The following is a 72,089-nucleotide window of genomic DNA, read 5'->3' on the forward strand; positions in this document are numbered from 1 at the left end:
GAAGAGAAGAGTTCATTAAAAATAAAAGTTGGATATAGCTTAAGAAGGATTTTAAAAATACTGCACTGAATAAAATGATATTAACTGCATTTCAAGACAGATTCCTTGTTGGTATAAGCAGGTGCAACTCAATTGACTTCAGTGTAGTTGCACCTATGAGGGCCAGAGGTGAATTTCAACCATTATCTTTATTTCTTCATTTAATCTTTATTTGATAATTTCAGTATTAAGAGAGTGGAATGTGGAATTGCTCACCCATTTAACACTTGGCTAACCCCTGTTTAATCAGTTGTCACTGGACAAATTCCATTAGGTGAATCTTTTTGGTTAATACTGTCCCAGTTAAATATCAGTCATTATTTACTATCATTAGGTATTTTTTTTCCCTGGGAGAGGACATAATAAACCAACCATTTGAAAAAGCACAGTCCAGTCATGTGTTTGTACTTAACACTATTGCACTGCTGCTGTTTTCAAGGACCTTGCAACAATGTTTTAAGAAAATCCACCCATCCACATGAAAAAAGGCTTGAGAGCTTGGCAAATATTGGAAAATGCTTTGTGAACACATTGGCTAAATAGGACTCACAACTCAATCCAACCATGTCCATGCCCCTTATTGTTCTTTTTATGCAAACATACCAGTGACAAGTTTACATTCATAATCTGGATTTTTACTCACTCAGATAAGAAACTGTATTTTTGCCCCTCAAAAATACAGTATTTGCCATTGAAAAGTCGACATTTTCTATATTATTATTACTACAGTGAATATGGCTGCTCACTGCTGTGCTACTCAATGGTGCACCAGGTGTACCACAACTCTAAGGAAAATGCTGAAAGCACTTCAATGCTAGTCTCTATAGGTGTTAGATATGGCAGAGATGAGCACATTGTAAAGGTCCTGGTGCTATTCAGTGGGGTTCATGGCAAGGCATATAAACCCTGGCAGAAATCTGGGAGGTGAGGGCACATGACCCTGCATTCTCCCCACCCCCAAGCATCGCCTCTGAGATGTGGCATGTCCCAATAAGCACAGATACTGAAGTGGCTAAAATTAATGGATATTTTACTACAGCTGGCAGAAAAGGGAAAGGTTGCAGATAACCCAGGGACAGTGACTTAAGCTTTTACTTTTTAAGGTAAAACAGTATTTCTGAGCTTGCCCCCTGGGAGCAGTCCAATATGGGGTTAGGGATCCTCAGACCTATTGCCTGGAATGCTCTTTCCTCTCCATTTCTCTATCTGAGACAAGTGGGTATCTCACACGTTTCCTGGCCAGTGGTGTGTTACACTGGGGGGCCTCTCTGAATTTGTCCCCCTGCTGCTGCAGCAGCGCCTCCCACAAAGCTCCTACTGAGCTGCTCCAACTGTGGTAGCAAATAAACTACAAGGTCCCCCAGTCCCTAGGTGTATATCACATCCCTGTAGAAGGACAGTAAACTCCCATATTGTTTCCAACATCCAATCAGAGCACACTGGCCACTTTCCAGGCTAATCCCCAGTGCCTTCTTCAGGCTCCCATCCCTTTAAAAGCCTGGGCTGGCTTTTGGCTCTGTTTCCCTGAGTATCTCTTTCATGCCATCTGCTCTCATCTTTTGGATGCTCAATCTCTGCAGCTCCCACAAATTGAACACAGACCTACTTCCAGCTGGAATGGCTACCACTCACAGCCAGTTCTGCATGCAGTTCCTCAGCTTCTGCTCCCTTAATCCACTTCCTGCTCTCCACACAGCTCTTCAGTTTGCTTCCCTGAACTGCTTCCTGCTTGCCATGTGGCTCTTCTCACTGTTTTGTCTTCAGTACTCACCTCCCTACTTCCCAGGCAGTTCCATTGCTGGTCCTGCTCCAGCGGTGCCTTCCCAAAGAACAAGGTTATTTCTTCTTCACATGCTGGTCCCTATGTGTATTACACACATTGGTGCACTCCATGTGCTTGAGACCAGACATTTCTAGCAAGTAGTTTCCCCATTTGGTCTGCATCTCCATGGTTGTTTCCTCATGCTTTGAACTGAGAGCATAAGGGGCGGTGCAGACAGACACCTCTCCAGTTCCTTCTTGCCACCACATGGCCCGAGTCAGAGTCCTCTGTGTCTAAACCTACCTTTGCACCATTTTCATGACTGTAAATATAATTATATATGGTTTCTAGTGTTTCATAGTCTAATTAGTTAGTGTAGTTTAGTTTCTCCCCACCTTGGGGACCCTCTCCGTGGGAGAAGGACTATGCTCTGAGTCCTGGGATTTAAGAATTGTGACTCCTGCCCCTCTCCTTTGTCAGTGATGACTACCAGTGCTGCCTTTACTGCCTTGGGGAGATTCACATCTCTGCCAAGTGCAGCATCTGCTGCTCCTTCCCTTCCCAAATCCAAGAAGGATGGGAGCTTCGACTGAGGATGTACCTCATGGAGAAGGCCATGAGACCCCCATCAGATCCAGGCCAAGTGAGCCAAAAAACTAACTTCTCATTGGCCTATTCCAATATCCAGAGGAGCCACTGCCTCCACATAGAAAGGCTAACCTGGACAGAGACTCTAGGAGGTCTTGGACCTATCCTCCATCCAGACATGACTACCCAAGGGGCCAATGGTACCCAATGCTCTCCAACTAGTTGACCCTTCATACTGGTCCTGTTGGGGTTCAGGGAATCTCTATGCTGGACACTCCAGATTCATGCCTAAATCCCACTGGCCCTCTTCTCCTAGCAAACATGAACTGGTTCTGTTGGAGTGTGCAGAGGAAGAAATCAAGCCAGACCACTGGTTCTGAGGGTATGTCATCTTCCTCCCCTGGCGAGGCAATCGCCCCCCCTCACCATCTCCCCTAATGACCACAGGCAATACCAAGAGCTTTTACAGAAGATAGTGATTGAACTCCAGATCTCACTTGAGGAGAGCCATGATATACAACATGAGCTTCTGGATATCTTGGAGCCCACTTGCCTAAGTAAATGAGGCCATCATGAAACCCGCCAAGGTGGCATGGCAAATTCCTGTATCAGACACCCCCACCCCAAAAAAGGGCTGAGAGGGAACAGTTTGTTCCAGCTAACAGGGCAGAGTTTCTGTAACCCACTCTGCCTCCAACTCTCTAGTAGTGCAAGCAGTCAGAGAAATCCAGGCTACAATACCCCAAGGCTACCCCTGCAGACAAGGGCACAAAATGCTTCGAACTTCTAGGGAGGAAGGTATTTTCATACTCCCATTTAGAATCTCTAATCACCAGGCTGTTAGTAAGGTTCAATTTAATAAATTACTGCAAATTCTTGGAGTTGAAAAACAAACTCCCTCAGGATAACAGGGCACAATTCCAAGTCCTTATTGCTGAGGGCAAACTGGTCGCTAAGACCTCATTTCAAGCTACAGTGGGGGCACAGTCTATACCACATCTAGAGCTATTGCTACTGCAATAGTTATGAGCATGAATTGTGGCTTCACTCTTTGGGGTTCTCCAAGGAGGTCCAGAATACCACTGAGGAATTGCCCTTTGACAAATCTAATCTCTCTATCGAAAAGACAGAGCATCACTACACTCAATAAAAAGCTCCTGGACAACCTTCCACTTACCGGGCATTTATACCCCATCCCCAAAGAGGAAACACTAGGTGTATAAGCCAAGACCTCTCCCTTAGTTGTTCTACCACTAGTGCTCTTGTGAAATACTGCACAAATATCAAATGATACAAAGACCAAGATATGCAACTTCTTCCACCTCAACTGCTACCACTCAACCACATCTACCAATCAGGATTCTTTTTGATGGGATACTTGAGAACCATTTACCTTTATTGATGGCAACCCAAACTGGCCCCTGAACCTTTGAGTTTTTTCATCCACAGCTGGAGGGCAATAACAATGGACGAGTACTGCATATTATTCACTCTAGCTACAGCACAGAGTTTCTCTCCTCCCCAAAACCCAGCCCCTCTTCAGGAACCACTCTAATGAGGAAATCCTCCATCAGGAAGTGGACTCTCTTCTCCAGTGAGGGGCTATAGAGCAAATACCACCTCAATATCAATGAAAAGGGTGCTTCTCCTCAAATTTTACAGTCCCCAAGAAAAAAAAAGAGGATGGAGACCCATTCTCAACCTACATACATTAAACATTGACAAATGTTTGTCAGTCAGCTTACAGAATTTCCTGTATGAATCAATGAATGACTTATGACTCTTCGTCTTGAGCTCAGCAACAACCAGTCTGCTGCTGCCATTCGTGTGTATGCCCCAACACTTGATTCTCTCGGGGATATCAAGGAACAATTCTATACAGATCTTGAAAAAGTCTTGACCAACATTCCCAAGGAAGACAAGATCATTCTCCTCAGAGATTTTAACACTAGAGTCAGGCGGGAGTCAGATCTCTGGAATGGCACTATCAGAAAAGAAGGAGTAGGAAAGGCTAACTCCAATGGTATCCTCCGCCTGAGAAAATGCATAGGACGTGACTTGGTTATCACGAACACCCTCTTTAGACAAAGTGAGAAATATAAGACCACCTGGAGACACACTCGCTACAGGCATTGGCACCTTCTTGACTATGATATTGTTAGAGCTCGAGATTGGAAGGATGTCCACATCAGAAGGGCCAGCCATGGAACCAGTGACTGTTGGACAGACCATTGCTTTGTTAGATCAATCATGAATTTCCAGATCGCCTCAAGGTATCGCAAACAGGCAAAATCAGTACGAAAGAAATTCAATGTCAAGTCCCTGGAAGATATAGTGACTTGGGAGAAACTTCAGCAGTATCTCCAAGAGAAGTTTGCTGCTATGGCTACAGCTGATGATAATGAAAATTTCTGGAAGGGATTAAAGACTGCCATTCTCTCGGCATGTGCTGAGTCCATTGGCTATGTCACCCACCATCACCAAGATCGGTTTGATGAGAACAATGCTGAGATTCAGGGCCTGCTCAACCAGAAAAGAAAAGCCACATCATACCAGCAGAAGAATATCACACCAGCAGAAGAAAGAGTCATACAAGCAACTCAAGGCTGAAGCCCAAAGGAAAATCCATGACATCAAAAATAAGTGGTGGCGAGAAAAGGCAAAGGAGACTGAGCTTTATGCTGATAAACATGACATGAGGAGTTTTTTTCAGGCAATAAGGGCCATTTACGGCCCATGGTCCCATGGACCCACACCACTCCGAGTCCAAGACAGATCAATGTATTTTAAGGACAACGAAGACATCAAAGCCAGATGGAAGGAGCATTTTGAGTTACTTCTGAACTGTGAGTCAACTGTCTCTGCTGCCACTATCGAATCTATACCTCAACGACATGAAAGAGAATCTCTTGCTGACCCCCCAACCCTCAAAGAAGTAACATGAGCCATTATGCAAGCTAAGAACAACAAAGCAGCAGGGCTAGAGGATATACCAGCTGAAGTCTACAAGTTTAGAGGTGAAGAACTGGTAAGGAAGCTCCACAAACTTTATCTTCATATCTTGTATAATGAGAATATTCCAGAAGACTTGAGAAATGCTAACATTGTTACAATATTTAAGAAAGGAGATAAGTCAGAGTGTGGAAACTATCGAGGCATTGTCTTGCTATCTACAGCAGGGAAAATTCTTGTCCATATCCTCTTAAACCAATTACTTCCTCTTGCTGAGGAAATATTGCCAGAATCTAAGTGCGGTTTTAGACCATCCCACATGAAAACCAACATAATCTTCGTTGCCCACCAAATCCAGGAAAAGTCTCGGGAGCAAAATCGGGACCTGTACATGGCTGTTATCAATTTGACAAAGGCCTTAGACTCTGTCAATCACAAAGCCCTGTGGAAGGTGATGGCCAGATTTGGCTGCCCTCCAAAATTTATTAAGGTACTGAGGCTTCTCTGTGATCTGATGACTGCCATGGTTCTCTGTAATAGCCTTTAGATGGAGCCTTTCGTCATCAAAACTGGGGCTAAGCAAGGATGCATTATTGCCCCAATCCTGTTTTCCAGCTATTTAGCAGTCATTTTGGTCCTTGTTAAAGATCACCTCCCCATTGGAGTTGATATTCAATATAGAAAAGATGGGCGGCTCTTTAATTTTCGACATCTCCGCTCGAAGTCTAAAGTCTTCAGGGCTTCCATTACTGATCTTCAGTATGCTGATGATTGTGTCATCCTCGCACACTGAGAATGACCTTCAGTCCATAGTGGATTTTCTTGCAAAAGCTTACCGAAGCCTAGGACTGTCACTCAATAGTGAGAAGACTAAGGTGCTCTATGAACCTGATTCAGGCCTTGCACATGACCCACAACAAATCACCATTTAGGGTCAGACTTTGGAGACAGTTGAGCACTTTTGCTATCTTGGTAGTCAACTTTCTCAAAATGCAAAAATCGATAGTGAGATCCAGCAGAGGATCCAGTGCACAAGTGCTTCCTTAGTGAAATTGCTCTGACGCGTTTTCACGGACTGTTACCTATGGCAGGACACCAAGATCCAGGTTGTGATGTTACACCCCATATTCTTCATAGAAATATGGTTATGATATGAATATGGCATAACTAAGATATGTTTTATACAAGATCACTCATGTGAGGTATCACCGAAAAGATAATGATCTACTGAATGTGTTTATTCAATTTGCATACATGTATCATTTTTGTATCTGAAGCTAGGAATATTGACCATGTATCTGTATTTCAAATGTGCTACTCTGGGGGACACCCACAATTAGCCCTTCAGGTATAACAATGAAAAAGTCAGACAGGGCTGATGGCCCATCAGCAAGGACAATGGACTGTGAAAGAGCTTAGTCTTCCTGTGGATGCTCCAAACAGCCTGCAAGTAATGGCTGCTACAACCCTGCAGAAACATGTGACTGAGTCACATGGTACTGGACCCCACCTTGGAATGCCAGTGTTTTTCCACTGGATGACAAAGGGTTCCTGCCATACACAAAAGCTATATAAGCATGGGAGGGACATCAGTGTGGTTCTGCTCTGCCTCCCCGCCCAAAGAGACACAGGGAAGCACCTGAAAACAAGAACTAAACTGGGGAGAGAAGAGTTGAGCACAGGCTGAAAGGGTGTCTAGCCTGTGAGTAATAATACCTGAAGTTTCAAGCTGCAGACCAGTGCAGCTGGCTTTCAAGAATCTTTGCAATCTTCCTGAAGCAACATTTAGGATGAGAAATTACTATTTGTAGCCAATTTCTTTAGTGTGTTAAGTTTAATTTGCGTGTTTTGTTTTATTTGCTCAGTAACTTGCTTTGTTCTGTTTGCTATCTCTTATAATCACATAATATCTGCCTTTTATAGTTAATAAATTTGTTTTGTTTATTATTAAACCCAGTTTGTGAAATTTCTAACTGGGGAGGGGCAAGAAGCTGTGCATATCTCTCTTCACATTGAAGGAGAAGGTGAATTTTTATGAGCTTATGCTGTGCAGATTTTTCTATACAGCACAATACAATATACCTTTGGGTCTGCACTGCAAGGGAGGTGGACACCTGAATGCTGGGGCAAGTCCCTTAAGCTGAGTCTTCCCAGACCTGATCTGTGTCTTTCTGCTGCTGGGTGTGGCCCTGCCTGTGTGTGTGCTAGAGGAGGCTTAAGAGCCTGACTCAGCAAGACAGGTTAAAGGGGGCCCGGGCTGGCAGAACAGACGAGCTTAGTTGCCCGCCTTAAGGTGCCACATCAGGTGGCACCTTAAGGCGGGCAACCAGTCACACATGTCTGTAAGACAATTATCATTCCTACACTCCTCTATGGATGCAAAACCTGAACCTCAAGAGTTTGGAGAGGTATCACCAACCATTCCACCAGAAGAATCTTCGTGTCAAGTGGCAAGATCACTGCACTAACACTGGCATCCGTGCTGAAGCCAATGTCACCAGCATTGAACCAATGATCATCATGCACCAACTTCGCTGGGCAGGACATTGTGTGTGGACAGGGCCGGCTCTGGGTTTCTTGCTGCCCCAAACAAAAAAAAAAGGGGGGCCGCAGTGCCGCCGCCTAAGCAAAAAAAATAATAATAATAATGCCGGAGTGCCACCCCAAGCACATGCTTGGAACTCTGGTGCCTAGAGCCGGCCCTGTGTGCGGATGCCAGACTCTTGCCTCCCAAAACAAGTCCTCTACTCTCAGCTCACCCATGGTCAGAGATCCCATGGGGGGTCAGAAGAAATGCTACAAAGACACACTGAAACCGTATCTTAAGAAAACTGATGGGGACATCACAAACTGGAAGGAACAAGTCACCAACCAATCCCAATGGCACCATATCCTCCATCAGGCAGTGGCCCGCTTCGAGGAGAAGTGCCTTGCCCTCAAAGCTGAAAAGAGAGGGAGAAGGAAAGAAAAAGAAATAACTTTCTTTCAGCAGGCAGATGGCCTGCCACAAAATGTCTGTATCTACATCGGGCAGATTTGTGGTTCCAGGATCGGACTCCTGAGTCATCTCAGGATCCATATGTAAATCCGTGGTAGAGATCATCCTCAAATCGAGGGATCGCCAATCAATCACACTAAACCTTTTTATTCACAAATCAAAATTCCACATGGTTTCATTGGCACTGATAATCTCCTTCCTGAAGAAGGACATATAGTTTGCGGCTCTGGGACAGACATTTATCTGTCCCACAAAGGTTTCCTCAGATTTCTGGCAGGACAAAAGCACTACCAACTCAGAGTACTTCCATTCAGGTTGGCAACAACAGCCAGGGTCTTCACAAAGGTCCTCTTGGTGGTAGTAGCTTAGATGAGATGAAACGGTTATACAGTCTTCCTCCACCTGGATGATTGTTCAGACCCAACTGGGAGGTTCAGCTGGCAACCTTATTTTTGTTCCACCTTCTGGCATCCTTGAAAATCTGGGTAAACAGAGAAAAATCTACTCTTACTCCCACAGAAACCATAGACATTATAGGAGAAACCCTAGACTGAACCTCAGTAAAAGCCTATCTCTTGATGAACAGATTTCAAGCCATAAGCAGCCTGATAAAACAAATAATCTTACAGACCTCAAACCACAGTCAAAGTCTGTCTTTCCCAGCTAGGCGATATGGCCTCATGTTCTTATGTAATGCCATTCGCCAAGCTTCACCTCCATTGCCTAAAGGCCTGGCTCTGGTCTATTTACTACCTGGCAGATACAAAATGAATACCAAGGTAACAATCCCTGCTAAGGTTATGGCTTCCTTTGCATGGTGGATGAACTGGGGGCTGGTGCATGCTGGAGTCCCATTCATTCTGCCAACATCCAAGGCAACATGGACATGTGTCCGAGGTGACACCTTTCATAGGATGTGGAGCCCACATAGGCAGTCATACTGCACAAGGCACATGAACTCCTTAGGAGACCAGAATGCACATTGGTCTCCTAGAAATAAGGGCAATCTGACTGGCCTGCAATGCATTCTTTCCACTTATACAGTCCTAACATATCCAGACAACCTTCTTCTATATTAACAAACAAGGAGAAGCAAAATCTCCTCCTCTCTGTATACGGTAGAGGTGTTCCACTTATGGAATTTGGGTATCCAGAACCACATCACCCTCTCAGCAATGTACCTCTTAGGTGCTCAAAACTCTCTGGGGGACAATCTCAGCTGACCCTTCTTCACAAACCATGAGTGAGAGATACATAATTCAGTCCCAAATGAAATCCTTACTCAGCGGGGAACACCATCCTGGGACCTGTTTGCCTCCCAGACGAACAAGAAGTTCAGTCTATACTGCTCCAAAACAGCACTTGTCTGGGATTCCAAGGGCAATGCCCTTCTGCTATCCTGTACAGACCACCTGAGGTATGGAGGTACTTACCTGTAACAGGCAGTTTTTCAAGATGTATGGTCCCTATCTGTATCCCACTACCCTCCCTCCTTCCCCTCTGCTTCAGATCCTCTCTTCTTTGTGGTAATAGGAAGAACTGGAGAGACACTGATCCACACCATCCCTTCTGCCCTTGGTTCAAAGCATGGGAGGAACCATTGCACAGGCACAGAACAACAGATGATACTTGCTTGAAATCTCCATTCTCAGGTAATATGGAGTGCATGCATACCCATGTGTGAATTACAGATAGGGTCCACACATCTCAAAGAGCCTCTACTTACAGGTAAGTAACCTCCATTTCCTGGCTCCAACCTTTTGCAAAGAGTTCCCACCCTTCCTCTCTTGGGTTGTAGAGAGGGCTGGGTATTCTTTTCCACCTTAGAATTTTAGGTTAGTAGGGATGGGTTAGATGGGAATAGTTGGTTTCCTGTTTAGCTGATTCATCACATCATCATTTATTTGTATTATGGGAGTGCCTAAAGGCCACAAACAATGTCAGGCCCCTTTGTGCTATGTATTGCACAAACACATAGTAAAAGACAGTCCCTGCCCCAAAAACCATATCACCTAAACAGACAAAGAAATGGAGAAAGAAAGTATGCAGAACTGAGGCACAGAGGATTTAAATGACTTGCCAAAGGCCTGACAGGAAATCTGTGGCAGAGCCAGGAATTGGAACTTGTGAGGTTTGGCTCCAGTCTAGTGCCTTAATCACAAAACCATCTTTCCTTGCTGTGCTATCTGAGATACTGTTATTATTTCCTTACATTTTAAGAATGGCTGCCATGCAAGTCATTTTGGAACTCTGCAATCTGGATCTACACCATGTTAAAGTTTGTTGTTTCTCTACACACAAACACCTGTTCATATTTTTTCTAGTAGCTGATGGGTGAAAGCCATTATTCTAAACTAATTTGACAAACATTTGTTTGTGTACTTCAGTTTATTCTCTGCTCTACAGTAAATGCAACTGCACTTGTTTCTGTACAATAGCTCTGCCTCAAATATTCCATGAGGATATTTGTCAAAAATATCATCTATTGTGTACAAATTAAACATTTGGATAACTGCAGAGAAACCATTAAATGTCACCTTTAAAATTTTGCTGAGTTTTGACTACTTTTTAAATGGTAATAATCTATACTGATTTACACTGTGATCTATATCAGACGCACTGTACTACCCTGAAGGCTTCAAGTTCAGATGGTTTAAACAGTGTTATCTTTGACTATTATTTTTTTTAGCTTGACCCTCACTGACATTAGTTTAAGTCAATATTCAGACTGTGGGTTCAGGCCTGATACTACAGATACTTAGATACCCTATCTAAGAGCTTATGGGCTACATTCTCACAAAGTGTGTGCATTCATACACATGTCAAAAAGTCAGTGCAAGAACAATTTACTCTGCCGCCGGTATAAAGATGGAAGAAGATGGACTCCCTTCTTCAGGCCTGTAGTGAGTCGGCGTGGCTCCCCTCCGCCTCCGGCAGGGTAGAGCTGCATCCATCCCCAGCGCGGGCGGAACTTCCGGGTCCGGGGCCCGCCCCTCCGAGGTCACGGCCCCGACCCGGAAGTATAAAAGCCCGACACCAGAGCTCAGTAGGAGGCAGCCGGCCGGAGAGAGCAGACGTCCCGGACGGAGCTCCTGCCTGGGAGACACCGGCAGACCGCGAACCGCCTGCTAACGCCCCGCGCCGGTCTAGCCTCCCTCTCGCCAGATACCCCGAGGAGGACTGGCCCAGCCTGCCCCGGACCCGGTACCCAGACGAGGACTGGCCCAGCCTGCCCCGGACCCGGTACCCAGACGAGGACTGGTCCAGCCTGCCCCGGACCCGGTACCCAGACGAGGGCTGGCCCAGCGTGCCCCGGACCAGCGGCCCCGAGGAGGAGTCCAGTCTCCCCTGTGCCAGCTATCCCGGGGAGGAGATACCGAACCAGCCCCCCAGCCCCGCCACCGAGGAGCCGATGCTGGTGGACTGGCCTGAACCCAGCCCCACGGACGAGGTAGGCCCTGAGGGGGACCTTGGAAGTAGCCCGGGGGTAGCCAACCCCAGTCAGGCTACAGAGGCCTGTGAGCCCATGGCAGTGTGTTGCGGTCAGGATACCCCACTGACCGGCAGCGAGAGTCCTCGCTGCTAGGGCCCCGGGCTGGGACGCAGTGGAGTGGGTGGGCCTGCGTCCCCCCCTGCCACCCCTACACACGGGTGGCAGGCTTCCCCCTCACCCACCGGCCAGGTAGGAACCTGAGCCCCCTTTTCTGTTTGCCTAGCCCCTGCCACAGAGGGCCTAGGCTCCCTGAACTGTTTGCCTGCCCAGCCCCTGCTCCAGAGGGCCTGGGCTCTTGAACTGCTGTTTGCCTAGCCCCTGCCACAGAGGGCCTAGGCTCCCTGAACTGTTTGCCTGCCCAGCCCCTGCTCCAGAGGGCCTGGGCTCTTGAACTGCTGGTTGCCTAGCCCCTGCCACAGAGGGCCTAGGCTCCCTGAACTGTTTGCCTGCCCAGCCCCTGCTCCAGAGGGCCTGGGCTCTTGAACTGCTGTTTGCCTAGCCCCTGCCACAGAGGGCCTAGGCTCCCTGAACTGTTTGCCTGCCCAGCCCCTGCTCCAGAGGGCCTGGGCTCTTGAACTGCTGTTTGCCTAGCCCCTGCTACAGAGGGCCTGGGCTCCTTTAACTGTTGTTTTTCCCTCAGCCCCCACACCAGAGGGCCTGAGCCCTGAGCTGACCGGCTATTGATTTCGGCCGCAGTGAGTCGGCGTGGCTCCCCTCCGCCTCCGGCAGGGTAGAGCCCCGACTCACTCTATTACACTTGGCGCCCAACGTGGGGCCCCTGCCCCAGTTTGTGGGCACGAGCCCTAGACCCCTGTGAGAAGGGGTCCGGGGGAGAACGATCCCCTGCCGAGAACATGGATTTGACAAAATTGTTCACGCTCCTGACGGAGAGCCAGGAGCGACAACAGGCGGCCCAGGTTCAGCAGCAGCAGCAGCAACGGGCCGCCCAACTGCAACACCAGCAGCAACTCCTCCAGCAGATGGGAACGCAGCAGCAGCAACTGGTCCAAGACCTGATGGCGAAAACGCAGAAGTTCCAGCAGCAGTGTCTTCAACAGCTGGTGACCGTGCTGCCCCGCCCTGCGGAGCGCCAGCCAGGGGGCGCGGCCGAAGCCCCCCGTTCCACCCTGCCGGTGCGACTGACTAAGATGGGGCCACAGGACGACCCGGAAGCCTTCTTAGTGACTTTCGAACGCGTCGCACTTGTTGCCGGGTGGGCGCCGGACCAGTGGGCCACCCTCCTCGCCCCGTATCTGACGGGTACAGCCCAGACCGTCTACCGGGGCCTGTCCACAGAGGAGGCACGAGATTACGTTCGCGTCAAGGCGGCGATACTGGACGCCTTAGACATTAGCCCCGAAACCTGCCGACAGCGGTTCCGGACCCTGGCCTACTACCCGGGCGCCCGGCCTCGGTTGGTGGCCCAGGAACTGAGGGACCTGTGCCAACGGTGGCTGCTACCAGAGCGGCGAACTCCCGAGGAGCTCGCCGAGCAAGTGCTGTTAGAACAGTTCATCCATATCGTCCCCTCCTGGGGAAGGGCCTGGGTCCTCCGCCACCGACCTGCCACGGTAGCAGCGGCCGTCACCCTCATGGAGGACTTTATGGCGGCCGAGACCACGGCGGGACCGAGCATACGGGGGCACCCTTCGGGCCTCGAGCGCCCCAACCCCGAGGGACGGACGAAACCCCGAGGCGAGGGACGCAACTCCCCGGGGAGTCAGGAGCCGCGGCACCGCCGGCACGAGGGTGCGCCTCGGGCTACCCCCATGGGACCTGAGAGCGGGACTGTCCGGGGCCCACGGAGTCCCCCGAGGAACCCCACACGCGGCCCGGCCCGATCCGGGCAGCCCGAAATCGGACCCTGCTTCTCCTGCTGGAAGAGGGGGCATCTCCAACGTGACTGCACAGAAATGGACTGCAGCTTTGGGCACGTGTGTGCCGGGGAGAACCGGGCTCGACCCCCGCAGGCTGCTAAAGTCACCGTACCTGTTACCGTGGGAGGTTCCCAAACCCGAGCCCTGGTTGACTCCGGCTGCGGACAAACCTTAGTCCGCCAAAGCCTGGGGTTCCCCGAAGACCCCCAGCTGGGAAACATCCTCCTGCAGTGTATCCACGGGGATGTCCGCCCCTATGCCAGTGCCCGGGTTCCACTAACCGTGGACGGGGTCACGCGGACCATGGTGGTGGGCCTGGCCCCGCGGCTGGCCTACCCCGTGATTTTGGGGCGGGACTGGCCGGAGTTCCCGAGCCTCTTAGCCGCGCGGGTACAGGAGACGCCCGACATCACCCCGGCCTTGGAGGGAGACCGCCGCGAGGATCCCCCGGAGGAGACTGACGAGGGGGAACCTCAGACCCCGGAAAGCGAGGCGGAAAAGGCCCCCCCAGAACCGGCCGACGACCCTCAGGTCACTACCGATTTCTGCCGGGACCAGAGGGAAGATCCCACCCTGAGCCGGGCCTATGAACAGTTGGCCGCAGTGGATGACGCGCTGATTGATCCCGCCCGGGCCAAAACGTGGCCCCGCTTCGAACTACAGCGGGACCGCCTCTATCGCGTCGACCAAGATGCCCGCACCGGGCTAATCCAGAGACAGCTGATGGTACCCCGCTGCCACCGTCGGGCGGTGATGAGGCTCGCCCACGATGTCCCCGCCGCCGGACACCTGGGTCAAGAGAAGATCCTAGCGCGGATCCTCTCCCGGTTCTTCTGGCCAGGAATACACCAAGACGTGCGGAACTATTGCACCGCCTGTCCCGAATGCCAGCTGGCGGCTCCCCCACGAACAGCCCCCGCCCCACTAGTCCCTATGCCCGTTATAGAGACCCCGTTTGAACGGGTGGCGATGGACTTGGTGGGACCTCTCCCGAGAAGCCGGGCCGGATTTCTATATATTCTAGTCATCGTAGACTACGCGACCCGTTTCCCGGAGGCCGTCCCACTCCGGAGTATTACGGCCAAGGCTATCGCCGACGAGCTCGTTAAAGTCTTCGCCCGCGTGGGCCTGCCCCGGGAGATCCTAACTGACCAGGGCACCAATTTTACGTCCCGATTACTCCGACAGGTCTGCAGGCTTCTCGGTATTAAGCAGCTGCGCACGTCGGTATACCACCCACAAACCGACGGCCTGGTCGAGCGGTTTAACCGGACCATGAAGGACATGCTGCGCAAGTTCTCCCCGGAAGACCTGCACCGCTGGGACCAGCTGATCCCTCCGCTACTCCTGGCCGTCCGTGAGGTACCCCAAACCTCCACCAAGTTCTCTCCATTTGAGTTGTTGTACGGCCGTCGTCCAAGAGGACTCCTGGACCTCATGAGGGAGACTTGGGAGCAAACCCCGTCGCCTACGCAAGGCCTTCTCCAGTATGTCCTTCAATTACAGGGGCGCCTGGCCCGAGCGGGGACGCTCGCACGGGAGAACCTGAAGGCTGCACAAGAGGCTCAAGCTCACACCTACAATCGGGCGGCCCAAGTCCGCGACTTCCAGCCCGGCGACCAGGTTCTCTTGCTACTACCCTCCAGTGAGTCCAAGTTACTTGCGCGGTGGCAGGGGCCGTATGCGGTGGTCCGGAAGGTTGGGCCGGTCACCTACGAGATCAACCAGCCCGACCGCCGGAAAAAGCTCCAGAAATACCACGTCAACCTTTTGAAGCCCTGGAAGGAGCGGGAGGGTCTCCTGATCAACCCCTATCCACCCGACCCGGAGTTGGGGCCCCGGGTTACGCCAGTCAAGGACGTCGGCACGCCGCAGCTTGGGGCATCCTTGACCGCGGAACAACTGAAACAGACAGAGTGCCTCCTGCAGGCGTTCCGCCAGACGTTCACCGACCAGCCAGGATACACGACCCTCGTGTACCATCATATTCAAACCGAGCCAGGGGTCGTAGTCCGCGAGTCGATGAGACCTCTTCCCTACCGCATGCGCCAAGTCGTCGAGGAGGAGGTACAAGTGATGCTGAAGCTAGGAGTCATTGAAGCCTCCCAGAGCGAGTGGCGCAGCCCAGTGGTCCTGGTTCCCAAACCGGACGGCAGCCAGCGTTTTTGCATCGACTTCCGCCGCGTCAACGCCATCTCAAAATTCGATGCCTACCCCATGCCTCGCGTTGATGAGTTACTCGACCGGTTAGGCAAAGCCCGCTACCTCACGACCCTGGATCTGTGTAAAGGGTATTGGCAGATTCCCCTCGACCCCACGTCGCAAGAGAAAACTGCGTTTGCCACCACCTCCGGCCTCTATCAGTTCACCCGGATGCCTTTCGGCCTCCACGGGGCCCCTGCGACGTTCCAGCGACTCATGGACCGCCTTCTGCTCCCCCACTGTGACTACGCGGCCGCCTACTTAGACGATGTAGTCATTTATAGTGACCGGTGGGAGAACCATCTGGAGCGGGTAGCGGCTGTCCTAAGGTCCCTGCGAGCTGCCGGCCTAACGGCCAACCCAAAAAAGTGCCGCATCGGGTGGCAAGAGACTACCTACTTGGGCTACACGATTGGGGGAGGACAAGTGAAGCCACTTGTCGGGAAGGTGCAAGCCTTGGCCGCGTGCCCGCCACCCACGACGAAACGACAAGTACGTCAATTTCTGGGTCTGGCGGGTTATTATCGGAGGTTCATACCCTACTTTGCCTCCATTGCAGCCCCTTTGACAGAGCTGCTCACCAAAAATAGTCCCAGACGGGTGGACTGGACCCCGGAGTGTGCCAGCGCCTTCCGGGCCCTCAAGGACTGCCTCTGTCAGGAACCGGTCCTGTACAGCCCCGACTTTGACCGCGGATTTATCCTCCAGACGGACGCCTCGGAGGTAGGGTTAGGGGCCGTCCTGTCCCAAGAGGTAGACGGGGAGGAACACCCCGTCGTCTACCTCAGCCGAAAACTGTTCCCACGGGAAAGACACTATGCCGTCATAGAAAAGGAGGCCTTGGCGGTGAAATGGGCCTGTGGTGCCCTCCGTTATTACGTATTGGGGGCCCCCTTCACGTTGGTCACGGACCATGCCGCGCTTCGCTGGTTGGCCCGTATGAAAAGTAACAATATGCGGTTGACGAGGTGGTACCTGGCGTTACAGCCCTATGCATATACCATCCGCCATAGGGCCGGCAAGGACCACGCCAACACCGACTTTATGTCCCGCCTGGGTGAGTTGGACGGTTCCGGCCCTGAAGCCCGGGAACCGGCCTTGAGGGGGGGGGGGGTATGTAGTGAGTCGGCGTGGCTCCCCTACGCCTCCGGCAGGGTAGAGCTGCATCCATCCCGAGCGCGGGCGGAACTTCCGGGTCCGGGGCCCGCCCCTCCGAGGTCACGGCCCCGACCCGGAAGTATAAAAGCCCGACACCAGAGCTCAGTAGGAGGCAGCCGGCCGGAGAGAGCAGACATCCCGGATGGAGCTCCTGCCTGGGAGACACCGGCAGACCGCGAACCGCCTGCTAACGCCCCGCGCCGGTCTAGCCTCCCTCTCACCAGATACCCCGAGGAGGACTGGCCCAGCCTGCCCCGGACCCGGTACCCAGACGAGGACTGGCCCAGCCTGCCCTGGACCCGGTACCCAGACGAGGACTGGTCCAGCCTGCCCCGGACCCGGTACCCAGACGAGGACTGGCCCAGCGCGCCCCGGACCAGCGGCCCCGAGGAGGAGTCCAGTCTCCCCTGTGCCAGCTATCCCGGGGAGGAGATACCGAACCAGCCCCCCAGCCCCGCCACCGAGGAGCCGATGCTGGTGGACTGGCCTGAACCCAGCCCCACGGACGAGGTAGGCCCTGAGGGGGACCTTGGAAGTAGCCCAGGGGTAGCCGACCCCAGTCAGGCTACAGAGGCCTGTGAGCCCATGGCAGTGTGTTGCGGTCAGGATACCCCACTGACCGGCAGCGAGAGTCCTCGCTGCTAGGGCCCCGGGCTGGGACGCAGTGGAGTGGGTGGGCCTGCGTCCCCCCCTGCCACCCCTACACACGGGTGGCAGGCTTCCCCCTCACCCACCGGCCAGGTAGGAACCTGAGCCCCCTTTGCTGTTTGCCTAGCCCCTGCCACAGAGGGCCTAGGCTCCCTGAACTGTTTGCCTGCCCAGCCCCTGCTCCAGAGGGCCTGGGCTCTTGAACTGCTGGTTGCCTAGCCCCTGCCACAGAGGGCCTAGGCTCCCTGAACTGTTTGCCTGCCCAGCCCCTGCTCCAGAGGGCCTGGGCTCTTGAACTGCTGGTTGCCTAGCCCCTGCCACAGAGGGCCTAGGCTCCCTGAACTGTTTGCCTGCCCAGCCCCTGCTCCAGAGGGCCTGGGCTCTTGAACCGCTGTTTGCCTAGCCCCTGCTACAGAGGGCCTGGGCTCCTTTAACTGTTGTTTTTCCCTCAGCCCCCACACCAGAGGGCCTGAGTCCTGAGCTGACCGGCTATTGATTTCGGCCGCAGTGAGTCAGCGTGGCTCCCCTCCGCCTCCGGCAGGGTAGAGCCCCGACTCACTCTATTACAAGGCCCCTCTGAAAAACTGCAACTAAGCTGAGAGGTGAAAGTAAGCCAGTATAGTGCGTAAGGCGTACTGCAAGAGCCAGTACACAGCCAACCGTACCTGCAGGGGGCAGCTTCCCCAGGCCGGCAATTTTAAAGGGTTCTGGGCTCCAAGCAGCAGCCGAAGCCCCTGGCCCTTTAAATCACTGCCAGAGCCCTGCGGTAGCGGAGGTGGCCGGAGCCCCGGGCCCTTTAAATCACTGCCAGAGCCCCAAGGCTCGCGGCTGCTGCTGCAGCTACCACTACCATGGGGCTCTGGTGGTGATTTAAGGGGCCTGGGGCTCCCGGCCGCCGCTACCGCACCTGGAGCCCCGGACTCTTTAAATCACTGCTGGAGCCCCAGGAAAGTGGTGACAATTTAAAGGGCCTGGGGATTAAAAAGCCCCACCCCTTCTGTCTGAGGCCCCGCCCCCTTGCTCAGGACCTTGGCCCTGCGTACCAGTAAGTCCCTAAAGTTACTTTCACACCTGACTAAGCTACTCTGTAGGGCAGCATTCTCTCACCCATACAAGCATACACATAGTGCAATAGAGACCTGGGGGTACAGTCTGCATACCTATGCAAGTTGGGATGTACAGGAAGCTTCCCAAGCCAAGTCATCATCCCCATATGCACAGAATTTCTTGCTACAAGCAGTATTATTATGAATACTGGTTAGTATTTCTGTTACACCTAAATACCCTGATCAGGATTGGAGGCCCAGTGGCTTAGGCTCTGTGCTAACAGAGGGGACAAGTTCCCACCCAAGACAGCTTATACCTAGTTGCTCTTGATTAGGAGTCTAAATGCCATTTTCAAAAGCATCTCTAGGCTCCTAAATGCCTAAATCACTTTTGAAAATGGGACTTAGACAGTTTTAATAATTTTCCCTTTAGCTCATGTGTAACTTTAAGCATGTAAATAATCCTACTGACTTCAATGCAAGGTGCACAAAAATCAATTATATTTTAAAAACTAAAAAACACTTTTGTTATTTAAATCAGATTTTTTAAATATTTAAATTAAATAACGGTTTGGGGGTTTTTTTTAAATAAAACTATTTAAAATGAAATTTGAAATTGACAACCTATGTTAAGGCCTATATATATAACAATCATTTACATTAAATAATAAAAAAAAAACATTGAGTCATATATATTGTTTGCCAAAGTTTTAAAGAGAGTCAAACCACTGAATTGGTGGAAGTCACTGGCTAAGCACTGGAACCAGAGTTTGCTAAAGTGCTAAACAGCAATAGCCTCTTCTGCAGGTGCAGAGAGAATACTTACTTCGTTTCGGTTTATTCACCTAGTTCAATTCAATGACTAGTTCCTTCGAAGTTAGGAAACCAATTGAGACCTGAAAAACAGAAAAATCTCATTTGCCTTTTTCAATCTATGAATATAATCTAGGTGTGAGAGGGTGAGATTGACTCCTTGTAAAATCTTGAAGGACATGGTGACCAAAAGCAATACATTCAATTTTTTAATACAGATAATACTTCATTTATTTAATAAATCAGTTTGTTTTAAATTTAAAACTTGTTTTGATATACTTTTTGATAAACTCCCCCCCATGTAGCCAGAACTTCTAAATTAGTTTTATTTAATAAAAAAAATAAAATGCTGTTTTGTGCATATTTAATTGAATTTTAATTTCAATCCAAAGAGCTTGACAAATCACAAGTAAAAAAATAATCATCTAGTAAATAAGAAATGTATCATTCTCCATTTTCTAATATAATAAAAATGGGGGGGGGGAGAATAAGAATCGGAATAAATGCAAGTTAAGTTATATAATCGCTTAAATAAATGTGTGTATACATAGTGTATTCTCCTGGTTAGAAAAAAGAAGCACCAAATTTAACATCAAAGCTATAGTTAGTTGCAAATCAATATGTTTTAATGGTTACACCTATCAAAATCAACCTTTCTTTAGGAAAAAAAGAAATACAAATACAAAACATGATTGAAATCAATGGTTTAAATCCAGGTTTCCCGCTTACTGATTTAAAATCATGATTGACATCTGTGACTCAGCTTGCTTTGATTTAAATCTATCTATCCTACTTTAATAAAGCAACTGAAATGGTTACGTGCTTTACTGTATTACAGCCTAAGAATGTGTGAGGAGCTATGTGCCTGGCTGGTGTCAGCCAGGATACAGGCATCTATTAATGCTTATTTTTCAGCATATTTGTGACCCTTTCTGAGGAGAGGGATTCAGCCGTTTCCCCTTACTCTATCCATAATATGTAGCCCTAACAGCCTGTAGGTTATTTAACTAGGAGGATGCTAAATTCAAAATAGCTTTTCATTTGTTATTATTCTGTCCTGAGACTTAGCTAAGACAGAGCAAAAATAATATTGATTATCAATGAGGCTCCACCATTGCACATGGGCACCATGCCAAAGATGCAACAGATCCCTGTCTTGGTAGAATTTGAAAACGTGCCTGCATGTAGCATTTCAGTAGAGCTGGAGCAAAGCCACAAACCAAGGTTCAGTCGTGTTGGGACCTGAGGAGTTAGCTTTTCACCCACCTCTAAGTTCAGAAGCTATTATATTCAGAATATAATAGTTAATATTAGCCAAACTACCCTAGCTATTTACAATGTACTGGTTGTGTGTGCATATGGGTGATTGATGTTGCCCTCCAGTGGCTGACATAAGGAGAATGAGGGACTTACTCCTACTACAAGGAACACCTGTAGAAATTCTTCTATAGCTCAGATAATAGGAGCTTGTGCTTTAGAGAAAAATGGTTAGAGTTCTAGTCTCAGCTCCCTAACAGATGTGTGAGAAATATATAGCACTCATCCCTGTTGTCCGAAGATGTACATTTAAATTAATAGGAGGTACATTTTCTGATAAAATTCTGTCTGACATCTATACCAAAGGCAAATCAGGCTCTTGCTCTGAAGCAGAAGGCTGATAATGTTCAGAATATAATAGGAACAATCGCTCATGGTAAGGGAACAGTTTTGGAAGACTAACATAACTGGTGCAGACAGATATGCCTAACTAATCTCACAGGCAGTATAGCTGGATGGTGTTGAAGCAAAAACATGCCCAGGTCAGCCAAAGAGTTGCTAAGCACACACGCAACCCTCGGAAGTAAGTGCAAGACAATCACAAAAAGTATCAGCAGCAAGCAGTGACCCAGCTCATTCTCTCAGTCCTACACATGGGAGGATGCTTCTTTCTCCAGCTGGCTACATGAAACTACCCTCCTGGATGGCATCAGCTGTTGACTACAAGGTTAGGGTCTAGACCTCAGCATCAGCACAAATCAGTAAGGAAGGGTCTATATGCTACATAGAGTTTTACATTTATTGCAACCACAGTCAACTTCACCCACTTTAGTGGATTTAAATGTATCTTTCCTGACAAGTATTTATTTCCCCCCTTCATACTATGCAATTCTGAACAAATGCTGCCTTAAGCTCCTTTTTTTGTCAAAGCCAAAAAAATTATGTGAGAGTCTTCTCATATGGTGTATGCAGCATTATCTGCCTTTACCCAGGAAAGAGAGGTTAGACACTTTATCAGGCAATGTCCTGGTAATAAGAGATGACATGGAGCCCATATGCAATGCAGGCAAAGGTTATTTTCCAGAAATGCCCTATTACAGAACATGCTGACATTTTAAGGAGATTATTAGAAATGCATGAATTGTGAACATGAAATGTCAACTGAGACATTAAGAAAGAGCAACTATGTACTCGTTCTAGAAGTAAAATAAAAACTCTTTCCTCTTATTATTCCCTGATCCAGTAATAGGTGGTATGTAGCTGGTTTGCTTTATTTAGTAGCCACCAATCTGTTCACTAAACAAATGAAACAAACAAACAAACAAAAAACGTTGATGTTTCCCAACCAAATATATTTAAATGCTCTCCGTGTAATGACGTATATTTTGAAAACTCTAGCTCATACACAAAGTCATAGATTTTGAATTTTAAACAGACTATGTATCAACCCAAAACCATTCTAAGAAAATGACATCTTCATTCAGTTTTGGAATTGCTCCCAAAATAATTGCTGACTAAGATTCAATGTGAAAAATGATGTGCAGATTTATGAGGGGGAAAATAGTCGTTTTTGTGTGTGGCAGTATTAGAATTGTCTACGTAATTATCCTAGCAGATATAATTGTTGGTGTATGTATAGCTATAAACAGATTGTCAAATATATTCATATGCACAGTATTTGATATAATGTAAAAGCTTTTCATTAAAAAACATTTTACTTGCCACAACTATTTTTTACATAGAAAGGCGATATTTAAGGAATCATTAAGCATCTGTATTGTTAAGTACTCAAAAGTTAAGGAACTCCAAATGTAAAGTTGTATGCACATTCAGCCTTAAATCTGCTCCTTGGCATATGCTTTGTGATATCTGGAACAAAATTTTAATGTGCTTATGTGCATGGGGGCCTAAATCCCATTTTCAAAAGGGATTTAGGTACTCCAAAACCTACGATTCATTGAAAGTCTGTGGGGCTTATGCTCATAAGTCACTTTTTAAAACTAGATTTATGTTCCCAATGTTCTTTTGAAATTTTAACCCTTAGTTAATGGGGCTTGAGTTTTACATTTAAGCACTTTTGAAAATGTCACCCAGTCTGTAATTCAGGATAACATATTTCTCAAATTATACAATGTCTGATTTTTCCCTGCAACTTTGGATATCTATGTGTAGTATGTTCTATTGCTGTGTGAATGAGGAGGAGAAATCCTATGATTTGGAGAGAAAGGGAGATATATTTAAAATACTCTGATAGGAAAAAAAAAAGTAGAGGCATATTACAATATGTATGATGTATATGTCACTCCCCTCATTCTTCTCTTCTGCAGACTAAACAAAAATAAGGGAAATAGTAGTGTTGGGGACAAAAATAATCTTTATTAGGTCCAGGTACTACAAAAATAGTAGTGTTGAGGAGACACACACACAGGTGTAACTAAAGCTATCACTAGCACTCCAACTATAATTAAAATCAGACAAATTGAATCTTCTGTATATCTTATGGGATGCATTAGTAAACAATACATTAAAAGTGCATGTTGAACATGGGAATAAGACTAGAAAATATGACATATGAGTAATGTGGCTAAGTTAAAACAGAGAGAAAATGTGACTTTGGGAATTTTCTGACATTTGTGAACTTGGTTTCAAAATTTACTGTTGCATTAATTATAGATTAGTTTTGTTTTATTGCATTTAATTTCCCTGGGCTGTTGGGTTGAGTTTGGTTTTAAAAGGGAGATGTTACAATCCAAAGCTATATGGCTTGTCCAGCTCTAAAGATCTTGTGAATTCCTTCCTCTAACTGGCTTATACATTCTTTTGTTTAGAGCTACTTGATTTGCCACACTCACAAGGTACACCACCACTCAGACTGAAGCTGTTAAGTTTTCTAAATTTACAACCTCAGCAAATGAAGCAGGAGTGCAGAGTAAGTCGTGTAACCAAACAATTGTGACATACATTATCTATGCATGGATGTGCATCACAACCATCTTTAAGTGCACAACAAATAGCTTCATTAAATTTTCTTATTGAACTTGCTCAATCCCTAACTTCCAGTTTTCAGATTTAAAGTGAATGAGGCTCATGGGTTATTTAGTTTCAAAGGTTCAGCTTTGTGGAGTTATCACTGTAGGAGGGAGGTAATGAAAATAAAAAAGGTAGTCAGAGTTTATTTTCACAATGGGAAACACACATTTGTCACCTTCCTTTATTTCCAAAAGAAATGAAATTTAAATTGTATGGACCAGATTCTCTGCTGTGCCCAGGGCAGCCACAAGGGAGGCAGCTGCACCACTCTGGCCCTGAGGCTGGCTGCAACCTCAGGGCTTTTCTAAACTATACCATCTGGTGACAATCCCTGAGTGGGCCATTAACTAACCAGGATAGCTGGAATGTGTTCCGACTACAGCCTCAATATGTCCCCAACATCTGCAGGTAGTGGCATAGGAACTGACTCTGCTTGCTTTAAACTGGCTAGTCACTGTCCCATGCAAAAAATCCTCAAGCAAGGCAGCCCTGGTTGCATTCTGTCCTCCGGTGCACAGGGAGTGGAGCAGGCCAGATAATCTGGTCCTAGCCTCGACACCAAAAAAACTCACTATGGGCAGAGATGAAGCATGGAAAATTGCCACACACAAAAAAGATGAAAATGGTTTGAAATAATTGAGTGTATGAAAATAGTTGGCTAGAATGGTAACTACTGACAACCTCAACCACAGCAGATGAGAATGGCTCTACCATAATTCATAGATTCCAAGGCCTGAATGGACCATTATGATCATCTAGTCTGACTTCCTCTATAACACAGACCACAGAACTTCCCCTAAATGCTGAACTACAGCATATCTTTTAAAAAAGCATCCAAACTTGATTTAAAAATTGCCAGTGATGGAGAATTGACCATAGCCTTAGTAAATTAACCATTGGAACAATTAACCTCATTGTTAAAAATCTAGGCCTTATTTCCAGTCTGAATTTGTCTAGCTTCAACTTCCAGCCAGTGGAGTGAAGAGCCCATTATAGCATATTTGCTCCCCATGTCCATACTGACAGAGTGTGATCATGTCACCCCATAATCTACCCTTTGTTAAAATCAATAGATTGAGCTCCTTGAATCTATCACTATAAGGTAGGCTTTATAATCTTTTAATCATTCTCGTGGCTCTTTTCTGAAACCGCTCCAGTTTTTCAACATTCTTCTTAAATTGTGGACACCAGAACAGGACACAATATTCCAGCAGTGGTTGTACTAGTGCCAAATGCAAAGATAAAATAACCTCTCTACTACTGCTCAAGATTCCCCTGTTTATGCATCTCACGATCTCATTAGCTCTTTTGGTCACAGAGTCACACTGGGAACTCGTGTTCAGCTGATTATCCACAAGGACCCATCATTTTTTTTTCAGAGTCACTGCTTCCCCAGAGACAGATCCCCATCCTGTAAGTATGGCCTACATTCTTTGTTCCTAGATGTATACATTTACATTTAGCTTTATTCAAATGCATAGTGTTTGCTAAAAGCAAAATTTTTTGTCTACAACAAGCAGTAGCATTTAAGAACACCTATAAATGTGTACAAATAATGTTTTATAAATGTGAAGTACACTGCTTCTTGAGGTGAGTTTATTTTACCCACTCAGTGGGTGCAGCTCTGACATTTGCAAATTATTAAAAAATCTGAATATGTAAAATATACAGTATTTACCACATTACATATTCAATTACATTTGTGTGTGCTGCTTGCGAGTTTTGATTCAAGAGTGTGGGTTATGTACCTGTGAATTTCCTTCAATAGGCTGACCTGCAAGAAGGTAATGAGCTACAGTTAGGGTTGTTGTGAGCACATTACTTTGCATTTTTGCCATTCTAGGTGGATTTAAGTTCTGGCTCTCATGAAAGAATCTGCTCAGGAGTATACACAACATGATCATAATGAATTTTAGAGCTAGGCTAGTTTAGATTAGATGGTGGTCTAATACATGGATAAGAGACGTGGCCATATTTATACTAGATTTCTTAGAGTTTAAAGCCAGAAGATACCATTAGAGCATCTATAGTCTGATCTCCTGTATATCACAGGTCATTATGTTTCACCCAGATACTTTATGCTGAGTGCAAGGAGATTAGACAAGATTCTCTGATCCTCCTCTGAGCAATGACAACCCCTCCCACTCTTCTGCACCCCATCTCTATCTGTGGCCAATCTCTGATGCTTCAGAGGCAGGTCAACAAACAAACAAACTCATAATACATCTGGCCAATTGTGCCTGGTGCGGGAGAGGAATTCCTTCCTGGCCAATACGGTCAAATGGCTGAAGCTCTGCATCATGAGATTTTATTATAGTCAGTGTCTTAATTCAGAGCATTACCAATGGATCTCTTTTGCTGTCAGTGCTTTTTTATCATGGACTGCTGCAATCCCACCCTAGAGATATTACAGTAGTTAATGGAAATAATGTGAGATGCATTCAGTCCTTCCTATCAGGCCATTCCCAGAATAATGACAGACAACTGCTCCTTTAACTCCATGTGCCAGAGGGCTGTATTCTCTCTCCCATCACATTTAACATGTATATGAAGCCACTGGGGAGCACTTCCAGATATCACCAGTTCAAGACAACACCCATCTGAACATCTCCTTCACATCTAATGCTAACAGACCTGTCTCCCAGTTATACCAGTGTCTCACTAAATCAGGGCACAGGTGACAAAGCAGTTAGCTTAAGCTGAACCCAGGCATCACTGAGTTGATTTGGAGGGAAGAAATGACACTTTTCTACTTTAATTAAAAAGATAATAGCAGATTTTTCATTAAATTCTGCAGACTTTTAGAGAGGAAGTTCCTAAAATTATAAACTGGAACAAATACCATTTCATTTAATAAACGCATAATGTACTTTCTTGAAAGAATATTTGTCAGATTTAATCATTCAAATGTTTCAATTGAATTTTAACTTCATAAAGCCAGTGAACTTTCAAGGAAATTCAAGAAAATACATCACTCAACTATCACAAAAACATGCAGTAACACAAATATAATGGCAGCAGTGCATAGCAGGATTGACTTGAGACATCAATGACACTCAAGCCTGTAGTGTAAAAAAAGTCCAGTAGGCACATCAAAATCCACAGCAGACATTGAAGTATTAAATCCTGCTCATATCAAGTGTTACCTTTGACTTCCAGCATCATTACAGCTGTCAGAGCCATATCTTATTTTGAGAACTCACCTGCATTTCTTGGTGGTTAGGAATGCTAGTGAATGCTCATAAAAAAAACCTCCACAACACTCAAACAGACAACAACAACAACAACAACAACAAAAAAACAGCTGCATCTGAAAAATAAACTTGATTTTTCTTAGACTGGCCAACTTGCATCCAAATGCATTATGCCTATGTACCATCATTAATATCACTTTGATAACAGGACTCTTGTTCTGTTCCACTGAAGAGGCCTCCTTCATTACAACTGCTCCATTGAAGAATAGACAGTTTACTGCTATAGGAACACTCCCCTTAATGTTTTCTATTGAAATTTACTTTTAAATGGTTTTAAAGCATCAAGAAATAAAACTAAGATAAGCTAAAAGTTAACAAGCCTGGATTGCATTTCTTACTTAGAACGCTTTGGTGCAGCGAGTGAACTCTCTCTACAGCATAGAACACATAATCCAAACAGCACACATTCCATTACAGGGGAGTCCTCTAGGAAATGCCTATTTTCTCCTCTCAGTTGCTTCCACCAGTTCTTTGGTCTCAACAGTTCAACAATCTTCTTTCCACCTGCACGGCACAGGATGTAGCTCTGTTCAGAGCCACTGCTCCAAGCAGGAGTCACTTGAGAGGAAAGCAAAGCTTTCTCTGCCCTTTGCCATTCCATGGCGTTTGGGATGAATTTTACACCTGGTCATCTACATGGTACCATAATGTTTATGCAGGAGCCCACAAGGCCAGCTTCTCAGAACCCCCACAAAAAATAATGAAAGAGGCACCTAGTCTGGAGAGAGGCAACCAACTAGTCTAGAACCCTCAGTGGTTTCCCTAGCAATCATGCAGTAGGAAGTGAAACCCTATAATTCCTTACGTGACTTTTGGGGTCACTACTTTCCCTTGTATAGTTCAGATATATCACAGCATGTGAGGCAGTGGTCCCTGCCTATTGCCCTATTGTGAGAGCAGTAGGTCGGCTACTTTACGGGAAACAAGAGCCCTGCATGACACCTCACGCAGGATGAAAATAAAAGATGAGGGGGATAATGAGGCTATTCCCTTTGGCCCCATGAAATGCCAGGAGAGGGAGAAGAACCACCAGCCTCCCCTTCTGAAGGCAGCTGCGGGTACCCAGGGGTTTCTTGAGGAAGAGGAGAAAAGAAGGCCATGGGCTAGTTGGCTCAGAGGAGGATACTGTAGTGAGATACATTTCTCTGAAACTGCTTTCATTCAGGTTTGCAATGCAAAACAAACCTCAAAGTCTCCATTTCAGCGGTTTTAAGATTCACTGTAAACACTTCAATGTCTAACCACAACCTTGCTAACCAGCACACGGTACCCAATCATCCTCTGGTGGTTGTCTATATTTTGTTAAACACATTCTATGTTGCAATTAAGTTTTCACTGCAGTGTGTCAACATTTTTATCAGAAAGGTGTTTTTTTGTTCAAACTATACAATTATTTTCACAAAATTGTTTGTTTTTCATGAAAAAATAAAATTGTGCTGATTCAATTCCAAATGAAAAATTTCAATTAGCTTTGAACTGAAAAGAAAAGTTTTTAATTTGCATTCCCTTCTACTTCTCTCTCTCTCATTTTTCTTTTCCCACTAACTCCTTTTCAGAGAGGAAAGGGGAGAAAAGGAGGAAAAGATAGCTAAAATAAAACCCAAACCAAAAATGCTTTAATTTCAGTTCAAATCAAATCAAAATGTTGACATTTTTCCATGGAAATTGCCACTTTCAACCAGTTCTACTTTACTTAATTGCACCCTCCCCCCCACACTATATTTATTCGTATTGTCCTTCTCAGAGGCTAGTTTTTCCAGTAATCTCTTTTGTAGGTCCTTGCTCATTTTGGACCTGATTCTGTGAGGCGTGGTGTAACTTTAATGGGAATTTCCAGAAACATGATGTTTGAGAACCGCATCCTGAAGTTAACTGGGCCATGTTACTTTGTTATGTTATGTTTTATTTATATTTTGTTTGATGTCTAGAGGTTGTCAGTCACAGGAAGGTGATAAAATACAGTAATATCTCTTCACATAGATTTTGGTATTAAATTTTATATTTATTACTGATTGGCATATTTAACCTTTACATATGCAGTATGTTTTCTCTAAACAGTATTTTCTACATCTCTATTTTCCCAGCATTTTGCCAAATCTGATTGCTTTATTACTTCCCACATTTCTTGAAAGTTTGCCATTTCCAAACTGAATGTCTTTCTCCTGCCACTTTTTAGCTTTTACATAAGACTGCTCACTGTTTCTGAAAACCTTCTCCATCTGTGTGTTCACCCTCTACTTTACTTAATACCAGTTCTGAGAATGAGATTCTTTGACGGTGGATGTAGCTATTAAATTAGAAAGCATGGTAGACCAGGTCCACAAATTTAATGCAATCCCTATTTCTTCCAATACATATGTTCTAGAAAATAGAAATCTTATGTGAATGCTGTTCCCATTCCTACACAGGATTTCATCTTGTGGCTAAAATTTAATGCCACTGTATTGGGTATTACGGAATTCTAATTGAAATGAAGATTGTTAAATAACATGTCACTATTTCATTAAACTCCTTTGATTCACACTTTGAAAGAATTGCAAATTATTTCAACAATACTTATCTCACTTCTATCCAAGGGAGTGGATGGATGGACACACCAAAACATTACATAGACCAGTGGTTTTCAACCTTTTAACATTTTTAGAACCCTATAAAATTTCAAATGGAGGTGCAGACTCCTTTGGAAATCTAAGGCCTGGTTTACACTGAGGAAAGTCGATCTAAGTTATGCTAGTTAAGTTACATTAGTAACATAATTTAAGTTGACATCGCTTAGATCAATTTACAGCGGTGTCTACACCATGTTATGTTGACGGGAGACACTTTCCCCATAAAAGAGCAATAGAGAGGTCCTCCAAGCTGCATAGAGCAGTTGCAGGGAGCAGCCAATCAGGGCCCAGCAGGCTCGTATGAAAGGAGCTGCAGAGTCAGACTGAGTTCAGTCTGCTAGCAGGGACCAGGGGAGCAAGAGGTGCTTCTGGCTGGCTGGAGGGGCTGCAAGGGCCAAAGCAGCCAGCTACTGGCAGGGACTGGGAGAGCAAGGAAGGAGCTTCTGGCTGGCTGTTGGGACTCAACTAAGATGGGCTACAGGGAAGTGGCCCAGGGAAATGTACAGCGGCAATTAGTAAAGGGACACAGCACGAGGCTGCTATACTCAAAGGGTCCCTGGGTTGAGACTTGGAGCAGTGGGTTGGACCGAGTCCCCCCACCAGCCACTGGGGAAAAGTGACTATGACCTAAGGAAGGGAATTAGACTCTGGCACCTAAGGCATGTGGGCTCCACTGGGACTGACTCAGCAGGAAGCTGTGGTCAGTGAACTGAGTCCAAGAGGGGTGGCTCAGCAGGAAATCAGGTCACTGAGGACTCAAGTAGAGGCAAGGAGTCTCCAGGGAAGAAGCCCTTCTGCACTGCTCAGTTCCACAGTAGGAGCCTAGTCGGACCAAATGAGGGTACCATGATGGTTAAAGACTGAGCCCAGGGAGAGCTGCAGGACATTGGGGACATTTTGGATTATGTATACCAGATGGGGTTTGTCTGGTTTGCACATGGACAGAGTGAGACTTGGCTGGAGGACGGAGTCACCAAAGACCCACCTGACAAGCACAGCAACCCACAGGGCGGGGTATTGTGAGTGGAAGAAATTGAGAAAAAACTGCAGTCACACTCACACTCAACGGGTGCTTGTGAGAGGTGAGTGCACCCCATTACACCTCATTATTCCTAAACGCTTCCTGATAGCCTAAATTTTCATTTAATCAGTTTAATTCCATCATCTTTTAGTCAATACCATGCCATTTGTAACTATGATACATCCCTTCCTCTGTCTTACTGAACTTGACCACTTATGATGTCATAATTTCACAAGTTCTCTAGTCACTATAGAATTTTCCAACATAAAGAACAGCAGAATTATTCAGTGCAAAAAGCAAACAAAAAAAGGAAGATTTTTATTTTTAAACACGCACATGCACACACGTTGTAAAGAATCCAAAAAGGGAATGTTCCACCCACCTAACCACTTTTAGCTTTCTAGCTTTTCTCTTTTGGAGTCTGCAGGCTAAGACATTAGCACAAGGAAATGTGTGAACATCAACTTTCAGCTGAAGAGTATGCTAAATCTCAAGTTTAGTTATGAACACAGAACAGAATAGATTTCTTTTCCAAATCTTGGTACCAACAAAGTTCATAAAATATCTGCAGTCACAAGCAATGACTTCCACTCCAGCTTCTATTTGTTTTGTCTTTAAAAATAAAAGCCACAAAACCATTATTCTGCACAGAAAGCTGCCTGCGTTTGCATTCCTGCTTGTTATTGGTAGATCCCTGTAACTATTAGATGTCTGACCTCCACTTCAGTCAAGGCTTATTGTCAGCCCTAGCTGTGTAAAGTCTAATTTAGACCATGATCCTGCAAACACGTACTCACATGCTTAACTTTAAGCATGTGCATAGGTCCATTGAAGCCAAAAGGACCGCACATAAGCATATACTTAACTTACCCCTAAGTATTTGCAGGATCACGGTTTTAGAATGTAAATTTTGTACCTTTGAAGTGTATGTAAAGCACAATGCAGAGATTTGGCATTATGTAGATAATGTTGCCACCTTATCACACATAAAGGCACAAATATACAAGTAGGCAGTTGCTACATCAAAGATCTAACTATCTAAGGAAATGGGCAACATAGGAAGGATGGGAGACCAGAAAATACATTTGTGTGTATGTATGTGTGTGTGTGTATATATATATATATATATATATATATATATATATATATATATATATATATGAGCTTCAAATTAGTCCTGTGCCTTGATTAACTTGTCCATTTAAACACCTGTTTTCAGATTCCATGGGCATAATTTTCAAGTCTCTTAAGCATTTAGGAATTTAAATCTCATTGAAAGTCAATGTGACTTAGGCATCTAAGTCTCTAAGACACTTTTGAACATTTTACCCAGCATCTTATAAGGGAAGGAGCTCCATCTGGAAGCCAGGAAATCCCAGTGCTAATCATGATCCTGGCTCTGGCACTGATTCATGGTGTGGCTTTGGGTAAGTCACTCAACCTTCTTCACCAGTGTCCCCATCAGTAGAAAGAGATAATACTGCCTACCTGTTTCAGAGTGTTGTCATGAAGATTAACTAGTTAATGTTTTAACTGCACTTAGAAAATATCAACTGCTATCATTGATAAATATAGCCATTTGTACATAGCAATGTTATGGGACTGAACTGATATGTTTCTAAGACAGAAAATTATTTGGATCAGTTTAAATGAATTCTGTCTCATCAGTGTCAGAGAGGAAAAGGGGACAAAATGGAAAGGAGGTAAGGAAAAGAAAATCAGATTCTGATGCTCTTTTTCTGGCAGTAATGCAATGCCCCGGGCTAAGCCACTGCAGAGTGAGGTCTTGTCTACACGTAAAATGCTGCAGCTATGCAGCTGCACTGATGCTGTAGCGCTTCAGTGAGACACTACCTATGCTGATGAGAGGGCTTCTCCCATCGATGTACATACTCCACCTCCCCGGGAGGCTGTGGCTATGTCAATGGGAAAAGCTCTCCCATCAGTGTAGCACTGACTACACCAGGAGTTGGGTTGGTACAACTGTGTTGCTCTGGGGTGTGGATTTTTCACGCCTCTGAGTGATGTAGTTATACCAACCTAAGTTGCTAGGGTAGACCAAGCCTGAGTGACTATTTCACATTTCAAACTACCACACTTTCCATAGACTTGAAAAGCAGAAGGAAGTTATGATGCACATTTTCTGACCCTACAGGTACTTTCTGCAAAGAAATATTTTTATTTTTCCTGCCATAGAGAGGCACCATGAATGTTTACCATGTTCCCTGTAGTTTGCAATAATTTTCTTAGCTTAAAACTGTCATTAGTAAAAAAAAAAAAAAAAAAGTGATGCTAAAGCAAGTAGATTGTAAAGGAGAAAACCAGCTGTGACTTGCCTTATGTTATATTCACAAAGCAGAAATGTCTAGTAGGTACTAGTTTGTAGCTTAATATGAAATTATGAGTGCATCTGTCATATATATAGTATCTTGTCACTCTATCACTATTTTGTAAGGTAGCCTGAGGGTATTGGCTATTGGCTTCTACAGTACATAAGAACATAAGAACATAAGAAAGGCCGTACTGGGTCAGACCAAAGGTCCATCTAGCCCAGTATCTGTCTACCGACAGTGGCCAATGCCAGGTGCCCCAGAGGGAGTGAACCTAACAGTGATCTCTCTCCTGCCATCCATCTCCATCCTCTGACGAACAGAGGCTAGGGACACCATTCTTACCCATCCTGGCTAATAGCCATTTATGGACTTAGCCACCATGAATTTATCCAGTCCCCTTTTAAACATTGTTATAGTCCTAGCCTTCACAACCTCCTCAGGTAAGGAGTTCCACAAGTTGACTGTGCGCTGCGTGAAGAAGAACTTCCTTTTATTTGTTTTAAACCTGCTGCCTATTAATTTCATTTGGTGACCCCTAGTTCTTGTATTATGGGAATAAGTAAATAACTTTTCCTTATCCACTTTCTCAACATCACTCATGATTTTATATACCTCTATCATGTCCCCCCTTAGTCTTCTCTTTTCCAAACTGAAGAGTCCTAGCCTCTTTAATCTTTCCTCATATGGGACCCTCTCTAAACCCTTAATCATTTTAGTTGCTCTTTTCTGAACCTTTTCTAGTGCTAGAATATCTTTTTTGAGGTGAGGAGACCACATCTGTACACAGTATTCGAGATGTGGGCGAACCATGGATTTATATAAGGGCAATAATATATTCTCAGTCTTATTCTCTATCCCCTTTTTAATGATTCCTAACATCCTGTTTGCTTTTTTGACCGCCTCTGCACACTGCGTGGACATCTTTAGAGAACTATCCACGATGACGCCAAGATCTTTTTCCTGACTCGTTGTAGCTAAATTAGGCCCCGTCATGTTGTATGTATAGTTGGGGTTATTTTTTCCAATGTGCATTACTTTACATTTATCCACATTAAATTTCATTTGCCATTTTGTTGCCCAATCACTTAGTTTTGTGAGATCTTTTTGAAGTTCTTCACAATCTGCTTTGGTCTTAACTATCTTGAGTAGTTTAGTATCATCTGCAAACTTTGCCACCTCACTGTTTACCCCTTTCTCCAGATCATTTATGAATAAATTGAATAGGATAGGTCCTAGGACTGACCCTTGGGGAACACCACTAGTTACCCCTCTCCATTCTGAGAATTTACCATTAATTCCTACCCTTTGTTCCCTGTCCTTTAACCAGTTCTCAATCCATGAAAGGACCTTCCCTTTTATCCCATGACAGCTTAATTTACGTAAGAGCCTTTGGTGAGGGACCTTGTCAAAGGCTTTCTGGAAATCTAAGTACACTATGTCCACCGGATCCCCCTTGTCCACATGTTTGTTGACCCCTTCAAAGAACTCTAATAGATTAGTAAGACACGATTTCCCTTTACAGAAACCATGTTGACTATTGCTCAAGAGTTTATGTTTTTCTATGTGTCTGACAATTTTGTTCTTTACTATTGTTTCAACTAATTTGCCCGGTACCGACGTTAGACTTACCGGTCTGTAATTGCCGGGATCACCCCTAGAGCCCTTTTTAAATATTGGCGTTACATTAGCTAACTTCCAGTCATTGGGTACCGAAGCCAATTTAAAGGACAGGTTACAAACCTTAGTTAATAGTTCCGCAACTTCACATTTGAGTTCTTTCAGAACTCTTGGGTGAATGCCATCTGGTCCCGGTGACTTGTTAATGTTGAGTTTATCAATTAATTCCAAAACCTCCTCTAGTGATACTTCAATCTGTGACAGTTCCTCAGATTTGTCACCTACAAAAGCCAGCTCAGATTTGGGAATCTCCCTAACATCCTCAGCCATGAAGACTGAAGCAAAGAATCCATTTAGTTTCTCCGCAATGACTTTATCATCTTTAAGCGCTCCTTTTGTATTTTCATCGTCAAGGGGCCCCACTGGTTGTTTAGCAGGCTTCCTGCTTCTGATGTACTTAAAAAATATTTTGTTATTACCTTTGGAGTTTTTGGCTAGCCATTCTTCAAACTCCTCTTTGGCTTTTCTTATTACACTCTTGCACTTAAGTTGGCAGTGTTTGTGCTCCTTTCTATTTGCCTCACTAGGATTTGACTTCCACTTTTTAAAGGAAGTCTTTTTATCTCTCACTGCTTCTTTTACATGGTTGTTAAGCCACGGTGGCTCTTTTTTAGTTCTTTTACTGTTTTTCTTAATTTGGGGTATACATTGGAGTTGAGCCTCTATTATGGTGTCTTTAAAAAGGGCCCACGCAACTTGCAGGGATTTCACTTTAGTCACTGAACCTTTTAACTTTTGTCTAACTAACCCCCTCATTTTTGTATAGTTCCCCCTTTTGAAATTAAAGGCCACAGTGTTGGGCAGTTGAGGTGTTCTTCCCACCACAGGGATGTTGAATGCTATTGTATTATGGTCACTATTTCCAAGCGGTCCCGCTATAGTTACCTCTTGGACCAGCTCCTGCGCTCCACTCAGGATTAAATCTAGAGTCGCCTCTCCCCTTGTGGGTTCCCGTACTAGCTGCTCCATGAAGCAGTCATTTAAAGTATCGAGAAATTTTATCTCTGCATTTCGTCCTGAAGTGAAATGTTCCCAGTCAATATGGGGATAATTGAAATCCCCCACTATTATTGGGTTCTTAATTTTGATAGCCTCTCTAATTTCCCTTAGCATTTCATCATCACTATTACTGTCCTGGTCAGGTGGTCGATAATAGATCCCTAATGTTATATTTTTACTAGAGCATGAAATTTCTATCCATAGAGACTCTATGGAACCTGTGGATTCGCTTAAGATTTTTACTTCATTTGAATCTACACTTTCTTTAACATATAGTGCCACTCCTCCCCCTGCACGGCCTGTTCTGTCCTTCCGATATATTTTGTACCCCGGAATGATTGTGTCCCATTGATTGCTCTCAGTCCACCAGGTTTCTGTGATGCCTATTATAGCTATATCCTCCTTTATCACAAGGCACTCTAGTTCACCCATCTTATTATTTAGACTTCTGGCATTTGTGTACAAGCACTTTAAAAACTTGTCCCTGTTTATTAGCCTGCCTTTTTCTGATGTGCCAGATTCTTTTTTATGTGGCTGTTTATCATTTGATCTGGCCCTTACATTATACTTTTCAGTCCTCTGCTCCTGACTATAACCTGGAGATTCTCTATCATCAGACTCTCCCCTAAGAGAAGTCTGTGTCCGATCCACACGCTCCTCTGCAGCAGTCGGCTTTCCCCCATCTCCTAGTTTAAAAACTGCTCTACAACCTTTTTAATGTTTAGTGCCAGCAGTCTGGTTCCACTTTGGTTTAGGTGGAGCCCATCTCTCCTGTATAGGCTCCTCCCATCCCAGAAGTTTCCCCAGTTCCTAATGAACGTGAACCCCTCCTCTCTACACCATCGTCTCATCCACGCATTGAGACTCTGAAGCTCTGCCTGCCTACCTGGCCCTGCGCGTGGAACTGGGAGCATTTCTGAAAATGCCACCATAGAGGTCCTGGATTTCAGTCTCTTCCCTAGCAGCCTAAATTTGGCTTCCAGGACATCTCTCCTACCCTTCCCTATGTCATTGGTACCTACATGTACCACGACCACCGGCTCCTCCCCAGCACTACACATAAGTCTATCTAGATGCCTCGAGAGATCCGCAACCTTTGCACCAGGCAGGCAAGTCACCATACGGTTCTCCCGGTCATCACAGACCCAGCTATCTACATTTCTAATAATCGAATCTCCCATTACTAACACCTGCCTTTTCCTAGAAACTGGAGTTCCCTCCCCCGGAGAGGCAACCTCAGTGCGAGAGGCAACCCCAGAACCATCTGGAAGGAGGGTCCCAACTATGGGAAAGTTTCCCTCTGCTCCCATTGACTGCTCTACTTCCCTGGACCCTTCTTCCTCCTTAACAGCACAGGTGCTGTCTAAGCGGAGGTGGGACAATTCTACAGTGTCCCGGAAAGCCTCATCAACATACCTCTCTGCCTCTCTCAGCTCCTCCAGTTCCGCCACCCTGGCCTCCAAAGTCCGTACATGGTCTCTGAGGGCCAGGAGCTCCTTGCACCGACTGCACACATACGCCACCCGCCCACAGGGCAGGTAATCATACATGCAACAGTCGGTGCAATAAACTGGATAGCCCCCACTCTGCTGCTGGGCTTCTGCCTGCATTGTATCCTAGTTAGTGAAAGGGTGGTTTACAGAAGGGAGTTTTGGAATGTGGTTTGGTTTATAGGTTTTAGGGGGGGGGCATGGGGATGGGGTTACGGCTGGCGAGGGACTCCCACTCCCTTCCCACTCCCCGTCTAAACTCCCTTGCGAAACTCCCTGTTAGCAGCCCCTGTTCGCTTGTGCGCGACTTTATAAAGCCCTGGCCTGAGTGAATGCCCCGCCCACTGATTAAGGCTCAGCCAATTACCAGAGGCTTCGAGCTTTCAAACCTGCCTCCAACTGCCAGCCAGAGCACACGGTCCCTCAAACAACCAAACAAACAAACACAAGCTCAGCACACAGCAAGTAACCCCCAAACACAAACAAACACACACTACAGACAGTCACTTACCCCACAGATGCTGTATTAGCTCCTCCTTCACCTGGAGAACTCCCTTGCGAAACTCCCTGTTAGCAGCCCCTGTTCGCAAAGCTCCAAGTATAAAATATGGGTTGTCATTAATGATGAGGATGATAATTATATTAGAGGTGATTTATTTGTATGCATGGTGATGAAATGTGCACACTTTGTATTAGTGTCTTTCCTTTTACTTATTTGTGTGTGTGACTGGATGTGGATTGACAGCTCTGGAATCATAAATCTTTATCTGCACTACAGCTTTTGCACTTTGTCATACCTGCGATTGCGTACAATCCCTTTCTTTTCTAACTTTTACATCTTGACAAGCATACCAACAAAAGGGAATTCTTCTCTCTTTTGTGAGGAATGTTCATGTAGAAAATTCATTTGGTTCTTATAATTCTAACCTTTGTGATTTTCTAAATTGCTTTGATTTCTTGTAGTTGTACCTTGACAATAGCCTTTCATAGTAATAGAGTCCTGTCACAGCAATTAGTATAGTGAATTATTGCTGAATTGAATCAGAGAGAGCTTGTGTTAGTAATAGGAGGATGGGAGTTGGGCTAGGCAGTGTTAAGATATCTGTTGCCTGAATAGAACATTTTCATATCAAAGTTAAAAGTGAAAAGGTAGAACATATTGCACAAACTGGATTTATTCAGTGAAATCCTAGCTACAGTGAAGTCAAAGGGAGTATTGCCATTGACTTTAAAGAGGCCAAGATTTCACCTATTGTATTCTGGTGTGCTATGAAATACATAGGGCAGCCAGGGATGGCCACAGTACAGGAATGGCCCAGCCACACCCTCCTTCTTACAACTGTACTCCCTATTCCAGCCACGGGTGTGGGGGAGGTCATGAGAGCACCTACAGGAGCCTTCTACTCTAAACCAGCTTTTGTACAGCTTTGCAACAATGGAGTGGAGAAAATATCAGGAAATTCCTATGACTGATAATTTCTCCATGTAACAGTAGAACAATAATGTTGATGTAGCAAAATTACACTATGAAAAAATTGAAGCTCTCATCAGTATTACTTATTTGTAATTTATGTTGCACCATTGAACTGAATATTAAGAGCAAGGAGAATGGCACAATTTAGGTGTATCTAAATCAAATAATCATATTCATTACATTTCTATAGTAAAAATTAAACTGTTTTTCCCATGCAACCTTTTCCCCCATGCATCAACATTCAATTGAGATGAGTTGAAGTAGCACATTTTGGATCTGGAGTGACAAATTTCCCTAAATTTCAAGAAGATTGGGATCTGGTGTTCCAAGTTGGGTCCACCTATACTGTCTGCTCTAAAGTTCCCATCATTACATCCCCTCTCTTCATGCCTTCATTGCTTTACACCTCTACTTTTAACACATTGCCAATATTCAGTTTTGTTTTTTGCATCCATTCTTACTTCAAGAGTCTTTTATGTTTCTTTCACGGATCATTCTCCCCGCCCCTTTTTTATTCTATATGTTTTCTGATTGCTTTGTCTTTAAAGTAGTTCTGCAGTCAGGAGTCACAGGTGTTGCATCTTCCCATCTTATTCCATTTATGCATCACAAGGGGGGTTTAGTCTTTAATGTACTTCTTGAATTATGTGACTAAGAAGTGTGAAAGTACATTCTTCAGATTACATCCCTTCTGATTTCTTCTGCCTGACCTATCTCCTAGTTATCAGATTTTATACTCTTTGTTCTGTGCAGTCATCTTTCTGTCATCTCAGTGATGTATGACTTGGGTGTTTTACATTAAAAACACGTTTGTTGCTTTCCATTCTTCTTTCCTCTGATTTCTGAAATTATTTTCTTCTTCTTCTTCCATGAGGGGTGAAGATGACAGGAGGATGTTTCACTCCTTTATATCATCATTTTGTAATGACCCCCAGAAAATAGCTAGAGCACTGTTTAAATTATCTGGGAATAAAAGAAAATGTCAAACTCCTAGTGCTACGGAATGTTGAAAGAACCTTTGCGAAAAAACACCCCAACTAAAGAACACATTGGAATCTCATATAGCTATGTTACAGTATACTCTAAAAAAGCCACACACATACACTTAAAAGAATGGACATTACAGAAACTTTACAACCATAACCATCTTAACCCTTCCTGTTAAAGAGAATAGCAAGAAACACTGAGACAGCCTCATCTGTCTATAATTTCATAAATGCCAAGGACAGAAGGGACCCATTGTGCTCAGCTAATCTGACCTTGTGTATAACACAGGCCATAGAACATCCCCAAAATAATTCCAAAAGCAGATATTTTAGAAAAATATCCAGTTTTGATTTTAAAATTGCCAGTGATGGAGAATCTACCACACCCCTTGGTAAATGGCTCCAATGTCAAAAATGTACATCTTATTTCCAGTCTGAATCTGTCTAGTTTCATCTTCTAATCATTAGGTCATGTTATAACTTTCTCTGCTAGATTGAAGAACCTATTATGAAATATTGGTTCATAGATATACACACAGAACACAAATTCAATCTCTTTGGTATTACTGATAATTCCCTAATAAAGATAATTCCCTAATAAAATCAACAATTATAACATATTTAGGAAGGATCAATTTGGCAAAAGGAGAGAGGGAGTGGCACTCTTTCAAAAATGGCATTACCTGTTTCCAAATAACTGATTTTGAATGTTTATGGGGCAATGTCCTAACAGATAAAGCACAAGGTGGTGTATTAGTTGGTGTCAGCTATAGATCACCATGTTAGGGAACAGGAGAAAAAAAAGATGTGTGATCATGGTGGACTTCAGTTTGAGTGACATATGCTAGAGGTCTCATACTGCCAGTATTAAAACCTTCTTAGAATTGTTAAACATTATAGATGACAAGTTCCTAACTCAAAAAGTGTTGTATTCAACAATGAGGAATTCTTTATTAGACCTCATAAGATAATGAGGAGCTATCACAGAACTAAAAATTAATTGTTGCTTAGGTATACATGATCATGATTTTGATCATATTTATAAAGTGCATACAAAATAAAGTCCAGATCTGTTATTATATATATACACATGGTGGTTTAAAAATGTCCAATTTCACAAAGCTGAAAGCAATTACGAGTCAAATCAGCTGGGAGAAAGAATTCAATCCGAAAAATGTGAATGAGAACTGGGAATTATTTTAGAACACTTTGCTAGATGCCCTGGAAGAAAACATAAAATCATCATCAAAGTTTACAAATGACACAAAAACTGGGGGAGTGATAAATAATGAAGAGGACAGGTCACTGATACAGAGTACTCTATATCGCTTGGTAAGTTAGACACAAGCAAATAGTATGCATTTTAATATGGCTAAATGTAAGAATATGCTTCTAGGATCAAAGAATGTAGTCCATACTTAAAGGATGGGGGACTCTATCCTGGGAAGCCGTGTCTCTGAAAAAGAATAGAAGGTCATGGTGAATAATCAGCTGAACAGGAGTTCTCAGTGTGATACTGTGGCCAACAGGGCTAATGCAATCCTTGGTGCATAAACAGGGGAATCTCAAGTAGGAGTAGAGATGTCAATTTACTCTGTATTTATGGTTAAGGTTAAGAGGTGACTTGATTACAACTTGTAAGTACCTACATGGGGAACAAATATTTGATATTACATCTCTACCTCGATATAACGCTGTCCTCGGGAGCCAAAAAATCTTACCACATTATAGGTGAAACCGCGTTATATCGAACTTGCTTTGATCTGCCGGAGTGCGCAGCCCCGCCCCCCCGGAGCACTGCTTTGCCGCATTATATCACTATTCGTGTTATATCAGGTCTCGTTATATCGGGGTAGAGGTGTACAGAGATGCTTATCACCAGAGTCAAGATAAAGAGAATATCTTACTCTCAATTATACAGAGTAATATTGTCAAAAGTGCCTATGTCATTCAAAAACTCCTCACTCCTTATTGCTTTATTCGTGTTTTTGAGGGTCTGTACCAATTCTTATTCAATCTCTTAAAGGTTTATGGTTATGGTTATCACTAAGTTTACTCAATTTTAGTTTCTTGCAGGCTTTTTATCACTTTCAGTTTTTCCATTAAGTTTTTCACTAGGTCCCATAATGGTACCCGTACCTTTCCTCAGCATATAAATTGCTGCTGCTGTTATTTCAGAGTTGATTTTTGTGGATATGGTTTCACATCACTTTAAACATGTTCTTCTATACTATTCTTTTCATATTGACTCTTTGCTCTATGTGTACTTGTTATTGCTAGCAAACCCAAAATCATTTGCAAGTCAAACTCCACAACCTGAAGCTCTGCATTCTCTGTTGTCTTTATAAACACAATTCAAGTTGCATTTGCCACATGCTTGCAGTTTTTCTACTGTTACTCATCTAAAGCCAGAGCTTGTAAAAGATTCTACTTCTATTGCTTCTTGCAGAAATAACTGCCTGAATCATCTATTTACTTTCCATTTCTTTGTAGTTTCTTTAATTTCTCCTCTTTCAATTGTGTATTTTGTCACATTTCCTTCAAAGCCTGATTTGCCTGGAGCTGGTCCATTTTTAAGTCCTGATTTTGACACCATGTCTTTGTTTCTGGTTTACCTAGCAGAGAAAAAGATACTTTGGACTTGTTTTTTAATATATATTCTTTTATCACGTAAACAGGAGGAATAAACAGCCTGTGCTTTCCTGTATTTTTTTGTAGCAGGCCACATGGTAAACTGCCCACATGAACACTAGATCTTCATCTGGTGTTCTAGTAAAACAGTCCCCTCTTTCCTTCCAAGTAGCCTCTTTGTTAACTAGAGTACCCAATTTAAAGATTTTACCAGAGTGATGCAAAAGTAATGAGATTTTCTTTGCATTTTTATGAGAAATTGCACCATACTGATCTGGATAATTTCACAATCAAGAAACTTAAATTTTTTTAAAGTCAGAATTTAATTGAAATGGGAGCCTTCACACCAAAATCATATAAAAACACAATTTCCACATGCTTATCATCCAACTCGATTATCAGCTAAAAAAAATTTCATAGCAGGAGCATTCATATCATGGCCCCTGTCAGATTCTCTGACTCTGCAAATCCTGAAGAACACCCACTACTATAATATAACCAAAGACTACGTCCATGCCTGCGGACTGATGCAATTGTCAACGTAATTGAGCAACTGTACTGGAACGTCAATGCAGTCATCAATGACATTCAAATAGGTCCTCATCAGGGCTGGCACTGCAATAATATTGGCAAAGGGCTCATGGGTGCCAAATAAAATCTTATAGCCAGAATATGCACTAACTACAACTGCCAGATGTATTGACTCCAGGAGACACACAGAGGGATTAACAACAACTGCCCCAGATACTTGGGATGAACTTGGCCATCAAAAGACCACATGGGCAATACGGCAGCACCATTTTTTTTAATGTTGTCATCAACACAGCATCTATGACAGATAATAATGACATTGAAGTCCTGACTGTAGATGTTGATGGCATTTCCATCATGTCTGTCTACAAAATTCCGTTTGTTGTTAGTGGAAAATTCAAAACAAAAAGGTTGAAATTACAATGAAACTCTTCAGCTGGTCCCCCCAAATAGTCAGACTGTTGATTTTTGTGTGTGAAATTTTTTTGAAATTTTTGACTTTTTGTCCTGATTCAGGACAAAGGTGACAAGTGTTATTAAGATTTGGTGGGAAATAGTGCTATAATTGAGGCAAGAGGAGCAGAATCTTTTACAAGCTCTGGCTTTAGATGAAGAATTTATTCAGCAAAAAATTCTGAAATCTAAAAAATGTTCCTGGGATGGAAAAATGATTCCCTGCCCAGCTCTATTTCTGATCCACCTTTTCAGAAGCTGGATTAAAACTGCTGAGTCACTGTAATTGGTGCAACTTGTTGACTCCACTTGGAATGTAAAGGAAGTGGCAGTGGTTCTCTAGATAGAAGGAGCTAGGACAAAAGTTGTCTTGGAGGGAACCCTAGGTTCAACTAGGGAAACTTAAACTGAGGTTTATGGTTTTTTTAAACCCCATAACTTTAGCATTTCTGTATCTTGATGAAGAGCGGATAAGGACTCCATCATGTCTTAGGTATTTTGCAAATCTGAAATTTATATTGTGGAATGCAAATAGTGTTTTTATCCTTGGAAAATATTCCAATTGTTTGCATAAATCTAAGACAACTAACTTTTTATATTATTCTGATGCAAATAATTTAGAATGTTTGAATAACAATTAGCACTTATCTGGTACTTCAAAACATTGTGCAAATATTCACTAAACCGGTAAAGTTAAAGGTGACACATGGAAGAGGCAAACTGATTCTTTTTCAACATCTTAATGACAATGAAAATAGCCATCTTAATATTTTAAGTAGCTTTATTTTCAAATATAATTCACAGGTTTTCAATAGTAAGAAGTGCTCCTCACTACATGTACTTTCAAACCACTGTGCTGAGCCAAATGGACAGTTTCCTTCAAATCAAATGACTCTAACATAATGGTCTGTGACTTTAATTTGATCTTAGATGAGGTGCTCTCTAAAAGCTCTAAATCTTGCACAAGACATTTAAAAATGTCACATGTTATTAAGGTTTGGTTGGAAACAATGTTCTAATTGATGTTTGTTCTCATCTCCAGTAATTTAGGCGATAAGGCAGACAGGGATTATGCATTTTATTTGGGGCTCATCAGCCTTGCTCACATATGGATTTCTTCACCCTTCAGTCTAATACAGGATAGAAGTGAAATACTAATTGGAAACAAGACTTTTATAGACCATTTTCCAATTTCTAGCATGTAATTTGGGAGATAGAAAGAAATGGCCAGATAGACAGAAATTAACTGTATCTATTCTTAGAGATGAACATTTTATAGCCATTTAAAAATATTAAAATTTGAGGAGATTAATATAGGTTCAGTCCAGTCATCTATTACACTTTAGCATGTGATCAAATGTTTCATTAGGGCTAGATAAATTGCCTATACAACACTTTAAAAGAAGCTATCAAGGATACAGATCATTGAGTTTGATAGGGCAGTAAGGCATCTCGAGGAGTTATAGTAGTAGTCATTGGCAGCTTCTTCTGGCTAGCCAGAGTTAATCAAGTTAATGTAAGGGAAATCCTTACACAGGTGGGATGCATTGACTCTGCACAAGTTTTGTCTTAGAAGGACAGAGAGAGGCCCAAAAAAGCACTTCTGTACCAAATGGTTCAGATAGGATATTAGAGGAAAGAACTATACATAACAGTTATTAAAAATGAAACAAACCCTTGCCTCATTTTATCTGGTATCTTGTCCCAGAATGTCCTATAGTAGGTGCATCAAAGAATGGTTCTTTGACAGCTCAGGGCCTCAGTAGCAGAATCTTAACAATTCCACTGTGCATGGGAGATGGGAATGGTTGAAGAGGCCATTCAAGAAGTCCACATATCCCGCACAGAATGGAGCCCAGAGGAGCAACTGCTTCACAGTTACATGGGTCAGACTCATCAGTGGAATAATGTTACAGATATATTATCCTGTGATGCCACCCTGTTCAGCTTTCTTTCTTTCTTTCTTTCTTTTTTTTCTATTTTAAAGAACGTCTTTGTGGTGGTGATGCGGTGACTGGATGGGGAAATGGATCCAAAAATAGCCTTGAGTAACATTTGCCAAGAGATCATTCGCTCTTTTTCCTGAAATTGGCAGAAAATAACATGTTCTTCTGTTTTTATTGCTTAAAATACTTTGTGCTTGAAAGAGCACTCATGGCATTTAAAAAGAGCTCTTCACATCTCCTTTACTTATAAAATCTTTAATATTTGTTTCTGCATCCCTACATGCCTATAGACCAACATGTAAGAGAAATGAGAAAGCAGCACTTGTACTGTTAATTATTTCTTAACAAAAACATTTGTTACAATGAACAATGTTTTTGCAAGCCATTTCTGTTTAAAGCAAAAGCTTCAGATTGTTGTATCCACTGTAAAGACTTTCAGAGATTACACTGCAAAATTGTTAGGGACACATAGTTTTGCAAATCTGGAATGACCAGTGGTGGTTTCAGAACTTCCAAATGAGGAAACTGACCTTTCATGGAGCTATCTGAGGAACTTGCACCATGCCTCCAGTGCCAGAACCCTGGATTCAGGAAAGCCCTACCAGAGTGCAGAAGAGGGTAATTATTGCCTTGTGGAAGCTAGCAACACTAGATAGCTGTCTGTCAGTTGCAAAGTTGGAAATTCTATTGTCGGGGTTGTGGTTGTGCAGGTTTGTGAGGCGATTGACACAGCAACCTCACCTAGGTAGATCACAATCTGAAAAGTTTCATAAATAATAGCTGGATTTGAGAGGATAGGGTTTCTGAATGATGCAGGGGCCACCGATGGAACCCATATCTCAATACTATGCCCACCAAAAGGGGTGAATGAGTATGTGAGCTAAAAAGGTTACTGTTCCCTCATTTTCCAAGGCTTGGTGGACAACAGAGGCAGATCCATCAATACCAACACTGGAAAGTTTCATGACACAAGGGTCTTGAGGAGATTAGGATTGTACTGGAGGGGGGGGGGGAGAGACTTTATCCCCCAGAAATGATATGGTTCTCTACAGTGTGCCTGTGCCAACAATTACTTTGGGAGACCCCACTTACCACTTGCTAACTTGGCTCATGAAACCATACCCCAACATCAATGTCCCTGGAAAAAGGGATTCAGTTATAAACTCAGTAGCTGCAGAATGATCAGTGTCTGTATGTTTGGTAGGCTGAAAGCTCATTTGCACTACCTACGCACCTTTCTGGATGCCATCATGGCCAGTGCTGTTCACATAAGCACTGCCTGCTGCATGTTGCATACCATGTGAGAGGATAAAGGGGAGTGCTTCTGTCCAGAGTGGGCACAGAACAAGTCGGGTTTACAAACTCTGTACAGGAAGCCAGATCCCACCCAAATCCACACTGGTCCTGGTTCCCAGCTGGCAAGGGACATCAGAGAGGCCATTTGAACACACATCTTGGAACAGCAGGGAGACAGAAAGTGATATCTGCCTGTGCTGAGGGACAACTTCACAGCTGCTGGAAAAGCAGAGAAGGGAACACTGGCACATACTTGTGGGGGTTACATAGATTTGAGGGGTTTGTTCTCTTTTAGCCAATGGGCATTAGCTGTTTGTTCCTGTTCCTCTTCTGGATAACACCTTAGGGGCTTGGTTTATGCTGTGGAGGGTGACGGCTGAGCTGTACTGCGATCGTTGTGCAATGCTTTTGTTTTAGTGTTCACACTTGTTTGCAAACATCTCATTGGGAGACTCAGTCCATCTTAGCAACATTTGGTTTGGGGGAAGGAGGGGGTTTGCCCATTCTTTTTTCCCCACTGTTCATTGTGATGCTATTTGCACTTAGTGGCTGTTATGGAACACTAAACCCAAGGTTGAAACTGGTCAAGGTTTGAGTGGGGGTGAGGAAGAGGGGCTGCTTAATCACTGAATACTGGCAGTTGCCTGTATTGTTACTTTAATTGTGTTTTGTTGTTCTGTATAGAACCAATGCATAAAGTCATTTATCTACCCATTTTCTGTGTTATGAGTTCTGCTGCTTTTAATACTGCCAGTGCTTTCTAAGTCCATAACCATGCATTTTCTTCATCCCTCCTGTGTATCTGTGGAATTTGGGGTTACGTGGGTACACGGCAGACAGAGAACATTTGCAGTGCGATGGTCCCAGACAGTTACACTATTTCAACTGATATGCTATGAATCATAAGGCCCAATGCTGAACCTGAAAACATCTTACGTTCATCATACTTAGGAAGGAGAGTCTACACACAAATCAAGAAAACTATAACATTTATTATAGCTGGTATACCAAACGTGAAATTGAAACTCTTAAAAGGAACTGTAAATCAGCAAAACACAAAGGGACTGAATCCGTGAACAGTGGCCAAATGTCTCTGAACTTGTCTCCTTGCTCTTCCCCTCCTGCTGACAAGTGGGGTGAGGGAAAATGTTCTGGGGGACAACTGGGCACTTCTCTTGCACACGGTCTGGGGTGGGGGACAGGTACATAGGGAGCATCAGGGACTCCCGTGGCCTCATCGTTTCTTTCCCAGATGCTCAGTGGTGTCACTCTTTGAAGGATTTCAGGTGCTGGTGGAGGATGTTGTCCTAGGACTTCTGCAGGCTTCTCATGATCATTCAGGTGGTTTTTGTCCTCCACTTCAGTAGCACCCTGGACAGCAGCCAGAGGAAGAGGAGGAGGTGGTGGTTGTGTTGCTGGTTGCTGGAGAAGTGCAGCGGCTATTGCAATATGTGGAACTCATTTGGCCATCAGTTCAATGAGCCTCTCCATTAGGACATGCTCCCTTTTCCTATGGTATTTATCCTGCTCAGGAACTGGTTCATCAGTGTCTCTTCATGATGAAGAGACCCGTCATCCCATGCCCTGAGGAACTGAAACTGCTCCTGGTTCTTCCTATCCATGCAAATGGGAAGGTCCTCCAGGATCCTTCTCCAACTGCCTCTGCTATCTGTGGGTTGCTGCTCCTGCTCTCTATGTGGAATGGTTTCCCTCTCAGGAGCCAAACGTCCTGCCAATTCAAAGAAAAAGTAGCATTTTTTCTTTGGAAGAAACCAAGAAATACCCCTACATAACATAATTTTGCTTTGGAAAGCAACAATATTGATACCTTTCCATTCCAGGAAAACTGTTACACTACACTTGATTCCCAGACAATTTTTGAAGTCCCCAAGGAGGCAACAGAGGCTAATAAAGGTAAGATACATGTACTAATGTTTTTTTTTAAAATAAAATTTGACAACTGTCTCAAGGTGGTAGGAGGGTCAATTCTTCCCAGGGGCTATTTTACCAGTTTGCAATTTCTTCTTTTAAGGCTGGCCAACATTTGGAGAACACTGTGGTTTTTGAGATAGCAGAATGGAAAACAGGGGTGGCTTTCCAGTCCTGAGGAGGACAGCCAGTAATCTATGCCAGAGAAATATTTCTGCTAATGGTCATGGTGATGGGTCCACTGCCCCGCCCCTCTTCCTGGGCCCACTAGCTGTCCCAATAAAGTGCAGAGAGGCCTCCAGTTATGCAGCACCCATGGCTTTATTTACACACACACAGTTCTCCCACCACCAGTGTTGAGCTATACACAAGGCTTGCAGGGTTAGTTCCCTCTTTTCCTGCAGTCATCCCGCAGCTAGGAGACTGACCTTTCCCTGGCCCCCTTTTCTGCTGGCTCCCAGCCCTTATGACTGCTGGCTTGTCAGGCCCACAGGTGGAGCCAATCCGCAGGCCAGACATCAGGTCTGTTTCACCAGCCCCAACCTATTTCTCTTGATTGGAGCTGGCTGAGCAGGGGTAATTAGGTGATTTTGCACCAGCACCCTGCTACAGTCACCCCTTTATGTATTGCTGAATGGAGAGGTCTGGCCAGCTATGAAGGTGGACCAAGGAGATTTGCACTGCCATTGAATCTCCAAACCCAGCAGGAATTCCAGCTACATCAGAAGTTTGCTGAAATATCCTTACATGACTGAGAGGCAATTCTACTTGAAATTAACAATATTTTCAGCTAGCATACAGAATTTACATGGAAAGGAAGAAGTAAACAACAAACGCTGCCCAATCTCCATCCCCCTGGCACCACCAGAAAATCTAGCATCTGTGCCTGAAATGAACAGGGGGAAAAAGAGGCATATCACAACATTATTTCATTCCCAGAAATTTCAGACGAGCACTGCAAGCACTGCAAGCCCCTCTCCTCTCCTCAGCAAAGGGACACCACACCAGACACCACTCCCATTCCTGTTTCTCCCAGTTCAGTGTGGGGTGAGGCCAGGCACCATGGACAGTAACAACTTTTGTACTCTTCCAAGGAGAAATGACTGCTGTGCTGTTTCTCAGACAATTAAAGGGTTCCCTTCACAGACACAGAACCCTGCGCCTCCACCTCAACAACCCCCTGCCTCACAGCTCACATTAGTAAGGGGATGGCAAGATCTGGGGGAAGAAGCCCAGCCATTATGTAGTCTTCCAATGAAGAAAACACATCTGTCAATAACTTTTATAATCAACTTTCAGGGGTAGGCAACCTATGGCACACGTGCCAAAGGCGGCACGTGAGCTGAGTTTCAGTGGCACGCTCACTACCCGGGTCCTGGCCACTGGTCCGGGGGGCTCTGCATTTTAATTTAATTTTAAATGGAGCTTCTTAAACATTTTAAAAACCTTATTTACTTTACATACAACAATAGTTTAGTTATATATTATAGACTTATAGAAAGAGACCTTCTAAAAACGTTAAAATGTTTTACTGGCATGTGAAACCTTAAATTAGAGTGAATAAATGAAGACTCGGCACACCACTTCTGAAAGGTTGCCAACCCCTGAACTATATGTTTCCTACACCTGTCCCATCCCCAACCAGGACCTTTCTACACCTTCCCCCTTCCTTCCTCCTGTCTGTGCAGCCTCTGGACCATCGCTGTCTGCGTGCTGGCCAAGAAATGCACAAACAGGGCACAATGAATGTCCCTTAATAATCTGTTTTATAGCTCCTGCCAAATGTGTAATAGTGGTTCCTGGGAAATCAACAAAACCTTTGATTTATAGCCATATCTTCCTCGGGGACCATTTTGAGGTGCAGCGGCATGGGGCTGGGCTTAAAATCAGGAATGTAGCAAGAGGTGATATTTGTGTGGAGGATGGGGGCTCGTTGTAACTTACCAGCCTTGGGTTATGGTTACTGCTGCTGCTTGGGGTGGTCCTCAGATTCATCGGGGGACTTGCTCTACTGCCTCCTCTGGATAAAGGTGCAAAATGACATGCTACACATCCTCCAGATCTTTTGGGGCACTCTCCAGGGTCCCTGCTGCGCCCTCATCGGCATCCCATCCGACAGTGAGGCCAGCGGGGTTAAGGAGGGGTCATGAGCCACTCTGTACCGGGAGCCCTTGACAGCACCTGGCCCAGCTCCTCCTAGAACATCCATGTCCAAGGATCCCTCCCAGAGTGACTGTTCGAGCCTTTTGACCTCCAGTACAGCTGCCTCATATGCTTGATGTGGTGCAATCTACTAGATGCCTGCCTGCTCCAGCCTCTGTGAAATTTCCCAGTAGAGATGAATGTTCCTGCCAGTCCAGAAGCTGTGGAGCCTGGTGTATTCTGATCACCCATTGATCAGCAAGTGGATGTGGCAGCAAACTATGAAGCTGCTCACAGGAGAGGATCCATATTCACCTATACTGATCAAAAAAAGGCAGTGGAAAACCATTCTGATATGCTCAGTGCAGCTCCCTTCTACCAGTGAAATCAGGGAGACAGGGACCTTTATAGATTGGGTAAGGGCCAGGCAGAAAAGGGTTCAGTGAACTGTGGAAATGGATGCGGGTGACTATTCAAACTTGAGACCTGGTACGTGCCCGTGCCCCCTGTGCACATTATCTTTGGTATGGGGCCCTGCCACAGCCCGAGGCATGTACTAACCCACACTCCTCAAGTGTGCTAGCTTATTCACACTGTACTCACCTTCAGATGCATCCATGGTGTTTAGACATGGACACCAGTCACATTTAAGGCACAATTATGGACACATGCACAGTGCTAGTGTAGACATAGACTAAGAATGCTACTATTAGAGGCAGGCTAGGTTTTCTGGAGTACACAGACATTTAAAAAAAGGATCTTGGAGGAAAACCAGTACTGTTCTGTTCTTGGATAAAAGAGCCTGCACATTTGAAGTCATTTCCAGCAAAAAAACACAAAGACAGCATTAGTAGCAGCGTATTCACATGAACTGGAAATTTAATGGAGCCACTCACTAAACAATCCCTCAGTGCCAATACCAAGTGCTGAATTGTTGCTGCCTGTGGGCGAGATCACATGTCCAGGGAATGGGTGCAGAGTGTGAAATTGATAAATATTTTCCCCCAAGATATTGAGTCTAATAAATAAAATACTCAAATGTAATTTAAACAAGCTTATTTAGAAGCTACCACCACGTGGGAGTCAAGCAAACACAGGAGATGAGTCATTACGGAGAGGAACATAGGCTGCACTTCTAAAAGGATGGCAAGACTTTCCAGAACTCTAAAAGTCTAAATTGTTGCTGAAGCTCCTGCTTTGCATCTACTCTGCCCACTCCTTTTGCCATTGTAGTCAGTGACAAAGCCACAATCAGACTGTAGTGATGCTCTGTAAGCGTATCCAAAATGCACAGCACTTGCTGTAAACATCTCCAAAGCCACCTTATTATACGCCTTAAAATCTCTCCTCATAAATTCTTTCCTTTGCCTACATAAAACTTAGGCTGATGGGCTGAGACCACTATCATAATGACCATATAGTCCCATTGTTTACTTGTACTTGTCCACCTGTCTATACCCATCTTTGTCTCTCGCCTTAAACTTAGACTGTAAGCTCCTTTGGGGCTGGGACAGTCTTTTAGTTCTGTATTTGTACAGTGGGGCCCTAACTAGAGCTATGGTACTACAAATAATAATATTCACTCTTCTGATGTACTCACTTGGTTTGGTTTGAGCTCCAAAACAAAAGTAACAAACAAAAAAGAGAAAGGTATGTAAATATCTACCATATGTTATTGATTCTAATAAACAAAGCCCTGGGCAGCACAGTATGGGGAGAAGGTGACCAGCCCTCTGTGGAGAAAGAAGTGGTTCGGGACTATTTAGAAAAACTGGACGAGCACAAGTCCATGGGGCTGGATGCGCTGCATCCGAGGGTGCTAAAGGAGTTGGCGGATGTGATTGCAGAGCCATTGGCCATTATCTTTGAAAACTCATGGCGATCAGGGGAGGTCCTGGATGACTGGAAAAAGGCTAATGTAGTGCCCATCTTTAAAAAAGGGAAGAGGGAGGATCCAGAGACCTACAGGCCAGTCAGCCTCACCTCAGTCCCTGGTAAAATCATGGAGCAGGTCCTCAAGGAATCAATTCTGAAGCACTTAGAGGAGAGGAAAGTAATCAGGAACAGTCAGCATGGATTCACCAAGGGCAAGTCATGCCTGACTAACCTAATTGCCTTCTATGAGAAGATAACTGACTCTGCAGATGAGGGGAAAGCAGTGGATGTGTTATTCCTTGACTTTAGCAAAGCTTTTGATACGGTCTCCCACAGTATTCTTGCCACCAAGTTAAAGAAGTATGGGATGGATGAATGGACTAGAAGGTGGATAGAAAGCTGGCTAGATCGTCGGGCTCAACGGGTAGTGATCAATGGCTCCATGTCTAGCTGGCAGCCGGTTTCAAGTGGAGTGCCCCAGGGGTCGGTCCTGGGGCCGGTTTTGTTCAATATCTTCATTAATGATCTGGAGGATGGCGTGGACTGCACTCTCAGCAAGTTTGCAGATGACAGTAAACTGGGAGGAGTGGTAGATACGCTGGAGGGTAGGGATAGGATACAGAGGGACCTAGACAAATTAGAGGATTGGGCCAAAAGAAACCTGATGAGGTTCAACAAGGACAAGTGCAGAGTCCTGCACTTAGGACGGAAGAATCCCATGCACTGTTACAGACTAGGGACTGAATGGCTAGGAAGGAGTTCTGCAGAAAAGGACCTAGGGGTTACAGTGGATGAGAAGCTAGATATGAGTCAACATTGTGCCCTTGTTGCCAAGAAGGCTAACGGCATTTTGGGCTGTATAAGTAGGGGCATTGCCAGCAGATCGAGGGACGTGATCATTCCCCTCTATTCGACATTGATGAGGCCTCATCTGGAGTACTGTGTCCAGTTTTGGGCCCCACACTACAAGAAGGATGTGGAAAACTTGGAAAGAGTCCAGCGGAGGGCAACAAAAATGATTGGGGGCTGGAGCACATGACTTATGAGGAGAGGCTGAGGGAACTGGGATTGTTTAGTCTGCAGAAGAGAAGAATGAGGGGGGATTTGATAGCTGCTTTCAACTACCTGAAAGGGGGTTCCAAAGAGGATGGATCTAGACTCTTCTCAGTGGTACCTGATGACAGAACAAGGAGTAATGGTCTCAAGTTGCAGTTGGGGAGGTTTAGGTTGGATATTAGGAAAAACTTTTTCACTAGGAGGGTGGTGAAGCACTGGAATGTGTTACCTAGGGAGGTGGTGGAATCTCCTTCCTTAGAGGTTTTTAAGGTCAGGCTTGACAAAGCCCTGGCTGGGATGATTTAGTTGGGGTTGGTCCTGCTTTGAGCAAGGGGTTGGACTAGATAACCTCCTGAGGTCCCTTCCAACCCTGATATTCTATGATTCTATGAAAAGTAAACACATTTTAAAAACAAGCATACCGGAAACCATTACCATGTTGACACAAGTAAATGCAGGGTCACTCACATGTCCACATGCTCACACTTCAGCTTTGGTAACAAGCCATAAGAACCTAACTAGGGTGTTGGTACAGTCACAAGTAACAGATGGTGGGACCAGATCCCACCCCAGAGAGAACACCAAGAGGTAGAATGGCTGCCTGAGTCCCCTGGCAGGCAGGGCGAGCATATCCACCTTTAAACCCCTTTATGAAGTGTAGCTTACTTTTCTAAAATACAAGGTCTGCATGTTTGCTTGTTCCTACCACAGGGCACACCAGGGTCGTAGGCTTTTTTTCTTGATGGAAAAAAATATAAAGAAAATGATATTGATGAAGAACAAGTCAACATCCCTACACAGCCTGATGCCTTCAGTGCACTGAATGTCACTTTCCAGCACTTTTAAGAAGATAATGCAGTGCACCATACAGCAATTTATGCACCAGACTTACTGTAATTTTGAGATATTCAATTTTATGAACTCCTCAATCCCCAAATAGTTCAAAAAATAAGGGTTCTACTGTGTGTGTATATATATATATATAAATATATATAAAACCCCCACACACCACCTACCACATCACTAACATGTTTTGTTCAGGAAGTAGGTGAGGTGGTAGGTAGGTGTCCTATCTGTGGTACAGACTCTGTTTAACTAGTAAGCTAGCTATAACAGGCTTACAGTACAAGATGAAAGGTCTACAGGCCAAAACACATTTCAAAAAGGATGGTCAAAAAAGTAAGCCCTTTTTTTTTTTTTTTTTTTAAATGGAGATATCCCATCTTCTAGAACTGGAAGGGACCTTGAAAGGTCATTGAGTCCAGCCCCCTGCCTTCACTAGTAGGACCAAGTACTGATTTTGCTCCAGATCCCCAAGTGGCCCCCCTCAAGGATTGAACTCACAACCCTGGGTTTAGCAGGCCAATGCTCAAACCACTGAGCTATATCCCTCCCCCCTAAATATTGATTTTGCCCCAGACCCCTAAGTAGCCCTCTCAAGGATTGAACTCACAACCCTGGGCTTAGCAAGCCAATGCTTAAACCACTGAGCTATCCTTAGTCTATAGCAGCAGAATCCCAGATAGCTTTATTATTTATCTTGCACTCCATTTAATGTTATTAAATTACTATAGGTATATTTTATGTACATTGCAGTAGCATCTAGAGACCCCTAATCAAGGTGAGAGCCGGAAAGAGGAGGTATGTGCTTGTGTAACCCACACGCCTCCTGGGTGTGGTGTTCTGTCCCATCTAGTGGCCACTAGATCTAGACCACTTAGAAAGATAAAATGAGTCTTTTCTACAGCCTTAGTTAACAGCCAGTTGGCTTTTAGCTCATGTGGTAGAGGCTCATGCACTAAGCTCCAGAGGTCCCACATTCAATCCCGCCCGCCCGCCGATGACTGGGGTCTGTCGGTGTTATACTGTTACAGCATATCTGCATTAAATGTAAATCTAATTAATGTGACTTATTTTACCTTTCTCTTCATGGACTATTGCTGAGGAAGGACTCATGATGAACACATCTTGGTTAACTTAGCCCCCCATTTTTCACAATGTATTTGTGATAACCCATATGCAGACCACATGTTAACACAGCACTCCCCATCTTTGTTCCATATACAGCAAATAGATGCTAGCCTTATTCCTGATTAATTTTATTTACTTCCTATTGATATCTTTGATTTCATTGCTACAATATAAATAAATCCTTCAACAGCACTGCTGTAATAACTGATTGCTGTATTATTTAAGTTCTGATCCAGGGAGGAAAAGAGAATGTAGCTCCCTCTTATTTTAAGCATGAGTTGGATAGATTTACTAATTTCATTTACTTTGCATTTCTAAAAAGCCTTAGTTTTTAATGTAAAATCTCCACTTTCTAAGAGAGACATATTAACCAAACAGATCTATGAGGTGCAAAGGTTGGAAAGGGAGGAAGGATAATTTTATGACATCCTTGGCTCAGGTAGGCAGTGAGGAGGCAGGAAGGCAGAATCTGAGAAACTGATGGCTTGCTAGAATTTAGGAGTTACACCTGCATGCTGGCCATGTCCAGAGGGAAATGTGATGTGCCCTGGAGTAGATGGAGAGGTGGGCTTGGGATGAAGAATGGCAGAGGTGAGCAAGAAGAGCCGACTGTACTAATAAGGATTGTAACACTGTGAGAGCACATTATTTTGATTTCCTAGTAGCATAATGGGCTTACATGGTTGGGGGTTGAATTTTATTTTTTAGTAAACTTCTCCCAAGATCTGGCTGGTCCAAAAGTCCCTCCCTCCAGACAACTCATCCCACATCTTACGGTGTCTCTTCTGAGACTGTGGCTTCCACCTCCCTTACCTCTAGGTGGGGTAATGAGTCACCTGCCTCAGTGAGTCAGCAGTACCCATGTGATATGTCTCAACAAGCTCAACACTTAACAATATGATGTGTTTGAGGCAAAAAGCAAGATTCCATTTACAGAATCATAGATATGTAGGGCCAGATGGGACATCAAGAAGCCATCAAGTCCAGCCCTCTATGCTCAGGCAGGATCAAGTTAACCTCGACCATCCCTAATAGGTGTTTGTCCAACGTGTTTGTGAAAAGCTGCAACAATGGGGATTCCATAACCTCCTTTAGTATCCTAATCCAGATCTTAACTACCCTTACAGTTAGAAAGTTTTGTCTGATATCTAACCTAAATCTTCCTTGCTTCAGATTTAGCACATTACTTCTTATCCCACCTTCCGTGGACATGGAGAACAATGATCTGGGTCCTCTATATAACAGCCCTTAAAGTATTTGAAGACTTATTAGGGTCCCCATCAATCTTTTTTTCTCCATACTAAACATGCCCAGTTTTTTTAGCCTTTCATCACAAGTCCGGTTATCTAAACCTTTTATTATTTTTGTTGCTCTCTTCTGGACTCTCTCCAATTTGTTCCTGAAATGTAGCACCCAGAATTGGACGCAGTATTCTGATTGAGGCCTCACCAGTCCTGAGTAAAGCAGGACAAATATCTCCCAAGTTTTATATACAACATTTGTGTTAATACACCCCAGAATTATATTAGCCTTTTTCTCAACTGCATCACATTGTTGACTCATTCAGGTTGTGATCCACTATAACCCCCATCCTTTTCAGCAGTACTACCACCTAGCCAGTTATTCCCCACTTTGTAGTTGTGTGTTTGATTTTGCCTTGCTAAGTTCAGTACTTTGCCCTTATCTTTATTGAATTTCATCTTGTTATAGTCAGACCAACTCTCCAGTTTGTTGGGGTCATTTTGAATTCTAATCCCCTCTCCACTCCATTATCTAAGTCATTAATGAAAATATTGACTAGTACCAGACACAGGAATGATCTGTAGATATGCCCTCCCCCACTAGAGATGCCAGTTTGACAGTGAACCACTGATAACTACTCTTTGAATACGGTCTTTCAACAAGTAGTGCAATCCATCTTATAATAATTTCATCTAGAACACATTTCCGTAGTTTGCTTTTGAGAATGTCTTGTGGGACTTTGTAAAAAGCCTTACTAAAATCAAGACAGATCAGATCTACTGCTTCCTCCATCCACTATGCCAGTAATCCTGTCACAGAAGGAAATTAGGTTGGTTTAGCATGGTTTTTTCCTGACAAATCCATGCTGGCTATTCCTTATAACCCTATTATCCTCTACGTGCTTACAAATTGACTGTGTAATAATTCGTTCGAGTAGCTTTCCAGGTATTAAAGTTAGGCTGACTGGTCTATAATTCCCCAGGTCCTCTTTGTTCCACTGTTTAAAGATAGGTGCTACATTTGCCCTTCTCCAGTCCTCTGTTACCTAACCCTCCCCCCTCTCAAATATAACTGCTAACCATTCTAAGATTGCGTTAGACTTTTGAAGTCTTTATGTAATGTGACACTGTCTCAAAGTGTTGACATATCTTCCCATGTTTATAAATAAGGTTATTTGTAATGTCTGTTTGTAGTCTTGGACTGAGGCAGTCTTTCTTCTTATTGTTTATTTGTGTTAATATCTAAACTTTAGACATAAGAATAACCATTTGCTTTGTGACAGATCTACAAAGCTACCAGTACATAATAAAATTTATATAATCTTATTCTGCACAACATCTAATGGTTTTGAAGAATGTGAACTTGCAGACCCCATATCAAAGCTAAGACTATAGTCCTGGATCAAGATCCTAACCATCAAATCATGATTCCTACCAAATTATTGACAAGACAATGATTGACAAGACAATGACGATCCTTCTTGCATCAACTCTAACTTCTACCTTGGAATGGAATGTCTTAGGTCTGAAGCCCCTCACAGTCTCAGGTCTGGTCTACACTGGGGCAGGGGGAATCGATCTAAGTTACGCAACTTCAGCTACATGAATAACGTAGCTGAAGTCGACGTACTTAGATCTACTCACTGCGGTGTCTTCACTGTGGTGAGTTGACTGCTGGCACTCCCCCGTCGACTCCGCCTGTGCCTCTCGCTCCGGTGGAGTACCAGAGTTGACGGGAGAGCGCTTGGCGGTCGATTTATTGCATCTATACTAGACACAATAAATCGACCCCTGCTGGATCGATCACTGCCCGTTGATCCAGCGGGCAATGTAGACAAGCTCTCAGAGCCTATACTCAGATAAAAGGCCCAAGGCCAGATCCTTATCCTCCTATCCTCCATATGTTCAGTCCTGTAATACTTTGGCTTTATCATGTTCATACTCAGCACACAGCCCCTCCTAATATTACTTCCATAAATCTTTGCAGGAAGAAATAACTACAAGTATTTTTTCAACCGAGTAAAAGAAGCTGTATCTTGTGCAGGTTTTTTTTTTTTTTTGCGCTACAGTAGAGTGCATTATTGCAATGTAACAGTTATATTCATTTGATTAACAAACTGCAATAATAATAAAAAAGTACAAAAGTGTCTGAAACAAGCCTTTTCTGCATTCCTATCATTCAAAAACAACCCAACATAGTTTTTGTTTTCCAAATTTGGCAGTAAAATGTCACTCTCAAGCTGCAGAACAAATTTCATAGACAAATTTGTAGTGAACACCTTAAAATATTATTACCATAATGAACGTTTATAAAGCTCAGGCACAAACTGCAATAATGGCATTCCTCACATTGTGCCTGCCAGTCATTGTGCCAGGAATAAATTCTGGCAGAGGCATTTTCTGGCTCTTTACAAGCATCTGTCATGGGAAGGTGATATTTGGCAAACTTTGAATGCTTCATATGTTCTCTGAATTATTGCAGTGTGACAACCTATTCGATGCTCTCCCACTTTACTGGCTGACCATTCCAGTTCTTCCTTTGGAAAGCCTCATCACCAGATAGAAATGTAGACTATAGAATAATCAGCCACTCAGAACAGAACACTGAGACGTTCCAGTGAAATTTGGTATATGGTTATATTTCATAAGGATAGAGAAGCCATCATCCAATGATTATACACAGAGTCAGGGCCTAAAAATAAACTTCGTAAAGTTAATGGACCCAGTTCTGATCTTTTTTCAGAGTAGCAGCCGTGTTAGTCTGTATCCACAAAAATAACAGGAGTACTTGTGGCACCTTAGAGACTAACAAATTTAACACAAAACTGGTTTAACTTCATTGACTGATTTACACCAATGCAAGTGAGACCAGAACATGTCTACCACATGTTAAAACAAAGGAAGGGTGGGGAGGGAAATATTGATCCCATGCAGCAGCCACTGCCGCAGCAACATGTTGATCTATTTCACTAACATCCACGTTCCATTATTTTACCTTCCTAGCTTGTGTCAGTGTAGATCTAGTTCAGTCAGGGAGACATTTACACCTATTTATCAAAAATAAATAAATGAAAATAATTTCCCTATTTAATTTCAATTAGCTTTCAAAGTAAAGCGAGGTATAAGTTTTTTGTTGTAGTTAAAGTTACATTTATATTTAAGAGATTAGGCCTTTCGAGATTTTTTTGTTAACCAACATCCACACTTTTTTTTTACCAGCAAATCCCTCTCCTCTATTTAAAAAGTAGTTTAATATTAACATAACGTGTTTTCTTCTTTCCTCTCATTCATAGTTAATGTTTGCATGGGAATCTCTTGCATGAAGATATTCAAATACAATGGTAACATCTAAAAATACATTTTTCTGTATTAATTATTTAAAGCAAAGATAATTGCAAGTTGGCAACATCCAGGAACTCTGTGTAATTTGAATGAAGATTTGATTTGACCTCTTGGACAAGCATAGGGAAGTCAAGTAATTTGAAGTTGTATTGTGCAACATAGAAAATCTGATTGTAGACTCTCAGGGCTCAATTAATCGATGCAAGTTTTCCCGATTAGTTTGTTGCTTTCCCTCCTCCCACAATCAACCTGTTTTTATCACAGTTTATAATAGAAAATGTTTGTGGTGATTCTAACTATTGGCTTTGTCTCTGTCAATAATTTCTAGTCGATACAGAATAGACTAATGTTAACTATAAGAATATATAAGCCAGCCCTTTTAAAAAGCAGACTGCAATGGACAGTTAATATGTAAAAATATAAACATTAGGTCCTTAGTGTGGCGAATGGCTTATTTGGGAAATAAGATGTGGTGGTGGGAGTAGGGTACAATTATTTGTAGATACACTTTTAAAGAGACTGTTTTAAGTTATAAAAGCACAGGAAAAACAGGAACCTCAAATTATGTATTGAAGTCAGTGAATACAATCCTGAACAGGTGTGGGAAATACACAATTGATATTGCATGAGATATTGTCATAACTTATCCATGGGGATGTGTGTGTCTGTTTAACAAATATTTCAGAAGATTCTTGGGGTACATTACAAGTATGTGCATAGGGAAGAGATTTCTGGTAATAGAAGTCTCTTTAATCTAGCATAAAAAAAGGCATAATTCAATGGTGGGAACCTGAAGTAGACAAATTCAAAACAAATTACAGTGAGAGGAACTAACCAATGGCAAAATTTACTTAGGGACATGGTGGATTCTCCATCAACTAAATTATTTAAGTCAAGACTGGATATCTTTCTGAAATATACACTACAGCTCAAACCGAAGTTATGGGCTTGACACAGAAATTACAAGGTTACTAACTTTGGCCTGTGTTATGCAGTAGGAAAATTCCCACACACAAGCCCTTCTTTTTAGGGGACAAATCTGAGGTGCTATCCCAGATTGAGGTGTCAATAGAGGAGTTTTTGTGGGGAATTGATGAATTAAACACTAATAAAAATCACCAACACCAATTGGTATTCACCCAGGAGTTCTGAAGGAACTCAAGTATGAAACTGTAGAACTACTAACTGTGGTATGTAACCTATCAGTTTGGCCTCTGTACCAAATGCCCAGAGGATAGCTAATGTAATGCTAATTTATACAAAAGGCTCCAGAAGCGATCCTGCCAATCACAGGCTGATAAGCCTGTATTCAGTGCCAGGCATATTGGTTGGAACTATAGTAAAGAACAGAATTATCAGACACGTAGATAAACATGATTTGTTAGGAAAGAGTAAACATGGCTTTTGTAAAGGGAAATCATGCCTCACCAATCTATCAGAAGGCTTTGAGGGGGTCAACAAGAATGTGGACCAGGGTGATCTAGTCAATATAATGTACTTGGACTTTCACTAAGCCTTTGACAAGGTCCTTCATCAAAGGCTCTTAAGCAAAATAAACAGTCATGGGATAGGTGGGAAGATTCTCTCATGGATCAATAACTGGTTAAAGATAGAAAACAAAAGGTAGGAATAAATGTTCAGTTTTCAGAATGGAGAGAGGTAAATAGCAGGGTCCCCCATGGATCTCTACTGGGACCTGTGCTGTTCAACACATTCATACATTATTTGGAAAAAGGGTGTGAACAGTGAGGAGGCAAAATTTGCAGAGAATACTAAATTATTCAAGATAGTTAAGTCCAAGATGACTGCAATGACTTACAAAGGGATCTCACAAAACTGGGTGACTAGGCAACAAAATGGCAGATGAAATTCAATGTTGATTAAAGCAAAGTAATGAACACTGGAAAACATAATCCCAACTGCAGTACAAAATGATGGGGTTTTAATTTACTGTTGCCACTCATAGAATCATAGAAAATTAGGGTTGGAAGAGACCTCAGGAGGTCATCTAGTCTAATCACCTGCTCAAAGCAGGACCAACACCAACTAAATCATCCCAGCCAAGGCTTTGTCAAGCCAGGCCTTAAAATCCTCTAAGGATGGAGATTCCACCACCTCCCTAGGTAGCCCATTCCAGTGCTTCACCACCCTCCTAGTGAAATAGTGTTTCCTAATATCCTTGGAGTCCTCCTGAATAATTATCTGAAAATATCCACTCACTGTGCAGTGGCAGTCAAAAAGGCAACAGAATGTTAAGAACTATTAGGAAAGGGATTGATGACATGATAGAAAATATCATAATGTCACCATATAAATCCATTGTATGCCCAGACATTGAACACTTGCATGCCATTCTGGTCACCCTATCTCAAAAAAAGATATATTAGAAATGGGAAAAGTACAGAGAAGGTCAAAAAATGATTATGGATATTGAACAGCTTCCATAGAAGGAGAGATTAAAAAGACTGGGACTGTTCATCTTAGAAAAGAGACAACTGTGATTCTGGTAAAGGTTTATACAATCTCGAATGATACAGAGAAAGTGAATGGGGAAATGTAACACAAGAACTAAGGGTTACCCAATTAAATTAATAGGCAACAGTTTTAAAACAAACATAAGGAAATACTTCTTCACAACATACTATCATCTGGTGGGACTCATTGCCAGAGGATGTTGTGAAGGCCAAAAGTATAACTTGGTTCAAAGAAAGTATTAAAGTTCATGGAGGATAGGTCCATCAATGGCTACTAGCCAAGATGGTCAGAAATGTAACCCCATGCTACAGGCATCCCTAAACCTCCAACTGCCAGAAGCTGAGATTGCACAATGGAGAATGGGTCACTCAAAATTGCGCTGCTTTGTTTATTCCCTTTGAAGCATGTGGAACTGACCACTGTCAGAAGACACAGTGGACCATTGGTCTGACCCAATATGGCCATTCTTATGTCAGAGTGAATCATCATAATGTTCCCATCTACACATACAAAATAAGTAGAACTTGCCCCCCCCCCCCCGAGTCCTTAACCCTAAAATGGTGGTCACCTGTAAACACTATGGCCATAAAAACTACTAATTTATGCAAATACACCTATTTTACTGTTATGTTGTCCCTCTTTCCACCCCCATTTACCATTTTATCCACTGGTGGCACATGGTCATAATCCCACATCATAAACTCTTTGAGACAGGGATTGTCCTTTGCTTAGTTGTGACCTAGCACAATGGGGCCCTAAGTAGGACCTACTACTGCACTAGAATCATTAATAATAATAAGTCCTGATCAGGAAGGTCTCTCTGCATCTCTAGTTTCAAAGAGCTTGTGGAACTCCCTCTGTTGGTTTGGAGGGGGGAGGGCAGAATTAGGATGGATAATTTCTCTCTTGCTGTTTCCTTTCTGACAATGGATTTTTGTGATGTGTTTATGAGGGTCCTAATTCAAAATTTGGCCCTATTGCTATTTTCTCACTGCACAGTATGTCTGATTCATTTAATCAAGTAATTGTTCCTCTCTTTAGGAGAGAGTTTGCCAAGACTCATGTCCAGGGTACAACTCTCTATTGCATTTGGCAGCTGTATTTTCTCTCTCTCCTTATTTATTTATGGGGGAGGGGGATCAATTAGTGTTTCTCGTTTGGGGTGTGTGTGTGTGTGAGAGAGAGAGAGAGAGAGAAAGAGAGAGAGAGAGAGAGCATTCCATGCTTGTTTCAGCAGGGAGGGAATATTCTTCAGCAAAAGTGCTCCCATTTTAACTTGCATTTCCATTAGAAAGTTAATCATAGGAAAGTTAACCATCTGTGCAAAATGAAGAGCGGTTTTGTGAATAAACACACACCTCAAATTTTCAACTATGAATCTCTCTCTCTTCCCCCCCCCCATCTTTTGTTAGAAGATATTCTATCAACAAGTAAAAGGCAACAGAACCACTTTTATGTCTTAGAATTACAAACTGGAGACATTTACAGCAGTGCTACAACATAAATTGTGCCCATGGAAGAGACTGTTAATTGGACTGTTCACCACTAGACACATTAACTGGTGCTTGGCAATTCACCAGCTTGGCTTTTCTCATACATCATAAATGCTAACCCTTTTCAGTTATATTATTAATGGTCACAGTATAAAATCAATAATCTGTCAATTCTCCATAGATGTGGCAGATTCCAAAGACTCTTCATGTGGTTTTAAGGATGGGCAAAAAATGAAAGCCATTTTGAAAAAAAGTAAAACACGACTATATCCTCAGCTGGAGTAAATTGTTTACCTCTACTGAAATCAATGGGACTATGCCAATTGCCACTATCTGAGGATCTGACTGGAATGTTTTAACTTCTTCTTGAAATTACAGATCCAGATTATTTGCTGGTGTGAATGGACACAGTTTAATAGACTTTGATGGAGTTTTGCTTATTTACACTAGCAAAGAATTTTCTCCATAACATTAAGAAAGTATCTTTGTTATTTATATTAGAGTAGCACCTAGGGATACCAATCAAAGATCAGGGCATCATTGTGCTAGGCACTTTACAGACATGCAGTAAATAGTCTGGGCCTGCAACCACAAGCTCTTAGTTAATATCACAGTGCCAGCAATTACTGCTTCTGAAACTGTATCATTATTTCAGGAAGTGCCACTTTTTCTCCCTGAGGTTACACTTCCAGGAATATCATCCAAATGTATTATGCCTGCTACAGTTCAGAAAGGAAGCAGAGGGCAGAAATGGTTCTGAACACTTGAATGTCATGTGATACCTGACATTTTCTGAACCAGTTTGGCATGTATTGATGTTTTCCTTAATAAAATGTAAAGTAGATCAGACTTGATAGATTGGAGACTAAAGTAGGGGTTTTTTTTCTTCCTTTTGAAATTTCTTCCTCTATTGGGAAGATTTACTCATTGTGTGGCTCTTCTGTGTGTGAACAAAGCCTCACATTTAGCCTGTGGCGAGATGGTACACTGAGAGAGAGAAACAAAAATTGTGACTAAGCTAAGTAATAACTTTGAGACCATAGACTGCCAGAAGGTACTAAACTGCTCACACGATTCAGCTGTTGTGCATGCAGTAGAATGTAGAATGATTGCAGCAATGCAGTAATCCTAATACGGTAATATTATCCTAATGGGCTCTGGTAAAACAGGCCCTTGTCACTGAACTACAGCTACTACTGTGGTGGGACATAGCAACTGTTTAACAATGCATGATGATACATTACAACAGTTTTGGCCGAAAAGTGAAGAAGAATACTGTACCTAATTGAGACTACAGCAGGAATTCTGTTGGGCAGAATATATAGTCATGTAAAATGTCCAGGACACTTGCTGCTAACATTCTGGTCCTATGAAAAGTGGCTGTGGGATCTTTAAGAACTACTGCACTGGTGATCTGCACAGGACATCGGTTTTACGTATTATGCGGAAATACTCTAGCTATTAAAGACATTATCAGATTATGAAATTTACTGTATTGGTTCATAAAGCCATAATATAATGGATTGCTACAGTCAGACTTTAAAGTTAAGAAAGACTAAAGAATAATTAGTTTTCCTGGTACATTTTAAGAACTAGAAAGACTAGACTCTTGCAAATGGAATCTTTTAGTGCAGGGACATAATGAATTTGTTTGTTTTATAACTGTATGCAGTGATCTCAGTGCTGAATAACATAACAACTGGGAAGATGTGCCTGGGTAGGTTGTTCAGAAGATATTCCAGAAGACTCTTGTGGGCCCAACTGTGATCTCTCACACCAGTGTAAATCAGGAATAAAACCAGGGTAAGGTAATATCTTTTCTTGGATCAACTTCTATAGGTGAGAGAGACAAGCTTTTGATGGAATTACTTGGTTATAAAGTTAGGCCAAATCTCTCTGCAGTCAATCTGGAATGAGTTTGACATGGGGGAGGATAAGCACACAGAAAGAAGGAGAGCACATGCATATGAAATGTGCTGTCTTATAAGAATACACCATCTGATTCTCCCTCCCATGGGTGGGCTGTAGAAGAAGGAAATTTCCAATTCAATTCAATCTTTTTTTCAACTGCTTATATAATTAATGCTAAGAGTCTGGGTAGCAAGCAAGAGGAATTGGACATTCTCACAGATGAGAAGAAATTTGATATAATTAGCATTACTGAGACCTGAGGGGATAGTCACATGCTTGGAATTTTAATATCACTGGTTACAACCTGCTTAGGAAAGACAGAGTTGGTGAAAAAGTTGGACAGGCAACACTGTACAGTAAATACACGATTACCAGTTTTAGAGTTCTTGATAATTCAGAACTTCAGGAGCTTGAATGCAATGTGCTTACTGACAAAACCCATAAGTGAGTATTGGTGGGGATCTGCTACAGATCAACAAATCAAATCCGAGAACAGGATGAGTTGCTCAGTAAGCATCTATCTGTAATGTGTGGAAAGAAAAATTGTGTTGTTATGGGAAATGTCAGTTTTGGAAACATATGCTGGAGGTCTTGTCCAGCCAGTCGTAAAATATTATTAGATTGTCATTACAGATTATAATTTTTTCTAACACAAAATATAATGTGTCCAACATGAGATAACTATTTGGACCTCATTATGGTTTATAAAGATAAATTAATCACTAGACCATAAGTAGGTGATTGCGTAGGGACCAGTGATCATGACCCGATTATGTTTACTATGGACAGAGGACAGTCCAACCAGTAATATTATACTTGGTGCTTCAAAAGGTCTAATGTCCCAAAGCTGGAGGAAAATTATTAGTGAAATTGACTAGGAGCCAAAAGATAGAAAAATATGAATGAAAATTGGGAGTTCTTTAACAATAACTTATTAAATGGCCAAAAAGGCACAACTATACAATGAAGAATGAGGATAACTTAGGGTAAAAAGCTCACCCAATGTATTGGAAAAGTGAAAGCAGCAATTAGATGTAAAAAAATATCCGATACAAAAAACATAGCAAGTAGAAATAAATATAAAATTAGAAACTAAGAAATGTAGAAAATTGATAAGGGAAGTTAAAGATGATGACTGGCAGGGCTAATGACATTAAAAAGTAGTTTCTTTAAGACTATCAGGAACAAAAGAAATTGTAATGATGGCATAGGCCCATTGCTAGATGAAATATTGATGCAGAAAATACAGAAACTTTCAATAATTATTTCTGTTCTGTATTAGAAAAGAAGCAAGATGACATCACATGAAGATGAACTTCATTACTTATCCATTGATAAGTAAGGAGCATGCTAAACAACATCTGCTAGTGATAAACATTTTTAAATCACCAGGCCCAGATAGCTTGCATCTAAGAATCTTAAAAGAGTGGGCTGTTGATTTTTAATAAATCTTGGAATACCAGGGAAATTCCAGAAGACTGAAAGTGTGCTAATGTGGTGCAAATATTCAAAAAGAGCAAGTAGGATAATCCAGGTAATTGCAGGCTGGTTATTCGGACATCAATCCTGGGCAAAACAATAGAAAAGCTGATAGAGGATTGAACTGATAAAGAATTAAAGAATAGGACTATAACTTGTGCCAGTAAATGTGGTTTTATGGAAAATAGATCTTGTCAAATGAATCTGATTTCATTCTTTGAGGGGATTACAAATTTGGTTCATAAAAGGTAACTGCGGAAATGTACACTTAAATTTTTGTAAAGCATATGACTTTGTACCATATGACATTCTGATTAAAAAGTTAGCTCTATATAATCTCAAAACAGATGTTAAATGAATTAAGAACTAACTGGCTAACAGAGATCTCAAGTAGCTGTCAGAGGGGAATCATCATTGAATAGGCGTGTTTCTATTGGGGTTCCACAGGGATCGATACTAGGCCTGACACTGTTCAATATTATCATTGATCTAAAAGTAAATAAGAATATCACTTGGTGATCAAATTTGTGGATGACACAAAGATTGGTGAAACAGTAAATGATGAGGACAGGGCAGTCGGACAGAATGATTTGGATCACTTGATAAGCTGGGGCCATTCAAACAAAGAGTATTTCAATATAGTCAAATGCAAGGAACAAAGAATGCAGACCATACCTACAGGATGGTGAACTGTATCCCCCAATGCAGTGACTCTGAAAAGACCTTAGGTATCATAGTGGACAAATAACTGCAACAGCTGTTTACTACATTAAAATTAAATTTGGGGTTGGTGGGGAAAGTTTTGATTCTAAAACGATGTACTGCTTCCATTTTTTTTTGTCAAGTCCCCTGAAATTTAGGCAGAGCTGAATCTAATCTTGTTTTTTTATTTTTCCTGCAAGTAAAAAGAAATCTCCTTGACACACAGGTAATGGGAAATCAGGAAAGGACATTCAGATCCAAGCTACATTGGTTAAAGTAATACGGATGGACAATTCATTTAATATCACAGTGCTGCTAACATGGAAGGGGCTTCTTAGATGAGAAACTGGAATTTACATGTGGTATTATAGAAATAAGATTGAACTAGTTAGTAGCAAAGCTGTGCTGTTATTCTGACTTGTGATGAGCTGTAGTTGTCTTTCACATGGTATCTCACTTGTAAAATTAAATCACATAGGTGGGAGGACCAAGTGTCCTATTTATGTTTACCTTTGAGTTAATATACATTTTATAAACAATTTATACTAACTTAGCATTTCTGCCTTCCGTGATCTGTTCTATTTGTGTTAACAACACCTGTGCAAGCTACTATAGGCTGCAATTCAGGACAGTGTCTCTATTCTGGAATCAGGATAGTACTTAAGCACTGCTTAAATCTCATTGGCATCAATGCAAAATGTACGCAAAGTCCTGAATAAGGATGGTCTTCAGGACACAAAGTGCCTTCCTGAATCACAGCCTTGAGGCCAGATTTTAAAAGATTTTTTTTAATTTTGAAAGCTTTTTGAAAATCCCACTAAATGCCTATCTGCATCATTAGGGCACCTAAATATCTTTGAAAGTCTGGGCAGTAGTGCTTACCCTTTAATTTTAACTTAAATACTGAAGTCATTTGGTTCTTATATTCCACACTTATCTGGCAATATCTCACCATTCTGTTCTCATAAAAAAAAATTGTATACCACATGGGAATTACCTACTTCCTCTACTCATTTCTCTACTTTTAAAATTTGCAGTTCATTCAGATGTCCCTGGTGCGTATTTTTCATCTATATAAAATTTAAGCTTTTATCTTTCTGACTCTTGCTCATTATTATATATCCAAAATTCTGTTTGACATTTTGTACTGGCTGTAAACATCATACTGAAGATATTACTGTTCTATTCATAATAATCCCTAGATCCTTTTCCTGATCTGTTTTGCCAAATATATTATCTTTTCAGGGCATATTCTCTTTCAGGTGTTATATCCCTAGCTTTATTACCTTCCCCTTTTCCATGCTAAATCAAATAAGCCACTTATTTGTTCATGCTTCTAGTCTATTTTAGTCTTTTCTGAATTTGGTTGCCCTTCTTCTTTGCAGTGACCTTTCCAACCCTTCAAATATTTTGTGTGGCTTTAAATGTAGTTATTATATAATTTAATCCTTTCTCCTGGTACAAATTGCTTCTATTCTGATCCTTGAACTCCATTTGCTTTTACTATACTGAAGATCTATTGTTTTCTATTTTCAGGACACATCTTCAACCTTTAAAATAGACCAGCATATATAACATTTTAATGGTCTGTTAGATTAGTCTTTTGCATGGTACAGAATAAAAAAAATCCTGTCTTGAAGTCCAAATAAATTCTCTGCAGTTTCCTCTGCTGATATTATTCCTAAAGGAATACAAACACCACAGTATTTTAAGAATGGCTCATGATACATAGTAAATCGTTCTTGTATTTCCGATTCCATTTATATCCTAAATTAGGGCACTCTCTGCACATTCTATGGCACTCCTGCATATGGATCTAGTTTAGTTTTAATAAAGGTTACTGAAATATTTTTATTATTTAACAAACTAAAAAAGGTGCTTGATGGGGAGAAAAGTGATCCATCTGGGTGTGCCCCTGGGATCCACAAGTGGAAGAAATCTCCTGACATAGATTTCATCCCTGTTGTATGGGAAGGGATTCAGCTACTGCAACATCCCCCACTGTTCCGAGGGAGGGCTCCTTGCAGGTCCAGGGAATTCAAGGGGCAGGGTCCATGGATATGAGCAGAAGAGATTGGGACCAGCAAGATGTGCATAATCCTCTATAAACTCCAGGGAGATTTCAAAGGAAAGATAACAGAACAAGAAGTGATCTTCATTTTCTCCAGACTGCCCTCTACGCTGGAATACATTGCAAAATAAACCACGAGAGTCTCTGTCTGGAAGAGTTTTTAGTCTAGTTTACATAAGTAAATTATAATCTGAAAGTGTTCCTTGAAAGATTTGTGTATTTCTGTTTTCAATCTTATGATTTGAAGCTAGACATTCAGGAACACTGTAATAAATACAATATATCAAAGACTTCAAACATCTTCTGCTACTATGGCCACAATATTGTAGAAGGTCACTACAATGAGATGAATATTGTAATTCAAATTACATTGATGTTCTTTTTACTGCAAGGGAACAGAATATTCTTGACAGATCTCACATGTATGCCTAACAAATATGCAATTTGCTATTAGTTAGGCTAAACAATAAAATAGGAGAGCAAGAAGAAGGCAACAAAACTACTGCTTTACAAGATAGTTATCAGATTATCCCAATCCTTGATACTGTTCATGCCACAAAACAATAGCAAAAACACCTCCTGCTTCTCCGTTGGCTGCAAGGTTTTGCTCCTTACGCATAAAGTGCCTTATTCAGTAATGTTACTTATTAACTACACAGGATCAGCTGGCCTAAACCAACATGGCTCCATTTCCTTCAATGGGGCGACATCAGTTTACATCAGCAGAGGACCTGGTCACAGTCTGCATTGTTCTGAGCCACAGAACTGTATTCTTGATGTTTGGTTTTAATTAAGTGTTCAGCATACTTCAACATGAGTCAGCTTTAAACATTATGGCCAAGCTTTTTTCTTTGATGCACATGACATATTTACTTAGCAGTGTCAATTCTTTCTGACTACTCCACAATGTCCAGTCTTGAATAACAAGTAATTGTGAAACTAAATCATCACAAAATGCAGGTCCTCTTTAATGGAGACAAATGCCAGTTGAGCAGTGCACCCTTGCCATTCTATTCAATAATGTTGACTTGGCCCTTAACTGCTTCTTGAGTAACCATGAAATCAAACATCCCGTGCAGTCTCCAAGTCACCCATTTATCATTTGAACAACATTATATAGACTACTACTAGAAATGAGCACAACTCAGCTCCACTATCTGAGAACTGTACCATGAATATTTTGGAGGGAGTTTGGATACTGAAGTCCAAATCTGAACCATTCTATGGGCTTTGTTTTGGAAGTGAATCCAAAATCAAATGGGGTTCTCAATTCTCCACTGACTCTTGGCTAGGTTAGGCTGAGCCAGAAGAGAAGGGGTCAGTCACTCCCACTGTGCTGAAATACATTGCCTCAGAGTACTGGTGAATCATGACTTCTGCTACACCTTTTGAAATGACATAGGGCATGTGTTCCATTGCTCTAGGCTTAAAGGTAATGCACTTTTTGTTCCTTGACTGGATGACTTATATAGAGAGTTGGCAGAATTAAATGGAAATCAATGCCTAATTTTAAGCTTTTTTTTTTCAATTTTTATCCATTTAAATTTTCAGTTATGAGAAATAATGACAGTACATCTTGAGATTCTAAAAGTTAAAGCTTTATAACTGTTAAAACATAAATTGTCAACATCATGTCTCAAAATGTACAAAGTCAACAGCCTTAAATCAAACTCTAAGTTGTCAAGCAGCATTTTTCTTACTTTGTCTATCTGTACATTTCTATTACCATTAATGGAAATGTTTTTTTCATCTCTGTGTGTATGTGTGGTGTGTGTGTATGGTGAAACTGACATTTATCAACATTTACTGATAGGAATCTAATCCTTCCAAGTCTGTTTA

This window comes from Emys orbicularis, chromosome 3, assembly GCF_028017835.1.
Source record: "Emys orbicularis isolate rEmyOrb1 chromosome 3, rEmyOrb1.hap1, whole genome shotgun sequence".
Lineage (NCBI taxonomy): Eukaryota > Metazoa > Chordata > Testudines > Emydidae > Emys > Emys orbicularis.